This window comes from Cryptomeria japonica, chromosome 10 (genome assembly GCF_030272615.1).
Source record: "Cryptomeria japonica chromosome 10, Sugi_1.0, whole genome shotgun sequence".
Taxonomy (NCBI): Eukaryota; Viridiplantae; Streptophyta; class Pinopsida; order Cupressales; family Cupressaceae; genus Cryptomeria; species Cryptomeria japonica.
This window is the reverse complement of record NC_081414.1, coordinates 606445279-606517367: the sequence shown is the minus strand read 5'-3', so window position 1 is coordinate 606517367 and position 72089 is coordinate 606445279. Positions and strand designations below refer to the sequence as shown.

At 35.8% G+C, this 72089-nt stretch overlaps 1 protein-coding gene across 1 annotated transcript; it reads right to left on the bottom strand.

Annotated features, from left to right (window-relative positions):
• Nucleotides 1-27248: 27248 nt before the first annotated feature.
• Nucleotides 27249-40283, bottom strand: LOC131039305 (7-deoxyloganetin glucosyltransferase-like). The gene is made up of 5 exons (XM_059212620.1): nucleotides 40184-40283; nucleotides 39903-40100; nucleotides 38469-38830; nucleotides 38203-38425; nucleotides 27249-27559 (listed from the first exon to the last, which is right to left on the bottom strand). The coding sequence occupies exons 1-5, from the start codon at nucleotides 40281-40283 to the stop codon at nucleotides 27249-27251; spliced, it is 1194 nt and encodes a 397-aa protein (XP_059068603.1).
• Between the last annotated feature and the right edge of the window lie 31806 nt (nucleotides 40284-72089).

The window sequence follows — 72089 nt, the reverse complement described above, 5'->3', positions numbered from 1 at the left end:
CTACTTTGCCTCACCCAGGATTCCTTTCCTTGCCTCTCTCCTGAGGTCTTTTGGCAACCCACTAGACCTCCTTCTTAGGCCCCTTGGACCATCTCCTATGGCCCCATTGCAGACCTTCATGTCTTCCTAGTTGTAGTTAGTGGATATACATCTGCAACCACAACCATTAGCAAACCAAAATACCAATCACTTGCTTAGCCCAAACCTTTTGCTTAGCTCTGATACAAATTTGATGTAGAGGTTCATGAAAAACCAGCCAAGAACCCCAAATCAACCATGGAGTTCAAACTTCAACACAATATCTTCAATATCAAAGGCATAAACATATTAAAATTCCTCATATTATCATATTACTTTCATCCAAATCCATTTCAAGTTCATCCAACACTCTTTATCATGGCACTAAAACATCAAACTCATATACCATATTGATTTCAAGGTAATATACCACATCTCAATAGTCATACTTCCATGCATGCTAGAGGGTTCATTAATGTTGTCTCAAACATATCCAATCATTTATACCTTTGCAAACCATTAAACTTCATTGTTCATTGAAAGAATCCAATTCACTATCATCAAAGTGATTGTCATTCACATGACAGTTTTCTATAGCTACATGCAAACATTAATAACTTTCAAACCCAAGAATATTTGGAAGATCTCTTCGATGCGGCTATAGAAATATAGGTTTTTAAAGCCATATCAAAAATTGAGAAAAATCCAATGGTTCATGTCGAAGTTATGGCCCCCATACTTAGACCTACTTTTACTGTCATAAACAACTTGGAAAAATTCACCATTTAGCCTGCTAGGGCATCAAATATCTCAACAAATACTTAACAAAATGAAAACAAGACCATAGTCAAATGAAAAACCTCTTATTATACTTTTAGAATATGAAAGCCATTAATTTTTCAATGGTGAAATCACAAGATAATTACAAACCCTTTCCAGGAACTCCATTTAAGACAGCTTAAAACTGGTTTCCACCAAAACCTTCATAACTTTCACAAATCTACATAAATATGACTCAAACCAAAATAAAATGAAATTTTATTAACATATCTTTCGAATGAATCCACTTATAGGTCTTAAATATTCCATACACATTCATACCAAAAGCTACAACATGATTGTTCTCAAGAAACTTGGAAGTTGCAAACAACCACTTTCACCAAAACGTGCATATCTTCTTCATTTCTTTATTAAAATTGACCCAAAAAAAGCATGAGAAAGAGAATTCAGACTTCTATCTAACCATTGCTATATTACAGAGTTTCTAGGCTGTACATGACCATATAAGGCCTGGATATAGAGACTTAACACAAGAAACCTAACAAAATGCAAAATTCAAACACACCTAGTTGTTCCAAAAATTTCTCCTCCTTCTCTATATGGTTGTGAATGACCAAATGCATTCCTTTTATGCATTTTTTTGATAGTTATAAACCATCCAACTACCCTTATGACCTTTGTGTTGTTCTCAAAATCTGATTCGCTTCAACATCCTTATAATAATATGATAACTCTGTGCAAAACAGATACTAAAGAGAAGGAAACTTCCAGGACAACATATGACAAGGTTTGATTTAACCTTCTACTCTTCGGACCTACTCTAAGTCTAGGTGGGTATACCTTTGTGAACTAAATTCACCCTTTTAAAAGATAAATCCACAACGAACCAGTCCAGAAAACTAGTGGATCTAATCACCTTAAAACTTACTGAAACAAAGGAATGAAAATTGTACTCATTGAAGTATTTGACCTACAAAATATGTAATAGACAACCTCGATCTATACCAATGCCTCATCCAGGGTCACAGAGTCATCTAAGTTCAAACAATACTCTCACAATCAAATATCTATACATATCCCATATCAAACAAAACTTGCCAATTATACACATTATTAGGGATGGCAGGCCTAGATTTTATCTCCATAGTGGAAATACCGGTTAGTGTTGCATCATTATTTTTCAAGGCAACATTAGCTAGGAAATCTGCCATAATATTCTTTGATCACTCTATCCAATTAATAGAAAATGCACTAAAATGCTCAATAACATCCCAAACTGCATGTTTATATCTCTTTAATCTGTCATTCTTGGATGCATATTTGGATCTTACCTAAGAGACAACCAATTCTGAATCCCCTAACACTGTCAACAGCTGGATTCCATGCTTTTTGCAACCTCAAGCCCCAACAATTGAGCTTCATACTCTACAGTATTATTTGTGCATTGGAAAACCAATAAGAAAGAATACTTAAAAGTTATACCTGATGGGGATGCAAAAAGAATCCCTACCCCAGATCCTTCTTTGGAGCAAGCTCCATCAAAATACATCCGCCATAAACCATACTGTTGTGATCCTAATTCGATCACAATGGGGTCAGTATTCTTCAACTGAGGGAAAATTGGTTGAAGTCTAAAATTATCAAAATCTACATCAATCATACAATTGAGCATATTAGGGTCTACATTTTCAATTACCCTAGGAGCACGTGGCTCTCTGTACAACTTGACCTGATTTCCATTTATTGGAATGGTGGCATAAGACAAATCCAGCCAGACATTTCCTCCTACTGTTGCAGCCCATTGCCTAGATAGTAACATACCATAATGGGGCTTGGTATTAGTAACAATAACATCCATTTTATAGGTTGCGTCAGGGAATGCTACTATTTTTACTTCAACATCTTTCATTGTACCTATCACAGGTACTTCTCTATTATCCATAGCATAACATTTTCCATATACAGTGGTCACTGACAGTCCTAATTCTTTCATGACACCATAGGGCATCACATTAGCACCAGCTCCTGAATCTATCATGCAGTTTTTTATTAACTGGTTGTTTACTAACAAAGTGACATAGAAAGGATCTACCTGTTAAGGCTCTTGAGTGATAGTGGTTCCAACATAAACCTCTAGGGTTTTGAGTTCTTGATCCTTTCCAATTCTAGTTGAACCGATGGGTAGGACTATGTCACTATTAGATATACTAGAAAGCAAAGACAAAGCTGCATCCTTATGTTCTTTAATTTTCAGTAATTCTACTAATGGGACAATGACCTTCATTTGTGTAAGAGCTTGAGCCATGTCAAATGTAGAACTATTGCTTATCTCAGTATTAGCTCTAACTCTTTCTGCCTTGAATTGACTTGCCATTTTTGTTGTGGCAGCTCCTTGTATATCACTGGTATTTTTATCATTTGTACTCTTGCGTACATCTTTAACTTGTTCCTTCTTTTCTTGACCAGTTTTAGGAACAGTAGTAGCACTAATTGCTGCCCCCTTTTGAGTAATCTCTTTTATGAACATGGAACCAGGTTCACCCTGATCAGTGTCCTTCTTGGTGCTTCTTAAGTTATAATTGTGTTTTTCTTTGGTAATGGCAGTTTTGGTGAGGCTTTTAACTTCTTCCTCACTAGGCCTTCTAAGATAAACTTCTTCGTCCTCAATTGTTACCACATTCAATGTAGGATGCCAATCCAAGGTTAGTTGTCCTTGAACAAACCTTTCATTATCCAGCACATCACTAAATTCACTCTGTATAGATTCCTCATCACTTTCTATAATAGTCTCAAACATGTTAATGTCAGGCTCAGCTTCTTGTCTCATGGATGCTTCAAGAGCCTGAGCCACTGCACACTGATGAGGAGAATGTGGTCCATCACAAGAAATACACCAGGGAGTATTTTCTATATTATGAACATTTTTCCCTTTCAAGGGATCTAGAGTGTCCTGATTTTGGGCAATTTTAGGCTTCTCATTCTGGGGTTTGCCATCTTTCTAGTTGGTATTTTTAGGCATGTCATGCAATCTAGGGGGCCTATCCTGCCAGTTATAATGAGGTTTATCATTTTTGTTTACCTTGGCAGTCAGATCCTTCATTGCAATGACTAACTTCTCTATCTTGTCTTCCTCCTTAGCAACTTTTTTAGGTTGTTGTTTTGTTTCTTGCCCTAACCTACCATCTGTTCTTCTTCCCAATTTCTCTAATGCTTTTCTATTACTTTCTACATTAATGGAAATTCTAAAGGCATCCCTTAGGTTATGTGGATTCTTATCGCTCAAGATATAGGCCATCTTAGAATCAAATGCATTGTAGTAGGTATTCAGACACATGTTATCATCTAATCTCATCACCTGATACAGTCTATGCATAGCCTTTTGGAATCTAGCATTAAAATCAGTGACCATTTCATTGTCAGACTTTCTAATGTTATTAAATTCATTGAGCATAAAGCTCACATTTGTTTTATCACCATATTGCTCTTGAAAATAATTTTTAAAATCTTCCCATGACCTAATGCTATTAACTGGAAGACCTCTGTACCAATCTCTTGCATCATCAACTAGGGACTGAACAAACAGTTTCATGATGACATCTTCATCCACTATCTCATAATCATTTATTAGGTCCCCAAAAGATTTTAGATGTTCCTCAGCACTAATTGCATTGTTTCCAACAAATTTATGGAGTCTGTCTCTTAACTCAGTAGGAACATGGTTGGGATATCCCGAGATCCCATCAAAGAACAATTGTCTATATTGCTCTAAATTGATAGGTTTCCTTTGAAAAGGGGGAATAACATTATTGTTTCCCATAGTCATTCTAACTCTTGTAATTAGAGACTAAGGCATTTGGGTATGCTAACTGTTCACAGGGATTTGACTCACTGATGCTATATTAGCAGGCACCGTAGGTTGAATTTTAACTGAGGATTAGGCTTACTAAGGTCTTCTGATGGGAACATGATAGGGGGAGTTTTTAAGTAGCTAATTTTTCTCTTCACTTCCTGATTTGCTGCTTCCAATTCAGCTTTCTCTAGTTCCATTTGGAGATCCTCTTTTTCTTTCCTCATTCTTTCCATTTCTCTCTCATGTGCTGACAACCTATGAGAAATCTCCTCTGCACTTTTAGATCCAATTCCATCATCCACCCATTTATGTTTTCCTTTATCCACATTAGTCCTAGGAAGCTAAGAATCACTAAATACTTCCCTTTTTGGTTGGACTACTGACCTATATGCTTTCTTAGCTTTGGGGATCAGAATTTCTCTGATCACAAGGCCTTCCTCACCACTCTTTTCTTTTTCCTTAGCTAGCACTTCAAGATCAGCTATTTGTCTAATAAGCCTATCTCTCTCCATTAATTTAGCTTTGACTTCCTTCTCCTTATTTGCTTCCTTTTGGGCTCTTAGGAAGATTAAATGGTGAACTCTCTTATTCAAATCTTTAATCACTTGGGACACTTTATCTTCATCAGGGAAATTTTCCTCAGAATCAGATATATTGACTTGATCTATGTCAATCAAACTAATGTTTCCAATGATTGTTCTAGGCACAGAGTGTCTAATTGCATTTGAACTAGTCCTATCTCTTGCAGAGATGCTAACATGGGATAAATCTTGATTTAAAGCATGTGCATTATCAATATTCCCAAACAATCTATAATGGAAACCTAGTATATCATGTTCAGAATCTCTGGAAGAAGAATTAGACTTTGCATAAATAGGTCGATCAGGTATCTTACCAGTATTATTATTCTTTTGTACCTAAGCAACATTTGATGGTTCATGTAGCACTGATCTCTTCTGACCTCTTCGTGACTGCTCTAGCAAACCTTCTTGCAAAGTTTCACGAGGATGCTTCTTCATGAATGATCTAGTGTTTTTTCCTCCTTGCATCATGCTTGTTTTCCTTTTAGAATGATTTGTAGTTCACAAGGACTGGTTCCAAAATAACAGAGTCGCCACCCACAAGACTTATGGGATTTATAAATTTAAGCACAAAATCTGCTTCTGGATTCTTAATGTGACTTATCCCATCTGGGTCACCACAATATGAATTAAATCTTTCTTAACCAGAGACTTTTAACAATTCATTTACTCCCCAGCAGAGTCACCACTTTTGCTGTTCTCAAAATCTAATTCACTTCAACATCCTTATAATAATATGATAACTCTATGCAGAAGAGATATTAAAGAGAAGGAAACTTCCAAGACAACATATGACAAGGTTTGATTTAACCTTCTACACTTCAGACCTACTCTAAGTCCAGGTGGGTATACCTTTGTGAACTAAATTCACACTTTTAAAAGATAAATCCATAGCAAACCAGTCCAGAAAACTAGTGGATCTAATCACCTTAAAACTTACTGAAACAAAGGAATGAAAATTATACTCATATTCAGTATTTGACCTACAAAATATGTAATAGACAGCCTCGATCTATACCAGTGCCTCATCCAGGGTCACAGAGTCATCTAAGTTCAAACAATGCTCTCACAATCAAATATCTATACATATCCCATTAGTTTGGCTTCTATAGATCCCTATATATGCCTAACACACATAAAAATTTATTCATATCACATCAACTATGCTCATCAAGATTCAAAGTATCCTACAGAGAATTTACTCGTAGAAGTGATTTCTACATATTTAATTCCCCTCCTGAAGAGAAAAGCTAAGAAACATATCCACTAAAAGTTGCCTTACAACCCCTATTCGAACGAAATAACCCTAGATTATTTAGAATGAAAAAGTAAACACTTGCAAACACATTTAAAGACAACCCAAAGTTTTTACTCAAAGCCAATGGTCTGTATATTGATATTCTCTTCAAAAAATTATTACAAGAAACCTTCGAATATTCTCCATTAAAACATGGAAAATCTCAGATAAATTTCTGCAGTGTTTTCTTACAATTCTTTGTGATCCTCTTTCTATTAGTCCTGGTATCCATTTATAACAATATGGATGCACATAGGTTAGGACTTTCCTAGGAGAATTTGATACAATTATTGCTTCTCAAGAAGAAGTTACAAAACCTTTTACAAAAACGGTTACAAGTCTTTTTCAACCTCCATGGCTTCTTCTACTTGTTGTCCCGTTGCAACCTCTTCTAACTATTCTGCATCCTGAATGGCATATTTTCTTGTCCACTCATTGTACACATCATCAATTGGCCATGCGAAGTTAATCACTTTTGCCTTTGCCTTGGTTAACCTTTTCCAGGAATTTCTCATTTTGTTGACCTCTGAATTGAGAAAACCATAATGAGATTTGATTCTCTCTATCTCCTGAATTGTTACAACAAAAAAGGAAGCATCATCTAAGTCAACAATTCCTTTTATTCTAGCTAACAATTTGGCCTCTAATTCCTTAAGCCACACTTGTTTGTCCTTCAATTGATTTGGGCTGACAAAAACTCCTGGAATCAATTCAAAAACCTGATCAGTGTACTCCTTTTTGTACAAGCTGATTTTCCTATCAGCATTGTCTATCCCTTTTGCTAATTTTATTAAATCCTTTGTGGTGTCACAAGTAGATTTGATGATAGGATCAGCCCCTACTTGATCAAAAGATACACAAATAAGCTCCAAATCCTACTCTCTAGGCTTCCACTTGTAAAAAAATAGGCATTAAAATGGCCTTATCTCCATTAAGCTCATTCCACATATCCAAAATCTTGCTTATGCTGTTATACAATAGTGAGGCCCCCATGGTGTCTGCAAAACTTGAAATGGTAGCCCTTACTCTTTCTTCATACTTCTTTGCATACAAGGCCTGAGCCTATTTTAAATTCTCCAATTTTGGGGGAGTGATTTCAACCATTTGAGAACTAGAAGGTGTTGGAGATGGTGGGAACTCAATAATGGGGTTGGTAGGTGGAGGTCTTGCAGAAGAAGAGGAGATCATCAGTGTTGAAGACTCACCTTGATGGTACTGTCCTGTCAACTGGCTTTGTAGCTTAGCAATGACACTATCTTTACCCCTTACCTCTTCCTTAGCACTGTTGTAAGCTTTCAAAATTGTCTCCAACTTAACTTGGAGGTCTGCCTTTTCCTTAGCCTCCCTTTCTGCTACTGCAACACTAAACTTTGTAGTCTCTAGCACAGTGCTAGCAGCTTCTACTACCCCTGTGTTTTGCACTCTTTTCACTATCATTCCACCAAGATAACTTGACCTTGGGGTGTCTTTACTTCTCTTATTATCATCTCTCTCAGGAGACCACATGACTAGTGCAGCATTGTCTTTTCTAGAAGTAACTCCCTCCATGGGTTTGGTTTCTTTTCTCACTGCCTCCAATACCAAGGCGTCTGCTATGTCCCACTCAGGGAGAATGAGTACTCCAGCTTGTGCCACCATATCTCTTTCTTGCTCAGGAGTGATGGTCTTAAACTCATCTATCATTTCTTGCTTTATTTCCTCCTCAACCACAGCTGGATCTTTAAGAGGCTGCTCACCTTTTCTCTTTTCACACCTTGCATTGTATTTGTCAATGTTTTGTTTCCACATAAATTGTATAAATGCTCTTGATGTAACAAAGTTGTTGTCAGCCAAGAAGTCCTCACTGGCCTGCTTGATCTCAGGATCCCACTCCTGGCCCTTAAACTCATTGGTAGTGATGTTGATCTTAGTAGCAAGGGGCTCTTCTGGCATTCCCTCTTCTACTTCATCATATGTGTAAGCTATTTCTCCAAGACTGCCTAACTGTATCAGTTGTTCAGCTACTGCCTATTCATCTCCTATGTGAATAGGGGATTGAGATGGAGAGTACAAGGGTGTATCAGATTGTATTTATTTTCCTACTCTTCTCTTCTTTGGGCTATCTTGGATGTTAGTGACATCTTGTATCTTCCTCTTTCCTTTAGAGGTAGAGGGCTCCCCTGTTGTAGGCATCAACACACTATAATTAGACTTCTTATGCAATGTATAGTCACCAGGAGGGATTGCTCTAGTGGAGGCAGACCTACTAAGAACCATTCTTGCTTTTTGAGGGTTGTTTTTAATTACAACCTCCCTCTTTTCTTTCAAAGTCTGCATTACATCCTCAAAGCAAAGAATTAGGAACTTTATTTTCTCCTCAAAAGGGTGAAAGCTAGACAATGGGTCATAGCTAGTATCAAACTGATGTACAAAGTCTAAGGCCTTTTATAAGCCACCCACTTTTCCTTCCTTAGCTCCTACTCATCTAGATCAAACTCATTTCTAATGAGGTCTTTAGGAAACTGGAATTGATGGGGTCTACCTCTGCATATTGCCCTCTTTCTAAACATGCCATTGAAGAAATCTTTAGGATCAACACACATGGACACTGCAAATGACAAATGATAAGGTTTAAGAAAATCCTCAAAATAGTTCCAACCTCCCTTGGTTATTACAAGTTGGTGGGCTATAGTAACCGTAGGGAAAATAGTCCCTTTACCCCTGCCTATTAGCTCTACCTCTTGCACACTACCAATTTGTTTGAGGATTTTTGCAGTTCCCAATTTGAGAGGGCCCTGATAGGGCAATATAAATGGAGTGCCTCTGAAACCAAATACTCTGAAAACTGTGGAGACAGGGTATAAGTAAATATCACCCCAATTATGGACAATTTTTATACTTTTTGCAAATTCTTTTGGTCTAATAAATTCCAAAATAACCTTGGGGACTCTTGGATTTTCTGAACAGAGGAGAGTCCTAATCTTTGATGCACAACATTTATCAAACTTTAAGAAACTAGCATCATCTCTGTCCCATGACAACACTGTACTCCATAATTGCACTAGCATCTTTTCTCCATCTTTCTCTTTTACAAGAGCCATTCCACTTGCAAAATAATCACCACCTTTGAATAAAAATAAATGCATGAGGAGGGAATACCATCCAAAAGGCCTATCAACCTTCCCATTCTTTATTCCTATCAATCCTTCATAAATAGCATCAGTGATAAAGGAAGCATAATCAAAGGTTACTACAAGAGAAGGATTCAAAATCTGAGCAATCATTAGCATGTAATGATTGGGCATATTTGCCTCAGCATCCTCTCCTAAAATCTGGCAAAGTGACCAATGTAATCCCTTAGCCCTAAGGGTGAACAAATTCAATGAGAAGGGCTCTTCAGTGTTGGGTCCTACAACTGTCAACCCACCTATCTTCACAAAGAATTCCTTAAGAGGCCCATTTCTAAGGTGATTCCTCTGTGCACTGTATACTTGAGCTAATGATTTGAAATTAATAGGTTCTAGAAAATTAGTAAACTCATTAGGCCCAAAAGAACTTCTAAATTCCTCATTATGTATTTCAATGAGGGCTTTCCCATTTATATCCCTAATGCTCCTTGTGACTGGATCATAATTATGTGCAATCTGAGTTAGGAGATCCATATCCATGAATACCCCTGGAACTACCAATTTTCCCACATCTAACTCCCAGATGCTATTCTGCGGGGCTGAGGAATTTCTCATGCCAAATCCAACTTTGAACAACCCCAACCCAGACAACCTAACCTTCGGGTCTCTCAACCAGTTACCCTTATCATATAACCCTTCTCCTATTTTCAAATGAGGAGCTCTTGGCACTAGTTCTTTCACCTTTGATGCCTGATTAGTTGACAATGTCAACTGTTCGAGAAAATCATCACAAATGGCCCTTTCCTAGTAATTAACTTTTCCTGAGAATTCTCTCATAGGTGCCATCTTAAAATATGCAAGCAATTTAACTATTGCCCCAAAGTGGTTCTGTGACAAATCAAGACCTCAATTAAAACACACAGCTAAGAAATTGCCTTACAAGAGTACAAGAAAACCTATTTTTAGCTTGAAGGAATCTGCTCTACGACTGAATGAATTTGCTCTGTATTTGAAGAAAATAGCTCTGCAACCACTTTCTCTGCAAATATTCTTTAGAATGATACCTTCATCCGATTGATATGAAATCATATATGGTACTTAGGCTCTTAACTACGACATTGTTACCGCATGCTTGGGCCGTCCCTTCAGAATTGAATTCATGAGAGAATTCAAAATTTTCGCTCCAATGGGTCACAACATGTCTCCACATTTTTTCCTTCCGCTCTTTCACCATTTCGTAGAGCATAACCTTCGAGCAATTTTGTCAAATGAAATCACGCCAACTGTCCAATCAAATGAAACTTGATCGGTCTTTACACCGACTTAGCAGCTTTGCCTTAGCACCGGGCCCCACCTCCTTTTCGCCATTTCGTGAGCTTTATCCTCCAAGCACTTTTCTTTCGTGAAGCTGTGCCAGGCGTTAGATGGAACTTTAACTGCTCAGCGTTTAACTCTTACCGGGACCATCAGCTTCTTCATTAAGTGCGCCTCTATCTTGACGGCTAACGGTCTTTCACTATTTCGCATAGCTTAAACCGCTTTCAACTTAGGGCCATGAAACAACGCGAAGCGTTGGATCAAATCAGAGATGACCATCCTTTAAGGGAGACCTTTATGCTTGCTTCACTTACGCAACTCTTTCACTGGTTACCGAATACCATGTGGCACTCAATCATTAGCTTTGGAAAACTCTTTGAGTTTAGTTCAAAGTTAGCCACTTGTCTTTCCTTTATAACTGCCGGTTACACCTTGGTGGGCCCTCAATTTCTTCTGAAACCACGTGTCAATTGACACGTCACCATCTAGCATTACACCTGGATGAATCTTCTCCTCCGTTCGTCATTTCATGAAGCATATCTCTCGGTTTGTTCACAGCTGCGAAACAACACGAGCCCTTAGATTGAATTGGAGTTGATCCCTTTTTAACTTCATGCTTTATCTGTCCTTGGGGCCCCAAAACCTTTTCACTATTTTGTTGGTTTTAAAACACGAGCATTTTACCTTTGCGAACTCACGTGGACCACTTGATTTTAACTGACTTGCTTGATGCTTAGCAACATAGTTGAATTCGGCAAACGTGGGCCCTCTGACTCAACTCCATCTACCTAGCATCTAGTCATTTCCGAACTGACATGTCAACCTTTCATTCACTGAGAGGGCACACCTGATTCCACCTCATTCTTGCCATTTGTATCCGCCAGGTCACTTCTTATCTGACGGCATGACTCACCTCTGGGACCCACCTTTTAATCCTTAGATCCAACTTGCTGACTATTTTGACCTTCTACCACGTGCCATCATCTTACTCGCCATCTCGACCAACTGGACTTCTTGCTTGGAGCACCACGTCATTTCGCTACTTCGTGAAAGCTAACTATCGAGCATCTTCCTCCTGTGAAGCTACGCTAACCGTCAGATCAAATGAGACTTGTGCATCTGTTATGCTCTAATAAAAACTCCCTTTTCACGGACTGAAAACCTTTTCGCTATTTTGCAGGGCATAACCTTCAAGCATCTACCAGCCATGAAACAGTGCGAACCGTCGATTTCTCTTGGACCTAATCACCTTTTAACTGTTTGAAAAGTCTCCACTGTCAGGTCCCACCAAGCATTTTTGCCATTTCGCGAAAGGTATTTCACTTGCTAGTTTCGGCTGTGAACTAAAGCTAGTCGTTAGATCTTGAACGAGATGGAGCTCTTTTAAACTAGACCAAATGTGCACCACTAAATATGCTTTTCCCTTTTGCCATTTCGCGAGTCTTAAACCATGCGCAACTTCGCCTAACGAAATAGCGAAAACCATAGATCCATCTGAGAGCTGCGTGCAACTTACTGGGCCCGACAAAATTAGGAAGAGAAGACATAAGGCATAAATTTTTACAATTAATTGGACAACGGCCTAGACAAATGACAAGGGGGGACACCCCATATGACCCCAAGACCCATTACTTAAGTGGATAAAGTAACACAAGAATAGAAACTAGAGGGTTTTTTATCAGACATCAAGTGATTTAAAATTAAAACCCTAAACCCTTAATACCTAACATAGACTTGAAGCAGTTGATAGTGTGTGTGACTCAAAATTTGAAAAACTTAGCCAATTATGGGAAAAGAAAACCCATTTCTTAAACAGTGATAACACTTTCATCTTCCCTTTTACAACTTATAGTGCATTTTTGCATTGTTTCATTTTATCTAACAACTTTTCATCTTCTTGACAACTTTTGTGACACTTTATAAAAATGACTCCACACTTTGTAAAATCCCCCTAAACATGTCCAAATAACCTATTTAATACCTTTTACATACTTGATAGCCTTCTCGTGGCCTTTCATACAATTTTGACCTTTTGACCAATCTAGGCCTCTAGTGGACAACTTTTGCAAATTGGCTTTATAGCCTTACATATGTTGGTTCAACTTTTGCAAATGGACCTCCTGGTAATGCTCTTGTGCCTAGGTGCTCCTACACCATATTACCAGCCTTCAAAAGTTTCCAAGTCTCTTAGAAATGCAAAATATGACCTACAAGAAAAATTAGACCAAAAATGTTCATCAGTTCTTTTATGTAAACATTTCTCTTTGTCTCTTTGGATTCTCTTGATGCCTTTGCTTCCTTTTTTTGTCTTCTACTTCAATCAAAACTCCCATCAATGGAGTTCATACTAGCTGCTCCCTCAAGATGCTCGTCCAAACATAAGTCCACCCTCAATGCTACACCAAACTCACCAACTAATTTGCCTCACCTAGGAGTCATTTCCTTGCCCCTCTCTCTAGGTTTTTTGGCAACCCACTGGACCTCCTACTCAATCCCCTTGGACCATCTCCTATGGCCCCATGATAGACCTTCATGTCTACCTACTTGTAGCTAGTGGATATACATCTACAACCATAAACATTAACAAACCAAAATACCAATCACTTGCTTAGCCCAGACCTTTTGTTGAGCTCTGATACCAATTTGATGCAAAGGTTCATGACAAACCAACCAAGAACCCCAAATCAACCATGGAGTTCAAACTTCAACACAATATCGTCAATATCAGAGGCATAAACATATTAAAATTTCTCATATTATCATATTACTTTCATCCAAATCCATTTCAAGTTCATCCAACACACTTTATGAAGGTACTAAAACATCAAACTCATATACCATATTGATTTCAAGGTAATATACCACATCTCAATAGTCATACTTCCATGCATGCTACAAGGGTTCATTAATGCTGTCTCAAACATATCCAATCATTTATACCTTTGAAAACTATTAAACTTCATTGTTCATTGAAAGAATCCAATTCACTATCATCAAAGTGATTGTCATTCACATGATAGTTTTCTATAGCTGCACTCGGACATTAATAACTTTCAAACCCAAGCACATTTTAATGATCGCTTCGGTGAGGCTGTAGAAAGCTAGGTTTCTAAAGCCATATCTAAAATTGTGAACAATCCAATAGTTCATGTTTGAGGTATTCCCCCCATACTAAGACCTTGTTTTACTATCATAAACAATTCACAAAAATTCACCGTTTAGCTTGCTAGGGCATCAAATATCTCAACAAATACTTAACAAAACAAAAACAAGACCATACTCAAATGAAAAACGTCTGATTCTAATTTCAGTATATGCAAGCCATTAATTTTTCAATGGTGAAATCACAAGATAATTACAAACCCTTTCCAGCAACTCCATTTAAAACAGCTTAAAACCGATTTCCACCAAAACCATGATAACTTTCACAAATCTGCATAAAAATGACTCAAACCAAAAAAATAAAAAAAATTCAAACACAAGTCCTGGAAATAGAGACTTAACACAAGAAACCTAACAAAATGCAAGATTCAAACACACCCAATTGTTCCAAAAATTTCTCCTCCTCTATATGCTTTTGAACGACCAAATACATTCCTTTTATGCATTTTTTTGATAGTTATAAACCATCCAACTACCCTTATGACCTTTCATCTTCCTTTTTACAACTTGTAGTGCATTTTTGCATTATTTCATTTTATCTAACAACTTTTCATCTTCTTGACCTTTTGACCAATCTAGGCCTCTAGTGGACAACTTCTGCAAATTGGCTTTATAGCTTTACATATTTTGGTTCTATGACCTTAGTAACATTATAACAATATCAAAAATGACTTGATTGTCTTCCAATCTTCCTTTATTTCAAATGGACCTCCTAGTAATGCTCTTGTGCCTAGGTGCTACTACACCGTACTACTAGCCTTCAAAAATTTCCAAGTCTCTTGGAAATGAGGAATACGACCTACAAGAAAAATTAGACCAAAAATGTTCATCAGTTTTTTTGTGTCAACATTGCCTCTTTGTTTCTCTTTGTCTCTTTGCATTATCTTGATGCCTTTTCTACTTTTCTTTGTCTTCTACTTCAATCAAAACTCCCATCAGTGGAGTTCATACTAGCTGCTCCTCAAGATGTTGGTCCAAACATAAGTCCACCCTCAATGCTGTACCAAACTCACCAACTAATTTGCGTCACCCAGGAGTCCTTTACTTGCCTCTCTCCCTAGGTCTTTTGGCAACCCACTGGACCTCCTTTTGAGGCCCCTTGGACCATCTCGTATGGCCTCATGACAGACCTTCATGTCTGCCTACTTGCAGCTAGTGGATATACATCTGCAACCATAACCATTAGCAAACCAAAATACCAATCACTTGGTCAGCCCAGACCTTTTGTTGAGCTCTGATACCAATTTGATGCAGAGGTTCATGAAAAACCAACCAAGAACCCCAAATCAACCATGGAATTCAAACATCAACACAATATCTTCAATATCAGAGGCATTTACATATTAAAATTCCTCATATTATCATATTACTTTCATCCAAATCCATTTCAAGTTTATCCAACACTCTTTATCAAGGTACTAAAACATCAAACTCATATACCATACTGATTTCAAGGTAATATATCACATCTCAATAGTCATACTCCCATGCATGCTACAGGGGTTCATTAATGTTGTCTCAAACATATCCAATCATTTATACCTTTGAAAACTATTAAACTTCATTGTTCATTGAAAGAATCCAATTCACTATCATCAAAGTGATTGTCATTCACATGACAGTTTTCTATAGCTGCACTCGGACATTAATAACTTTCAAACCCAAGCACATTTTAATGATCGCTTCGGTGAGGTTGTAGAAAGCTAGGTTTCTAAAGCCATATCTAAAATTGTGAACAATCCAATAGTTCATGTTTGAGGTATGCCCCCCATACTAAGACCTTGTTTTACTATCATAAACAATTCACAAAAATTCACCGTTTAGCTTGCTAGGGCATCAAATATCTCAACAAATACTTAACAAAACAAAAACAAGACCATACTCAAATGAAAAACGTCTAATTCTAATTTCAGAATATGCAAGCCATTAATTTTTCAATGGTGAAATCACAAGATAATTACAAACCCTTTCCAGCAACTCCATTTAAGACAGCTTAAAACCGATTTCCACCAAAACCATGATAACTTTCACAAATCTGCATAAAAATGACTCAAACCAAAAAAAAAAAAAAATTTGTTAACATATATTTCCAATGAATCCACTTATATTTCTTAACGCTTCCATATGCATTCGTACCAAATGCTGTAACATGACTGTTCTTAGGAAACTTGGAAGTTGCAAATAACCACTTTCACCAAAACATGCATATATTTTTCATTTCTTTATGAAATTGACCCAAAAAAAAAGCATGAGAAAGAGGATTCACCCTTCTATCTAACCATTTCTATATTATAGAGTTTCCATGCCGTACATGACCATACAAGGCCTAGAAACAGAGACTTAATACAAGAAACCTAATCAAATGCAAGATTCAAACACACCCAATTGTTCCAAAACTTTCTCCTCCTTCTCTATATGCTTTTGAACAACCAAATACGTTCCTTTTATGCATCTTTTTGATAGTTATAAAACATACAACTACACTTATGACCTTTCAAGTTCCTTTTTACAACTTGTAGTGCATTTTTGCATTGTTTCATTTTATCTAACAACTTTTCATCTTCTTGACAACTCTTGTGACACTTTATATAAATGAGTCCACACTTTTTAAAATCCCCCTAAACATGTACAAATAACCTATTTAGTACCATTTACATACTTGATATCCTTCTCATGGCCTTTTATACTTTTTTGAGCTTTTGACCAATCTAGGCCTCTAGTGGACAACTTTTGCAAATTGGCTTTATAGCCTTACATATGTTGGTTCAATGACCTTAGTAACATTATCACAATATCAAAATGACTTGATTGTCTTCCTATCTTCCTTTATTGCAAATGGACATCCTAGTAATGCTCTTGTGCCTAGGTTCTCTTGCACCATACTATCGGCCTTCAAAAGTTTCCAAGTCTCTTGGAAATGAGGAATACGACCTGCAAGAAAAATTAGACCAAAAATGTTCATCATTTTTTTTATGTCAACATTGCCTCTTCGCTTCTCTTTGTCTCTTTGGATTCTCTTGATGCCATTGCTGCTTTTTTTTTTGTCTTCTAGTTCAATCAAAACTCCCATCAATGGAGTTCATATTGGCTGCTCCTTAAGATGTTGGTCCAAACATAAGTCCACCCTCAATGCTGCACCAAACTCACCAACTACTTTGCCTCACCCAGGACTCCTTTCCTTCCCTCTCTCCCTAGGTCTTTTGGCAACCCACTAGACCTCCTTCTCAGGCCCGTTGGGCCATCTCTTATGGCCACATGATAGACGTTCATGTCTGCCTACTTGCAGCTAGTGGATATACTTCTGCAACCACAACCATTAGCAAACCAAAATACCAATCACTTGCTCAGCCCAGACCTTTTGCTTAGCTCTGATACAAATTTGATGTAGAGGTTCATGAAAAAACAACCAAGAACCCCAAATCAACCATGGAGTTCAAACTTCAACACAATATCTTCAATATCAAAGACATAAACATATTAAAATTCCTCATATTATCATATTACTTTCATCCAAATCCATTTCAAGTTCATCCAACACTCTTTATCAAGGTTGTAAAACATCAAACTCATATACCATATTGATTTCAAGGTAATATATCGCATCTCAATAGTCATACTTCCATGCATACTACAGGGGTTCATTAATACTATCTCAAACATATCCAGTCATTTATACCTTTGCAAACCATTAAACTTCATTGTTCAATGAAAGAATCCAATTCACTATCATCAAAGTGATTGTCATTCACATGAGAGTTTTCTATAGCTCCACCCAGACATTAATAACTTTCCAACCCAAGCACATTTTGTCGATCTCTTTAGTGAGGGTGTAGAAAGATAGGTTTTTAAAACCATATCAAAAATTGAGAATAATCCAACAGTTCATTTTTGAGTTATTCCCCCCGTACTGAGATGTAGTTTTACTATCATAAACAACCCAGAAAAATTCACCATTTAGCCTGCTAGGGCATCAAATATCTCAACAAATACTTAACAAAATGAAAACAAGACCATACTCAAAAGAAAATCCTTTGATTATACTTTCAAAATATGCAAGCCATTAATTTTTCAATGGTGGAATCACAAGAGAATTACAAACCCTTTCCAGCAATTCGATTTAAGACAGCTTAAAACCGGTTTCCACCAGAACCTTCATAACTTTCACAAATCTACATAAAAATGATTCAAACCAAAAAGAAATGAAAGGTTATTAACATATATTTCAAATGAATCCAGTTATAGGTCTTAACTCTTCCATATGCATTCATACCAAATGCTGCAACATGACTATTCTTAGGAAACCTGGAAGTTGCAAACAACCACTTTCACCAAAACGTACATATCTTCTTCATTTCTTTATAAAATTGACCCAAAGAAAAAGTATGAGAAAGAAGATTCACCCTTATATCTGACCATTTCTATATTATAGATTTTTCATTCTATACATGACTGTATAATGCCTGGAAACATAGACTTAACACAAGAAACCTAACAAAATGCAAGATTCAAACACACCCAATTGTTCCAAAATTTTATCCTCCTTCTCTATATACTTTTGAACAACCAAATACATTCCTTTTATCAATTTTTTTGATAGTTATAAAACATCCAACTACCCTTATGACCTTTCAAGTTCCTTTTTACAACTTGTAGTGCATTTTTGCATTGTTTTATTTTATCTAACAACTTTTCATCTTCCTGACAACTTTTGTGACACTTTATATAAATGAATCCACACATTGTAAAATCCCCCTAAACATGTCCAAATAACCTATTTAATAAATTTTACATACTTGATAGCCTTCTCATGGTCTTTTATACAATTTTGACCTTTTGACCAATCTAGGCCTCTAGTGGACAACTTTTGCAAATTGGCTTTATAGCCTTACATATGTTGGTTCAATGACCTTAGTAACATTATAACAATATCAAAAATGAATTGATTGTCTTCCAATCTTCCTTTATTGAAAATGGACCTCCTAGTAAATCTCTTGTTCCTAGGTGCTCTTGCACCATACTACCGGCCTTCAAAAGTTTCCAAGTCTCTTTGAAATGAGGAATATGACATGCAAGAAAAATTAGACCAAAAATGTTCATCATTTTTTTTATGTCAACATTGCCTCTTTGTTTCTCTTTGTCTCTTTGGATTCTCTTCATGCCTTTGCTGCTTTTTTTTTGTCTTCTACTTCAATAAAAAATCCCGTGAATGGAGTTCATACTGGCTACTCCTCAAGATGCTGGTCCAAACCTAAGTCCACCCTCAATGCTGCACCAAACTCACCAACTAATTTGCCTCACCTAGGACTCCTTTCCTTGCCTCTCTCCCCAGGTCTTTCGGTAACCCACTGGACCTACTTCTCAGGCCCCTTGGACCATCTCCTATGGCCCCATGACAGACCTTCATGTCTGCCTACTTGCAACTAGTGGATATACATCTACAACCACAACCATTAGCAAACCAAAATACCAATCACTTGCTCAGCCCAGACCTTTTGCTGAGCTCTGATACCAATTTGATGCAGAGGTTCATGAAAAAATAACCAAGAACCCCAAATCAACCATGGAGTTCAAACTTCAACACAATATCTTCAATATCAGAGGCATAAACATATTAAAATTCCTCATATTATCATATTACTTTCATCCAAATCCATTTCAAGTTTATCCAACACTCTTTATCAACGTACTTAAACATCAAACTCATAACTCATATACCATACTGATTTCAAGGTAATATATTGCATCTCAATAGTCATACTTCCATGCATACTATAGGGGTTCATTTAATATTGTCTCAAATATATCCAGTCATTTATACCTTTGCAAACAATTTTTTTTTATTGTTCATTGAAAGAATCCACTTCACTATCATCAAAGTGATTGTCATTCACATGACAGTTTTCTATAGCTGCACTCAGACATTAATAACTTTTAAACCCAAGCTCATTTTGTCAATCACTTCAGTGAGGCTGTAGAAAGCTAGGTTTTTAAAACCATATCAAAAATTAAGAACAATCCAACGGTTCATTTGAGTTATTCCCCCATACTGAGACCTAGTTTTACTGTCATAAACAACTCAGAAAAATTCACTATTTAGCTTGCTAGGGCATCAAATATGTCAACAAATACTTAACAAAACAAAAACAAGACCATACTCAAATGAAAACCCTCGGAGTCTAATTTCAGAATATGAAAGCCATTAATTTTTCAATGGTGAAATCACAAGATAATTACAAACCCTTTCCAGCAACTCTATTTAAGATGGCTTAAAACTGGTTTCCACCAAAACCTTCATAACATTCACAAATCTACACAAAAATGACTCAAACCAAATTAAAATGAAAGGTTATTAAAATATCTTTTAAATGAGTCCACTTATAGGTCTTAACTCTTCCATATGCATTTGTACCAAACACTGCAACATGACTATTCTTAGGAAACCTAGAAGTTGCAAACAACCACTTTCACCAAAACGTGCATATCTTTTTCATTTCTTTATGAAATTGACCCAAAAATAATAATGAGAAAGAGGATTCGCCCTTTTATATAACCATTTCTATATTACAGAGTTTCTAGGCCATGCATGACCATACAAGGCCTAGAAACAAAGACTTAACACAAGAAACCTAACAAAATGTAAGATTCAAACACACCCAATTGTTCCAAAAATTTCTTCTCCTTCTCTATATGCTTTTGAACGACCAAATACATTTCTTTTATGCATTTTTTTGATAGTTATAATCCATCCAACTACCCTTATGACCTTTTATCTTCCTTTTTACAACTTGTAGTGCATTATTGCATTGTTTCATTTTATCTAACAACTTTTCATCTTCCTGACAACTTTTGTGACACTTTATAAAAATGACTCCACACTTTGTAAAATCTCCGTAAACATGTCCAAATAACCTATTTAATACCTTTTACATACTTGATATCCTTCTCATGGCCTTTTATACAATTTTGAGCTTTTGACCAATCTAGGCCTCTAGTGGATAACTTTTGCAAATTGGCTTTATAGCCTTACATATGTTGGTTGAATGACCTTAGTAACATTATAAAAATATCAAAAATGACTTGATTGTCTTCCAATCTTCCTTTATTGCAAATGGACCTCCTGGTAATGCTCTTGTGCCTAGGTGCTCTTGCACCAGTTCTCCAGAATGAGCAGAATGTTAGAAGCACAAAGAGAATGTGCGGAAGCTAGACAACAGTCTAAGCAGTGAGGAAGAACAACAACAATCTGTAGGTGTGCATATGATTTGTCAGTAGAGAAAGATAGCTCCTAATTGCATGTATCTCCAAGTGAGAATTTGTTTGTAGTGAGCTCTGAGAAGCTCTATTTTGTGTAGTTGAATGCAGCTCCTGATCGCTTCCTATAGATTACAAATCAGTAGTTATTTCTGAGTTTTATATTTTTGTAATAGTTTCATTTCCAGATTAATAAAAAGCAAAATAACATTGTATGTCTCCTGGTTTTATTGTTTTAATTTTGTTGATTTGCATTTCCAACTGATTGGGAAATAGAGTTGCAATCTCTGTGGTTTGGCTTTTGAGTTTGAATGCTCCAGCCTGAGAGATTCCACTCTTTGCACAAAAGGAAACTTAATCTACATCACACTTGACATTGCATGCCTATTTGTTGTCTGCCAACATTTTACCTAAAGATATATAGCTACTAGGATAAGATGGTTAATAAGGAGAACATGAACACTCCTATTTGATCCACAATGAATTTACACATTATATAGATCCCAAAATTAATTTTACACTGAGATCATCAATTTTTTTAAATACTTAGACTAATTCTTTATCATAATTTGTATAATTAAACACTTCCTTTTTTACATTTAATTTTACAAATATAATTTTAATTAACTATTTTAGCTATGTTTAGTCGGGTGTGGGGGAGTGGCTAGGAATCATTTGGCTCTGTTGGTTTCTGTGGTGGCGCTCCCTTTGGGCACCCAGTCTAACCACTTTGTGGAGGTCAACACTGCCCACATTGGGTTACACATGGGTAAAAGAGAAGGCTTTAGAAAAGTCTGGTTGGAGTCTGACTCGCTAAACACTCTCAACTGTCTGAATGGGTGCACGAATCCTAGCTAGACAATAGCTAATATGATCAAGGATTGTCGGGATATTATAAATGAGCTAGCAGATTTCAAAATTTTGCACGTATATCGGGAAGGCAACAAAGCGATGGATCTACTGGCCAATCTGGCAGTGGGGTAGGTGGTGACTAAATGGTGGAGTAGTAGGGATTCATTCCCCAAAAACCCGTGTGATCTGGCTCATGATGATTACGCCCACTTGCGTTAATCAATGATCTTCAATTATGATTTGATAGAGTTGATGGGGAAATGACTCTTTTTTGTTTTCCCTAACTGAAGATCTAGAAACTTCCCTTGTTTGGTCCATTTTTTGCTATTGTTTGGAGACTTTTTTGGTGTGGCCCATTTCTTGTGACTGTTCGAAGATTCCTCTAGTGTGGCCCATTTCCTGCTATTCGGTGACCAAGAGCATAATGGGTGGGGACAAGAATAGGAAGGAACCATCTACTTGCGAGAAATGGAAGGAAAACAAGGATGTGTGGCAGAAAATGGTTGATGGGAGAATCGTCCCCTTCTTGGATAGACTTCATGGCCCTTCTCCTCTGCTCACAGAGTTCTTTATCAATGGGTGGAAGCAAGGGATCCTTAGGACTTATGGAGCCGAGTATCAGCTTGATGAAACCATGGTGGTGATGGTCATTGGTCTGGCGACGAATGGCAGAAGGTTTTATAGAGACAAGAAAACTGGAGAGGAGGACTTGACAAGTTTCTTTGAAAAAGACAAGGAGTGCTCTAGAGTTACCAAGATGGCCAATGGCGACTACAATAGGAAATATCTTATGGCTCCTTGGGCGGACATGGCCAAGTTCATTATGAGGTATATTACGATCGATGGCAAAAATGCCAGCATCTTTTCCTATCATTTCACCATTTCGAATCATTTTAGGCATGGTAAAATCATCTCTTCTCCTTTCTATCTGGCCTCCTCTTTAGAAAATAGCCTTGAAAAACATATGGAGAATCCAAACAATCCTGTTCTCCATGAAGTGCTTATTGTACTCATCATGGAGTACGCTAAGACCCTTGAAGTTGTGCCCTCTCTAACTGAGAAAGGCCAATAGACTAATATCCAAGATGTCTCTGACTCGGAAATGGATTTGGAGGATAGTGTCGGGGGTGCTATTCATTTTGACGACCCTAATTATAAGCCTGCGAAAGAAGGGGAGATGATGGTCACCCTTGGGACGTTTAGCAGTAAGAATCCTCCCAGATGGGCAGCCAACAAATATAAATCCACCAACAAACTGATTTCTAAGCCCGAGCCCCTTTCTAAAAAGAAGAAGCTTGCAGCTAAGGACTGTGGCCCAAAGAATTCCAATCTGGAAATTAAACTGGACATTCCAATCAATGTCCTGAAAGAAAAACAGGGGACTGTGGCCAAAGAAGAGAACAGTGGGATATAGAGTACTGGTAATTTGATGAACCTAGTAATGGAAGCTACCAAAAGCCAGGAGAGCTGTTGGAAGTGGGTGGAGCGTGAAATTGATACCTTCAAAGTGGGGGTTAAAGAGATTATTGATATCTTCACTGCCTCCCCTCAGCCCAACAAATCTAAGAAACTCATGATTATGACCCAGAAGCTCTCCTAGGACGTTGAGGTGATGAAATGTAATCACGAATAACGAATTGAAAAGGTGGTATAGTTAATGGCGAAGATAAAGAAAAACCTCAAGACCTAGTTGACATAAGCAAAGAAGCCATGAACAACTGTATAGAGGGGCTTGAAAAGATCAATGTCATGGTTGCGGATGAAAAATTTGAGGAAATACAACTTCAAAGATCCCAAGAACACCTGCATACAAATACCTGTCACAAGAGAAGAATGGAGGCATATAAAGCAAAAAAGCATAAATGCTCTAAAGAGGAAAATTATCATTCAGAAAGGAAATCAATTTTTATCAACAAGTACAATACAATCCTTATAAAAGGATAATAGAAACCCTAAAGATATGCAACCCTAAAGAAACCCTAAAGAGATCATGTGTATTTAATAATTAGAATAATTATTAAATACCTACAATATTTATTAAATGCCTAAGTTTAGCTTAAGCATAGAGTTTAATAGACTAGTAATTAAATAAATAATTATTAGCTAATACAAGATAACTCTAACACCCCCCTTAAGATGAACTTAGGGAGTAGCTAAAAAACTAAATGCATGAAGCAAAAAATGCAACTACAAGATGAAGGCAAATTTGGGTCCTGGCAACAAGGCCTAATGAAGTACCCAATCACAACCAAATCTCTATGAAATGGAGAAATAGAGAAAACCACGTGGGAAAAAAACTCTACTCCAAAAAGAGATGGAAAAGAAAGAAGAACACCACTGAAGCAGGAAATAGCTGCAAACACTGTCGAAGAGTAACTACTGATCTGAAGAACCTCCACTGAAATAGAACATGACCAGGTAGAGAAGACTGTAATCTGCATGAGTGCCCTCAAATGACACTACTCGAATTAGATGGCAAACAAAGGCAAACAATTGAACTTGAAGATACAGATGGCATGAGACACCAAAGCCTGAAGAGCTGACCAATCGAACTAAGGAAGCATTAGAACCAACGGAACAAACCTCCCCATAATGCTGAAAAGAGAGAGGGACAAGAACACTGAAAAGAACGACCAACAAGAACTGCATGACGACGAACTAGGAACATCGAGGGTGCAGAGAAAGTACATGGTGTCGTGGAAGGAATACTCACTTGACACACATCATGAGGCGAATGTCGTGGAAGGAACACTCACTGGACAACGGTAGATGGCAAACAAGGCAAACATCAACCCCCCCATGGCACTTTATAAGTAGTGCATGTACAATAAGGCACAAGAGGTGCAAGATTCCATGTAAACAATGCATGATGGCACTTTATCTCAGTGCGTTAGCATAAATACAAGCTACAATGATGAGAAGACTTGAAATAGAAACGATAACCAAAATAGAGACATCCTACCCAGAGAAGAGATCCCAAGACCTAAAACAGCCAAGATATCCACTAGAGTGTTGAAAAGCTAAAAAATGAATAAAATATTCATGGAACAAAATCTGGAAATAAAACTCATATGGCTGGAAATTCCACAGAACAAGCTTTCGAATGATATAAAGTTTTCGAAAAATGAAGTTCAGATGCTCATTTTATGGCTCCCGGAGTGCCAAAAGGAGACCCCAATTTGACTGGAAAAAAACACAGGCAAATAAAAAAATTGGAAAAAATTACCAACATGACAAAGTCCAGCTTGGAACTAGCTTTTCGACGCCTATTCGTTCTCGAAAAAGCGACTCCGTATGCCCAAGATATGGCCAAAAGAAAAAAAAAACCCTTCTTTTTGGGCATAAAAAGGGTAAAAAATATATATTTTTTTTTTTGACAAAATTTTTCTGATGCATTTGCAGGTACAGCCGTATGGATTTTTGTGCCTCGTAAAGCGTGCTAATAAAAAAATCATGGCTCAGATGCACTTGTCACTGAAATAGGTTGAATTATATATCAAAATGAATGGAAACGCCCTTCGGAAGCTAACGGTGAGGTCTTTTTTGGCCCAAACTGCTCTGATTTTTTTAAATTAGTTTCTTGACAAATTTCTTGAAATTCGTGCCAAAAAAAAGCAAAACCAAAGAAAAAATTTCAGAACCCAAATTTGTAAAAAATTGACAAATTTTATATGGAAATGGGGGTTTTGGGGCATTCTGAGTTCAACGATGAGGTCCATTTGAGCCCAAAATGATCAAAAGCAAAACAAATACCCCAGATCCAATAAAAAACTCTGAAAAAACTTGAAACCCTCCTCCAAAAAAAATTCTGAAAAATCAAGAACAAGCGGCAGTAGATGTAGGCTCTGATACCATGAAGAAGTTGAGGAAATACAACTTCAGAGATCCCAAGAACACCTGCATGTAAATACCTGTCACAAGAGAAGAATGGAGGCACATAAAGTAAAAAAGCATAAATGCTCTAAAGAAGAAAATTATCATTCAGAAAGGGAATCAATTTCTATGAACAAGTACAATACAATCCTTATAAAAGGATAATAGAAACCCTAAAGGTATGCAACCTTCAAGAAACCCTAAAGGGATCATGTGTATTTAATAATTATTAAATACCTACAATATTTATTAAATGCCTAAGTTTAGCTTAAGCGTAGAGTTTAATAAACTAATAATTAAATAAATAATTATTAGCTAATACAAGATAACTCTGACAGTGGACTATAGATCCTTGCACAGTGAACCAGAGAAAGATCTTGGAGGTGAAGATATGGCTACTGGAGACAATAAAACCATTGGTCCTAGTTCCAGAACCAAAAGCAGGAGCAGCAACAAGGGTACCTCCAGATTTATTATGCAGGAGCTGGAGGAAATCAACAAGATTTCCATCCAGAAGAACAAAGATCTGGTGCACACTCTTAATTGAGTGTTATTCTTTTCTTTTGTCTTGTTGTTTGTGTCTCTTTTGCTTTCATGACTACTCTGGGGTGCTCCTTTGTTTTGTTCTTCATTCTTGTCTGTTTGGCTGATGGTCGGCTTTTGTAAAACTTTTGATTTTGGGTCCATGTAAAACCCATTTATCTTTATCAAAAACTATTTTAACTATGTTATTTAATCAATCTAAATCAATTTATGGTTACTGAACTCCATTCATTTAATTAGCCTAAATTGAAATAGGAAACTGTATTATTCCTTTACACATATATAGCTCCATTTTATTAAAAATAAATTAAAAAGCATTCGAATTTCATTATATTATTTATATCATGAACAATAAGTGCAAATGATGGTTTATTACCTCTTAGCATAACGCCTCAGGTATCCTGGACATGGTCGACCGAATACAATTATTCATTACTCAACCAGTCAAATGAACAAAAGATAACTATTGAAATTCCAACATTCAAACCAATCTCCAGGTTTCATACTTGAGAGATGGATTCAGTAAATCCTACGTCAATCAAGACGTATTATGAAGCATACTAAGCGGTTTGTAAATGAAATTGAATAAGCAGACGTGACAGGGATATAAGATAAGCTTATCTAGGCAACAAACTGGCTCTTGTGATCATGTCTTGTGCGAATTTATCCAAATTTCTTGAGGAAGAACCTCCTGTCATCACAGCCTTAGTGATGATTTCCTTCAGCTTCAACACATTTTTTCTCAATTCCTTCCCTTCAGACCCTATCATCAGCACTCGAATGACCTTCTCCACCTCTTCTCTTCTTACGAGCACACTGTCATCTTCTAGCCGAGACTCGATATCGATGGCTATGTTCCATATCTCTTTGCAAAATCTGCAGTTTTGATACTGTTCTGCCCACAGAGGCCATCCGATCATAGGGACTCCTGTAGACACCCAAAAATGGTCAATGCTTGCGAGGTCATACTTTAACATTTGCGCATTGCCTCATTTTAGGTTTTTGCATTGTGTTAACATTTCTCCTATGTCACGCACTTGGTCTTTATCATTTGCGAGCATCGAGTCATTCTTCTACATTCTTCAATCATCTCATCTTCGAATTTGGTCTTGTCGACAACAATATTCAGTCATGATTTTGATCGATCTTACCCTGTCACATCAATGTGCGTATTCATTTGTCATCATTTTGGACATCGTCAATCCTAATTAGGGTTTTGTCCTCTCTTCAACCTTGCCATTTTGCGACCGATTTGTCATCGATCATTGTCTGTCTCAATTATGTCAATTTGGATCAATTTGTCATTGTTCCTCGTCAATTGGCGCATTTTCTCAATCAAATTGTCTATCGCATTGGTCATTTATCAAATCAAATCATGATCAAGTCAATTATAGACCTAATTGTCATTCTCGCATTGCTAATTCACCTTCTAGGGTTTTATGATTTATTCATTTAACCTAATTTGTCATTTCTTCCTTTAGGATTAAATAAATTACTTATTTATCCTAAGTCTTCTCATTACAATTAAATCTTTATTTAATTGGCTAATTATTCCTCTTTGTGAATTGATTAATAAATGAAAAATTATTAATTGATTCACTAAATCCTAATTTCTAATTTCTTTCAATTTCTAATTCCTAATTTTCATCAATTTCAATTTTCTAATTTTTCTTAATTTCTAATTTCAATTTCCTCCTTTTTCATCTCCTAATTCCATGGGAATGGTATTTCAATTTGTCATAAATTGTCATAATTGATAATCAATCAATTTTGACATAGAATGTGTCATAATTTGTCATCAATTATCAATCAATCAAATTGTGCATGGAAAGTGCATAATTTGTCATATTGATTTGCAATTTCCATTTGAATTGCATCATGCCAATTTTGTCACTTATCCAATTTCTCTATAAATTGGATGTTTTTTTCAATCAATCTCTTAATTCTTAATCCTTCGAAATCCTAATAACCCTTCGGAATCCCTTCAACCCCTTCAATCACTTCATGAATTCTAAATTGCTAACAAACTACTGAATTTTTGTTCTAGTACTCTTGAGCTTTTTGCTTTCAATTGTGTGAGCACTTGTAGGTGAGATCCACAAAATTATTGAAGAGGAAAGAACAACAATGGAGCCGCATGGAAGGAATATTCAATCTTGAATCTGGTTTGCATAATGTTTTCTTTTGAATGCTTCATTTTCATACCTTCATTGAATGTGCTTTAGAATTAGGTTCATTGCAATGAGTATTTCTTTGATTGAGCTATCATGTTTAACGTTTTGATTGATATACTTATCTTGTGATGAATCCTAATTTCTACGCTACATTAATTGGTGAACCCGATGTGAATACTAACCTTCTAACCATCTTACTATGTTTTGGAGTCCTTCTAAGCTGATTTGTAGGTCAAAACTCAAAAACAGGGTCGTGCAGTGCATTCTGGACACATCCTGCGCCTGTGTGAAGCATCTTGCGCCTGTGTTGAAGAGTCTTGCGCCTGTGTCAATACATTCTGCGCTTGTGTTTGACAACCTGCGCTTGTGTCCTATCTTCTGCGCCTGTGTAAAGTCCAGATCAGAGGTGAAAAATGCAGTTTTTACTTGAAAAATTTTATATGTTTTAGTAAATTGCAATTTTGAGGGTTTTCGGTGCATTTTTGGACAAATATGGTGCCCGTAAACATGATGAGACATCATTGATGTTTCCAAAATTTGGTTCTAGATTATTTGAATACCTTTCCAACGCATCAAACGGTTTGTAATTCGGAGCTAGGATGAGAAAGTTATGCCTTCTCAAAGTGGACTGAAATTCTTAATTTTTTTTGATAATTTTGATAAATCAGATCATCTATGCTTTGGATTTTGGTACTAATTATTTGTGCAGGATCTTGGCATATGCATGACAAAGACCAAAAATCAAACTACTAACATGTGTTATGCAGATTCGATGGTCAAAGACAACAAATCAAACTTCTGACATGTGTTTTGCAGGTTGCCTTGGAGAAACAACCAAATTGTGTGTTTGAGTTTTTAATTAGGCACTTAGTGATTTTTTAAGTAGGTGGAAATGAACCCTTGTTTTCTTTGTTTGTTAAGTATGACATTGGAGTAGGAGAGTATGCTCTCATCCTTTATAGGGTGATCAGAAATCCAGATCTTCAATACCATGCTTGTGTTGTTGATTGTTTGTCTCCATTAGAGGGCCTGCCTTCCCGACCACTTTGCTTTAGCAAGCGAGTGATAATCGTGAGAAGGGGACGACCCAAAGTGAGTACGGCTAGAATTCCTTGGCATTCTAACTCACTATAAAAAAATACCTGATGGGCGAAAGCTTTGAAGGAAGTGTTACATGGGAATTGCAGTTACTTGGGAAGTGATGCTCCTTGAAACTCTTTCTCATATCAACATCTAAGTAGGGCCTCTTGGTCTAAATCGCGCTTGCGTGACTACATTTGTTTGGTATCTTGATGGGCTTAATGTCTCAATCATGCTTGCATGACATCAAGGAGTAACGCTTAACAGAAATCCTTACTACATACCTTGTTCTTAGAGGCCAAAAACCCTTCTAGTTGCTTGAGAAGGACAAATTTGGATACTTGGAAGAGATACTAAGTTCGCCATGGGGAGGTTCCATGGGGACTGATGCTTGGCTGCCCTGAGAAGTGAGTGTCGTGGAGGGGAGCCCGTGGGGTCAAGCATCTATGTATTCTCCTTGAATCTCATAATGAGTCTACCTCTCAAGTACCTAATGTCTTTGCCTACCATAAGGAATGTGGAAATGAGCATGATTGTCTTGAGTCTAAGTTGCAATATCTTGTATTCTTTGATTGTCAAAAGTTGAATACCATTTCAAGAACAAGCACATTGATATAACATAAGATCAAACACCGAAGACATTCATCCAACAAACATTCAACAAGATTCAAAGATCATATTCCTAAAGCATGGTTATCCAACAATGTTCAAAAACTTGTCTCAACTCTTATGTCACTTACATTTAGGTTCATCCTAGGTTGCATTTTTCAAAGTCATTATCAAGTATCAAGGTTAGGTTTCACCTAAGTCATACTTCTTTTGCATACCAATAAAAGTCATCCATTTACATGAGTCCTCTTGTATAAGAGCAATATCATTTCATAATTAAACCTTAGGTTTCATCTTAGGTTGACATTGTCATACATTTGCATTTGCATAGCCCAAGTCTCTTCATTAAACCTAAGTCATTATCATATCATATTAAGATCATATACATATTAATTATCCCTTCGCATATAGTCTCAAAACCTAGGTCTTGTCATACTTAAGCAATCCAAATCTTTGATAAACCCCAAGTCATTGTTAAGAAGTCTAGACCTCATCAAGTCTTTTGTCCTTTTTGTCATCAATATCATTTCGTCAAACCTAGCTTAGTATCCAAGCATATAGGTGAGACATTGTCAATTTTTCCTTTTGTCACTTGGTCCTTTTGTCCTTTGAGGTCTAGGTATCATTTCAATTTCCTAAGGGTCTCTTTTAGATTTGCATTCAAAAGTTTGTCAAAATCTTCGAAAACAACCAAAAACATAGATTGCATTTTCATATATTTAGTTTGCATTTAGTTGCATATCATACATTATCCTTGAAAATTTCCGAAAAAAAAAAATTGCATTTGCATAAGTGACATGCCTGTTGAGATAAGATCAAGATCTAAGAAGATGAGTGAATCAATGTATCAATCCATGGATAACATAGTAAATTCGCAGTTTCAAACTAGTCAAACAGTGCAAGTTGAAGGTTCATTAAACACATCTCTACCACCATATGGAATGGTTCAACTTGGACCACCTCTATTATATGAACTAGTGTTTGTACCTATGAAACCAGGACATGGGAGTGTTCCACCAACTCCAAGAGGAAATGCACCTTTCGATTGGAATCAGTCCAGCTTGCAACAGGAAATACAAACATTGTATGAAGAACCAACTCTATCTCAAGGATTTGGTTCAAATCAAGGAATTCACCAAGAAACAAATCCAAATGTCCAACCAGACTCTTCATCCGATTTCGATGTCTCTGATGATGTTGTTATGTACCTTAAGGATCCAAAGTTGACAAAAAAGATGGATAAATTCTTGAATAAGCTCTTTAAGAGGTTCCCACAAAAATATCTTGACATGATGAGTAATGTGACCTCCTCAAGTAAGCAAATTAATGTGCAAAAACAACAAGGCGGTGAGTTGTTAGGTTTCTCTCTACATCCAAATGATGAAAATGTGCAACAAGAACTCCAACCCACCTTGATGAGTAAACGTGCTTCAAAGGCATTGACAGTGACTATTCCTCAAAAGTCCACACTCAAAATAATAAACAATCCATTGTTTAATGCAACACCTTTAACACCAGATCAAATGAAGGCCACACAAATGTTGATGACAGGTGTCCCTCAACAAGAAGTGATTCCTCGAATACCAAAAAGTGGATCCAAATCTAAGATGCAAGAAAGCTTTACGATTGGAATGTCTGATCTTACAAATGTTCAAATTGCCTTTCCTTCATGCCAAAGCATTAATCCCTTGCCAAAATCCCCCATGCATATCCAAAGTCCAACCCCATGTCAAAAGGATAATTTAGAACATGAAGAAACGTGTCTTAGAACAGATCAAGATCAAGATCCTGAAACCTTATCATCCCATCCAATTGTTGACCAGGACTCCATGTTCCTAGACACTCACAATGATTCCCCTATTCTTGTCCATCCTATCCAAAGTCCTATTGGCACTCCATTCTCCGAGCAAGATCAGGATATTCCAGTTCATCCAATCCTAAATGATCCCCTTCCATTTCATGAACACAATGTCCTGTCAAATCCCATTGACATTCCACTTTCTAAGAAAGATCCAGATATCCCTTCCATCCTTTCCGCTGATCCGATTAAAAGTCAAGAGCAAAGCATCTTTGAAGAGGATTCCAATGATCTTCCTCCTTGTCAAGATCAAATCATTCCTTCAGATCCTCCACAAGATCCACTTGTCCCTCCATCTCCTTGTCTTAATGCTCCATATACACTCCAAGATCGCATTCCTTTTGATGATCCCATTATTTCTCCCATTCCATCTCTTGAAGAGCCTATCATTGAACCATGTCCACTACACAATCCTAGTCCCCCTCATGATTCTAACGTGTTAGTGCAAGATGTTCATGAACCCTCGACATGCATAATGGGTTCTTCCACTTTGGTGCAATCCGATCCACTTCAAGATCTAATTATTTCTCTCATATCACATCCACCTCATAATGGACTCGCGTCTTCTTCCCAAAGAAAAGAGTATCCTACAAGTCAAGATATTCATAAAGGCAAAGGAGTAGACCTTCACAAGCAAGAACCCTTCCATATCAAAGAATATACTAATGGTCATGGCTACAGAGCTCACACTCAAGGCGTTGGTATCCCTTCAAAGTCAAAATCCAAATGTCCACCTTCCCCATCATCGCTTCCATCCATTCTAGGTCCCTATATCCCTCCATCTCCTATGCAACATCAACAAAGGCACACATCTTGGAGAACCTTCCATCCATCCCACATGCCTCCATATCATTCCCGTCCACACCAACATCCATTCCCCCTTCCAAGCAATTTGGATGCCAAGTATAAGCATCATAAGTCTAGCAATCCACATGTATTCAAGGATCAACATGTCCAATATAATCGACATGTCAAAACAAAGAACAATATGATCTATAAAGAAAAAGAAATATCCAAAAGGCCACAAAGGCCCACTGAGCAAAATCAAGCAAAGTCAAAATATATATGGGTTCCTAAATCCCTTGTGCAAGCAATGCACTCCAAGGAACCACAAAAGCATGAAAAATCAAAAACCATGTGGATCCCTAAGAAGCTCCTTGAAGCACAAAAGCCTAAGGAAATATCCAACTTGGCATCCAAAATTGCTATTTCTCCATCCAAACCTTCCAAGTCTATTCCTTCATCACCTTCTTCATCCATTTTGGGCCCTTATGTCCCAAAATCCATAGTCGTTCCTCCATCAAAATCTCAATATCCAAAATACATCTTTCCTCCATCAGTCCATCACCCCTCAAGGTGTGTGCCAATGTCGATCTTGCCAACATTTCCATCCACTCAAGGCCAATTCTTCCAATACCCTATTCATTATCCAATGCACATTTTTCATCCTTCCATCCCTCTCGTCCAATCCTTTGCATAAATCATTGCCTTAGTTTCATCTCATTGTCCATGTCCTTATCCTACCAACATCTTTGAGCATACTTTTAAAGGTCATGGTCCATTCTTTTCAAGGCTACTATCCAAATAAAAAGACACTTGAGTCCTTCTTCCATCCCCTATCATGTGTCCATCTTCTTCTGAAAAAGTCAAAAAAGAAAAAAAAAGTGAAAAAAAAAAAAGACAAAAGAAAAAAAAAAATAATAAAGAAAAATAATTCGTCCACTAGTGAAAACCTGGCAAACAGGCGCTTTGGGCAAGTACCGTGATGAAAACCTGGCAAACAGGCGTCATCTGTAATCTATGAACTTCTTGCACACCACACTTGGGGGCAAGTTTTATCCTTCATATCCTTTTGTCCTTCATTGTTCCATTATCCTATCGAACCCCTGTCATTACCCTTCATATCCTGTTGTCCCTCATGTCCAGTTTCCCTTTCCACTTTTGACCTTGACAAGGCTGACGATCTTCATGAGCATCACACATCTTGTTTGCAGCTTTTAGTCTATCATAGCTTTTGGTCATTTATCCATTTGCTTATTACAACCTTTCATCCATATTCCCTGTCTTATTGCAACTTTCTACCATTATCCCATAGCCAATCCCGACCTTCAGTCCATGTCCCTTATCCATTCTTGATCTTGCTTATCCTATCCATATCTTATCACTATCCAAACACTCTTTTTCATTCCTCGATCTTGATTTGACATAAGGACACAAAAATTTAAACATGTTTTTCAAAAACCTCTTGACATGTCCCTCATGCCATGTCACTGCTATACATTGTCATATCCAGTCTCTTGTGCCATCACGTCATAGTCCTTGGAAATTGCATCCGTATTGTCTCCATGATAAAAGGCCTTTGTCTTCTCTCTATCCACCATCATTGCAGCAAGTCTATTTATCCATTTGTCATATTCCTTGCATTGCTAGACACTGGGGGCAAAATTTGAAAAAGTCATAAAAATCAAATAATGTCTTGAAAAAAGTCTTTAAAAAAAAAAAAAAAAAAAAAAATTTGAAAAATGTCCTAAAAAAATTCAAAAAAATCAAATAATGTCCTAAGAAAATCCATAAAAATCGAATAATGCCCTGAAAAAATCCATAAAAAATCAAATAATGTCCTGCAATAATCAAAAAAAAAAAAAATCAAAAAATGTCCTTAAAAAATCTCAAAAACATTTAAAAATGTCCTGAAAAAAATCTTTAAAAAAAAATTGAATAACGTCCTGAAATAATCCCTAAAAATCAAATAAAGTCCTGAAAAAAAAAACGAACACAAAAAAAAAAAATTGTAAAACTCGAAAACAAAACAAAAATAAAAACACGCATTTTTGCAATAAAGTATTCCCTTTATGCATCGACAGATCACTGAGCATTCATCCAACGACACTCGCAATCCAACATCATGCTTTAATGAAATCATGCATAAATAGATGAACCTTTTCAATCAAACCAAGCATTCAAATTGATCCAACTTGTCTTATCAATTGACTATCAATATCAAAATCATTTGTCCTTGTTCTTATTATCATGGGTCTTATACAGGGTGTGGTATACTCGAAACCAGACTGTGTCGTGTCTTAGACGGGGTATCACATTCCCTGAAACCAGACAGCATGATCGTCCTATCAGCACTTTCAACTTTTGACAATAAAGATCAAGATGTTTGTTTGATTTGCTTGAATTTGTGAGTCTTATCTTCTTATTGATTTATCTTTGGCTTCGATCATGTTCCTATGTTGCTCGATGATGTCACTGAGTGATTTAGAGTGACCGGGATGGCTCATGATCCTTTTCTTTTTTGATTGTGATTGTCGTTTGTTTATGCTGTGTCTATCTTATGCAAATCGGGTTGCATTTCAGCTCTGGCCTTCAATGCCATGATGCTACACATCCATTTTGCTAAATAAAAATAAAGGTTCTCACCTACAAAGTGCATTACTGAAAGCAAGTTTTCATCATCTCTAACTGTCTTCTATCTCATTTCTTCTTACTAACACTTCTTCCGTCCGGTCGGATAGTCAGTTCGGTCTAGTGCTCCGATATCCACGCACATATGTTGCATCCTGCATCCATTTGGTTAGTACATTTGCATTTGCATCAAGCATTACATCAAGCATTTCATCCATTTCATTTCATAAATACATACAAAATACATAAAAATGCATCCATACATGTTCATACAAAGTGCATAAGTCATCCATACATAGAAAAATAGCTACAAGTCATAACATATAACATCCAATCATATTGATGCATTTCATATTTCATATCATAATAATATCGGAGTACAAAATCGGACTATCTGTCCTAAGTATGGCCCGCAGGCTAACTACAACATGTCAAACTACATATGTCCACTGTCTGTCCTAAGGAGCACGTGCCTCTATCACTGGGTGCTCCCTCTGTCCTCCTCATCCCCGCAATGTCCCGTAAGCCGTCAAAATTCATGAAATTAAAAACATGGGTTTTCGAGATACATACCGCTGCTCCTGCATCCTCTGGTCGTCTGAATGTGCGTACACGTTCTCCAAGGTGATCCGCCATTGGAATGTTCGCCATCTATCTGCAACTGTCCTTGTCCAGAGCAACAAATCCTCCTCTTTAGCTAGTGCAAATGAGTCATTTTCACCCTCTTGGTCTCATTTATAGCTCTTTGTCATTGCATAGATAGACGTGCGTCTTCTCCATCTTATGTTGGTCGCGGTCTTGTGCACCTTAAATTGCTTGTCCTTCACGCATCTAATCTCCGATTGTCAGTCCGTTTGATCCTATCATTTTCTATCATTTTTATCGATCAATTGGCCTCTTTTCCGCATGTTTTCGGCCAATTCCTCGAGGGGGCATGCATATGTCATTGTTATTGTCTGGGGCATTTTCGTTATTGTTCTTTGAAACAACGCTCAGAATCGCATTGTCTCAAAGAGGGGCAAAATGTAGACACCCAAAAATGGTCAACGCTTGCGAGGTCATACTTTAACATTTGCGCATTGCCTCATTTTAGGTTTTTGCATTGCGTTAACATTTCTCCTATGTCACGCACTTGGTCTTTATCATTTGCGAGCATCGAGTCATTCTTCTACATTCTTCAATCATCTCGTCTTCGAATTTGGTCTTGTCGACAACAATATTCAGTCATGATTTTGATCGATCTTACCCTGTCACATCAATGTGCATATTCATTTGTCATCATTTTGGACATCGTCAATCCTAATTAGGGTTTTGTCCTCTCTTCAACCTTGTCATTTTGCGACCGATTTGTCATCGATCATTGTCTGTCTCAATTATGTCAATTTGGATCAATTTGTCATTGTTCCTCGTCAATTGGCGCATTTTCTCAATCAAATTGTCTATCGCATTGGTCATTTATCAAATCAAATCATGATCAAGTCAATTATAGACCTAATTGTCATTCTCGCATTGCTAATTCACCTTCTAGGGTTTTATGATTTATTCATTTAACCTAATTTGTCATTTCTTCCTTTAGGATTAAATAAATTACTTATTTATCCTAAGTCTTCTCATTACAATTAAATTTTTATTTAATTGGCTAATTATTCCTCTTTGTGAATTGATTAATAAATGAAAAATTATTAATTGATTCACTAAATCCTAATTTCTAATTTCTTTCAATTTCTAATTCCTAATTTTCATCAATTTCAATTTTCTAATTTTTCTTAATTTCTAATTTCAATTTCCTCCTTTTTCATCTCCTAATTCCATGGGAATGGTATTTCAATTTGTCATAAATTGTCATAATTGATAATCAATCAATTTTGACATAGAATGTGTCATAATTTGTCATCAATTATCAATCAATCAAATTGTGCATGGAAAGTGCATAATTTGTCATATTGATTTGCAATTTCCATTTGAATTGCATCATGCCAATTTTGTCACTTATCCAATTTCTCTATAAATTGGATGTTTTTTTCAATCAATCCCTTAATTCTTAATCCTTCGAAATCCTAATAACCCTTCGGAATCCCTTCAACCCCTTCAATCACTTCATGAATTCTAAATTGCTAACAAACTACTGAATTTTTGTTCTAGTACTCTTGAGAGCTTTTTGCTTTTAATTGTGTGAGCACTTGTAGGTGAGATCCACAAAATTATTGAAGAGGAAAGAACAACAATGGAGCCGCATGGAAGGAATATTCAATCTTGAATCTGGTTTGCATAATGTTTTCTTTTGAATGCTTCATTTTCATACCTTCATTGAATGTGCTTTAGAATTAGGTTCATTGCAATGAGTATTTCTTTGATTGAGCTATCATGTTTAACGTTTTGATTGATATACTTATCTTGTGATGAATCCTAATTTCTATGCCACAACTCCCATGCTCATACTTTCCATGGTAGAGTTCCAACCATTATGGGTCAAGAACCCTCCCACAGATGGATGAGAAAGCACCTTCAACTGCGGTGCCCAATTTACAAACATAGCACGACCCTTAACTCTTTCTAGAAATCCTTCAGGCAAAACTGCGGGCTTTCCATCAGCAATATCATTCCTCAATACCCACAGAAAAGGCTGCTCGCTGGCCTCTAGCCCAAGAGGCAGTTCATGCAACTGCTCCATCGACATCACCACGATGCTCCCAAAAGACACGTACAGAATAGAAGATGGCTTGTGTATCAAGCCACTTGAGGCAGTTAGGATCGTCCTCCCAAACGCTGGCAGAAATGCTTACAGAGTTTTCAGTGCCTTGGAGAGACTCAGGGAGGAAGACTGGGCCGATGGCCAGAGCAGGACAAGTTTGGGAGAGTTCTGCTACGGCCTCGGAACCTTCTAGCTCTTCAATCGAGTTGACAAGCATATAATCCACCTTCTTCTGCATGTCCGATTCGTACAAGAGGATCTCAAACATAGGATGGGACTTGTATCTGAAGTAAATTATCAGGTCCGTTCCCTGTAATGGCGGAATTTTCTCTGAAAGACTTGTGATGAGGTTTTCGGGCCGCCGTGCCTCCTTCACTGTAAGCAACATCCGAACACCAATAAATATGATTTAACATCGATACAGCTGAAGGGCTTTGGTTTAAAGAACAGACACTAAGCTCTTAGAAGGGTCAAAAGTCATTTTACCTGTTTTGTTTTGCAGTTTCATTTTTATATGCAATTATTGTGGTTGTAATAATTCATACAAAAAAAAAAGTTTGAAATTGAAAACACTGGCGTCTTTTGATAGATAGAAAGTTAGAGTTTAGTATGTCCTCTTTATGTCTCAGGTCGGACTTAAAAGCACATTAAGCTCTGATTTTCTGTTAGTTAAAAGTCTATTTTTCCTTGTAAACCATTTTCATAGAATGTCATAATATATGCTCTTTAAGCCTTAGATTGGATTTAAAAGCACACTAGACTCTGATTTTGTACAGGTCAAAAGTCTGTTACTATTTTCATTTTCAGTTTAATTCTTTATGCAATTATCATAACTGTAATAACTTATTTTATATTAAAAAATGAAAATGAAGATGAAAACAATACAGATAGAAAGTCAGAATTTAGTTTGTGGCCTTTAAACCCCACCCAATTTTACACTTTAATAACACACTCAAATTCCCGTTAAAAATAAAAATAAAATCTTTTGATCAATTAAAATATCAGAACTTAATATGTGGTCTTTAAGCCCTACCCAATATCAGATTTAAACAACTAAACTCTGACTTTCTACAGATAAAAAGTCCTCTTTACTATTTTTGTTTTCACGTAGCCAAAATGGAAAGACAGCTTAGTATATATTCTGATTTTCTACGCATCATACAAAAGCACACTATGCTCTGATTTTCTACGCATCATACAAAAGCAATTATAAAGACATAGCTGAGCATGTGCTCTAAAGGCCAGACTTAACAAATTAAGCTTTGATTTTCTACTTATCCTACAATAGAAATTATAAATATATACCATTGACTGGAATGAGTCCCTTTTGAAGTAAACCACGAGAACATGACCCGAGGAACCACAAGCTTTGTGGTGACCTAGTGCGTGCAGGCCATGAGACAATCCGTAATTATGGATGTTATTGTCGGGGCCTCTGTGGCGTTACTTTGCAGGAGCTTAACCATAGCCGGGGCTAGCTTGTGCATCGCTTGGAAAAACTCATCAATTATAAGAAAGCGAGGGTGGTGAGGAGGGAGGCCATCAGGAAGAGAGAGAAAGCAAAAATCCATTCCCCGCTGCTGCAACCGACGGGAAACTGCAGTGGCATCATTGGGAGGTCTAAAAATCCTTTCCTCAATCCAATCTGTATTGATGAAAGTTATGAAAAACCCTCGCCAAGTTAAGGAGAGGGTTAACATGGCCCTGACAAGGAAGCGGCACCACTACTGCATGTGGACGAGGGATAGATGAGGCCATTCATTCTGTTGCGCTTTGCATTAGGATAGCATACAAGAGAGCTTAAATGATCTAAAAAATATGCCGCCATTTTCGTGGCTGGTGCCCCCGGGAACAGCCGGTAGGTTGACTACAACATAGAAAGGTTGTGTTAAATATAGGATAAAACCAGGTAAGTCTTTAATTCTTATCCAAAAAACGAATCCTTAAATATTTAAATTTTGAAATAAAAAAGCCCATCGATAATTGACATAAATCTTAGATATATGTAGGGGACGTTTGCTTACGTAAGCGTTTGAAATTTTAGGACCAATTGCCAGTCATTCGCGTTTGCATCTAAATTTTTAAATATTTATATGGGATGCTGATATAAAATGAATGTGTTATGTGATTATGACATTTGAATAGGCATTCAATAGAGGAGTTTTGAGTGTGTGTACAAGAGTTACCTTAGCCCCACAAGCTATTATCTTTTCATCAACTTGTATGATGATGAATTACTTGAAGAAAGAGAAGTTAATATTTTTATTTAAGATGATGATGAATTGTTTGTACATTAGTTTTTTGATAGGGTGAGCTTGTCTTATAATCTTTTGAGGATGCATACCCATTCTGATCAGATACGTACAATCGAGAAAATGTAGCTAGAGGGAATCAAACTCGACATCAACATGGGAAGAATTGAAATTCCTTATCCAACTATGCAAATAGTTAATATTTTTAAATTTTTTAATGTAATTACAAAATATTTGGAATAGAAAAAAACATACAATACTTTTTATGTCAATTGAGACACTTTTAATTGTATCAATAATAAGCAAAGATATCATTTCTAAATGAAAGGGAACTTTGTAACAACATGACAACATGAGTCTTGTTTTGAGACAAGAATGGCTATTACGTCTATAAGACTCGTAGTTGTTGGGTCAGGGGATGAAAAAATAGACCTGACTAAATTCTTAGAATTGGTACACTCAACGTGTCATTCAACGTGGTTGAGTAACGTAGTTATTAAATGCTTATACAACCAAGATTATATGACAACCCAAGAACGAACCTAGTCATCTACAATGAAGTGATGTAGCATTGAGTTTCTTTCCTCACATTATATGGGTTGTAATCAAATACATAACTATTGATACTTTTTGCAAGCTCTTGGTTTAATCCATGATCCCAATGATAAGAGCTTCTTCAAGCCAAATGAGGCTATGAATATGAGCTAAACCTCTATGTTTTTATTAAAACATTGGAGAAGGAAGAGAACAAACAAGGATCATTAATATTGAGCAATGTAAAAGTTGGTATAAATGAGCGGAACAAGGAAAAAAATTTCATGTCCCCCTTTTCCCTTAAAATTCTAGATTGACTAGTAAGTGCATTTTTAATTTCTCGTGGGCTTAGTGAAAGTAACATAAGTAAATGTAAGTGTTTAACTTGATTTTGGGCCATATTAAGGGGATGTGGGTGTTATGTAAGAAGCTAATCATTTTTTTAATTGGCTTCAGGCAAGTATTGTGTGAGAGTGTATTTTGGATGGAAGGAAAAAGAATTTTAAAATTACATATTTAGTCAAGACATGGATCAGGAGAAGGAATTATTGTGTATCCACTAATTTCACATGAATAGACTAGCTATCATACTCGCCTACCATGGAGATTGGATGACATAAACTCCTTGATTTTTATAGTTGGTCAGTGGATGAAACCCCCTAAACTAATCTCAATAGTCTCACACAGGGATTGTATGTAGTATACCCTATTTTTTGTTGAACAATTCCTATAGTTCCTTTATATTTAGATTTAAGAGACTCTCTTAGCATATAAAATTTATAATTCTATTGTTGTAGTCTTGATATACCTCTAATAATATTGTTGTCATTGTTCCTGAACTTTTAAAAAAATTAGGTTTTCTAATGTGTAATTCTTCACTATAACAAGAAGACTAACCATTTATAGTGAATTGTGATGATGCATCATTTTGCAAGGTTTTACCATTCATTTTTGTATATATTGTTAAACATGCATGTTATCTATTGTACTATACTTGACATAAAATAAGATTGAATCATTGTTAATCTATGAAATTAAATCAATTAAAAATAAACAAATTCCCTAATCGAGGATATTATATAAACTCCCCTAGATACTAGCAATCCTATTTACCTAAAAGCTTCTTCAAAACTACCTGACTAAAGATAGTAAATCTATTATGCATGTAGGATCCACCACTAATGGGAACTATTTGTATTGGAAAGTGGTAGGTTGGGCATGATGCTATGCAAATCTAGCCACTTTGTATACACTACACTGACATGAAGAACAATAAAGAATAATTGACTTCGATGATCGTATTAGAAAGGTATCCTTAATACCATGAAAAAATGATCTTGTTCTAGGAAAGGTTGGGCCAAAGTGCATCAAGTGTTATATGATCTTCTCACAAAGAAAGAATTATTGTTATTAGAAAAGGTGTTCACTTACTTGTGAAAAGTTGTCATCCAAGATCTTTTTGACAAATATAATAGTAGTGGCCTCGTTCTAACAATGCATTATATGATTCAAGCTAAGGTTAAAAATTATCATTTTCGACCAAACTTGTTTTCATGGTATATAATACGATGAAGAATATATGAATCCATATTAAACTATTTCATGCCTATTTATTTAAATCCTACCATGTATGGGAGGCATAAAAGTGAAAATTTTGTTCCAGTTAATCCCTTAATTTTATACTCCTTTATTAGTGAAAAATAAATAAATGATAATTCAATAAAAAGAAATTTATTTTCTAAGACACAATTGTAGGAAGGTATGAATCTCTTCAACCTTCCTACAAACATGAGGGAGAACAAGAACAAAACGATATTGGTACTCAATTTCTTACTCAATTGGCATTGGTTCTTTTTCTACTATGGAAGGTGTGTTAAGTGTATCATTAAAATTTGAGAGATACCTCAAAATAAATTCAAAGTAAATGAAAAAGTATATAGACATTTTGTTGGTTAACTTTGTGGTATTTGTGATGACCAATTTTGCACTACAAGGCTTGAAGCAAATAGATATTATTGTAGCTTCATAAATTATAACTAGTCCAATTTACACCTCATGTTTGTGCTCCCACTTTAGCATGTCCTATCTCCATCCCCTCTCTAGGTCAGATTTGACAATATTCTCCAACTTTTATGTCATGAACACCCTTTGGTGGGTCCTATCATGGGATACCCTATCCCCTGGCTACTTATTTTGGTCCTATTTGTAGAAGGACCAGGGCATGAGACACCTTGGTCCCTCTCAAATGGGCCCCAATTTGAAATGGGGTAAGTGTTATATCTCCCCAATAGTACTTGATTTCTAGGGCTACACATGATTGTTGGAGGTCAACCTAATCAATAATTTACCTAGGGAACCCTATATAAAGAAATCCTGTCAATTCATTTTGATGTAAATCATATACCCTATCATTTGTGTATCCATGAAGCATTCATCATCAAGCATTCTCAGAGACTCAAGGTTGCATATTCCTCATTCAAGCATTATGTAGAAAAGTGACATCAATCTTCATGCAAGCATGTGTGTGATAAGGGTTTTTCATGTGGGGTTTGACTTAAGCAAAGCTGTGTGCCCAACATCTTTCCCTTTCTTTCTATGTATAGGAATAGATGCAGGAGCTATTCAAGAAATCTGACAGTGCCGATAGTGATGTAGATAGGTTTAGCTTTCGATGACAGAAAATTTGGAGGACCAGGGTAGATCTGTGCTACTTTGTCTTGAAAAATCAAGCCAAACTTCCAAGGATAATTTTTGAACATCTCATTTTTCCCAGATATCAATTGGTGGCTTTGTGGGACATCTATAGCTTATTGTTTTTGTTAGATTACTTCAATAATCTCACATTTTACCCTAATTTTGTTATTACATTAAAAATAAACTTAGAAAGGACACACACACACAAATAAAAAATTGGTAAATCTGATCAGTATTCTCAGCCAATTTTCTAATCAAATTATGGCTAGATCTATTGGATTTACCCTATTTTTTCAACACATGGTTAATTTGGCTAGTTAGTGATTTTATTTGTTAAAACCCTAATTATAAATTTACACCATTACAATTTGGTGAACCCAGGACTCCTTGCATGCTTATTTCTTATTTGTGGTCTCTAATCTGATATTTAGGCATTTGACAAATAAATGTTGCACTCATTAAATAAAAAAATTAATTTAGTGGTTAATTTTATGAAAAACCAATTTTATTTTGCTAATTTTGGCTTGTGGGTTGCATAATTTTTCCCTTACATTTTTAGATTTGATTTTAGGAAATCATGATGGAATTTACTAAATCTAATTTTTTTTATATTCCACATATGAGTACATTTCTTTTTAGTTACATTTATCACAATCATGTGTGGGATAATGGCTTCTTTCATTTTACATTACATCTTTTTATTCATTGTACTCTTGCATATTGTATTTTTAATGTTTCCAAGATATTTCCTACTTGCAAATAATATCTCAAAACTTGTATCCATGTTATATATTGTTTCATGATGACATTTTTTAGAACATGCATTACATGTGTAGATCACATAAAGGCTTTTGTAGATAATAATTATCCTAGATATGACATAAACAATGCTAGTACTTGTACCTCTCCTAGGGTATCTCATGTTAATGAGGAAAGATTCAATAGTCATATCAACGATCTCTCCAATGGAAAGAAAGAATTGAAGAGAAACATGACACCATCCTCTTCTCATAGGCATACTCTAGTGCAAAGCGGGAAAGATCAAGATGTTGGTTTATCAATCCCTTTAGATCATCCTTATTCTCCTAGAGCTTATCTTAGTCATCAAAATATTTGTAGGAAAGATGATGTTATGCAATTTATTCATGACCTATCTCCTCATATATAACATTAAGAAAAGTGAAGCCTTAGATGATAAGAACCTTCCCTCCCAACGTATCAAAGAGGATATGAATAATGATTATAGAAACAAGAAATTATGTACAAAGGATATTCCTTCATCTAATTCTCCCTTTGATCCTTCCATGTGTCCTTAAACCACTGTTAGACATGTGTGAATATTATTGTGATTGATATCAAACTATATATTTGGTGTGGACCAGACAGTATGTGCAATTATGTGTTATCCAGATTGGTCTGGATACTATGTGCAGTCGGTGTGTGCATTTCTTTGCTATGGATAGATGTTGAATGCATGTGGTATGTGTAACCTTTCTTATTATGATGTGCATTATGATATAGCTACTAGTTGTAATAAGATGGATTTGTTACAATGGAGTGATATCCAAAAGATCCTCATCTACAAAATTTTGTATTGTGCTTTCTCTGGTCTCGATATCAGTTACATGTCCCAATATCAGCTATTTTGGTCGTGTCAGTTGTTGAGGTACTCTTGGTATGTGTGGAATTTGTATTTTGGAGATTGGAGATGTTAAGCTTATAGTGGGTCAGTATCTATGGGTTTGGATGACCCTATCCCATTCTAGTAATCATGATATATGCATCAGCCAATGGATTATGCAAAAGGAAGCATGTTGATATCTTGCAGAGGCTGACTTGGTAAAGTTTTTATTGGATAACGTGTTGAGCTAGACCAACACATTCTCCTAGTATGTATACGAAAGTATGTGATGTGATATGATGTAATTGAAGTGAGAGAGATCAAGAAAGTATATGGTGTGTATGTGAAAGAGACATAGCAACAAAGATAGTAGAGAAGCAGAGTGTGAAGTATGAGTTGTGAACAACAAAGATAGAATAAAAGTGCAACTACTATTGTAGTGTCGTAGTAGCACTTCAGGATAGTTGTACAAAGATCTTTAATCAGATTTGTTATAGATTTTATGAATTGTGATCAGAGCTTAATCACAGAACTGATCTCATGCATTTGGAGATGCAATCCCTTTCAGTTCAATAATTTTTTTTGTAGCGAGCATTCTATTCGTAAGTCATTGTTGTAACTTTTGAAATGAGCATTCCGACAGTGAGACATTTTTGTATTTAGATAGTGATCCACCCCTCTATAAAAATCTATATAACTCGTTATATTCTACTGAGAGTTAACCCTTTCCATGGTTTTTCCTATTTGGGTTTTCCACATATTAAATCTAACTTTCCTTGTGTGGCTACGATTTTCATGATTATTATGCATTTATTGTTTCATGTATGTAATTCATAATTGATGAATCAGATCTTTATCAACAAAAGGTTTAAGTTTGGTAAAAGTAATTTTTATGTCTGTGGGAGTATTGTTTCAACCCCCCTCTTAGTATTATGGTCCCTTCAACCAATCCAACATTTGGTATCAGAGCTTTGGTCCCTTGCTTGGAAGCTTAACCACTTGAGGGAGATCCTTGTTGGTTGAATCATGGCACCCATGTGCATGACTGGAGAAATTTAGTTTAATGAAGACTTGTAGATAGCTCTTGAAGATTTGAAAAGTGTCGAATACGAGAATGAGGAACTAAAAGAGAATGTGAAGGTATAAAATGAATGTTTGCAGAAGCTGAGAGAAAAAATTAAAAAATTAAAATTGAGGCATAAGGACGTCAAGAATTAGTTGAAGCAGGTAAATGAGACTATTAAAGATTTGATGCAGAAGATTGAGGAGAAAGATAAAATAAAGAAATCCTTGAAAGAATCAATCAAGCTGAAATATAAAGAATATGAAAAGATAGAGCAAGAAGTGAAAAAGATGAAGGAAGAAAAACAAAGTCCTTGATAGTAGCAAGCTCCTAGAAGATTTGATCAGCATGTAAAGTGCTCATTTGGATAAGACCGGTCTTGGATTTCCACTTGGTGGATGTTCAAATCAGAATGGTAAAGACAAAAACAAAGAGTTTAAATTTGGGAAGAAGTAAGAAGATCTAGGAAAAACTTGAAATCATAATACTAATGCAAGAAGGCCACCATTTTGTCAGCCTAATGCACATAGGTGTCTATCTTTTAATGGTTATTGTTTTCAATGCAATAATTTTGGGCATAAAGCTTGTAAATATAGAAGCATTCAGTGTTATAGTTGCAAGAAGTTTGGTCATAAGGAAAATCTCTGTAGAAAACACATTATGAGTCCGAATTATAATTTGGTTGAAGCAAACAAGATGAATTACAACTTTCATGGATATTGTTATACTTGCAATGGCTATGGGCATAAATGTAATCAATGCAAACATAGATCACATCCAGTAAACTTTGCAAGGAAGGTTATCAGTTGCTTCAAGTGTAAACAGTCTAGACAGTATGCTAATCAATTCAAAAATGGGAATGAGGAGAAAATACTAAGAAGAATGTGATGAAGATTTGATGAATCAAAGAAGAAGGAAAATATAGTCGGGAGAAAGAAGGAAGTGAATACAGGAAGTGAGCTTGATGTATCGGAATCCAGTGCAAGCGCCTCTTCCTTCAGTAACTAAGTATAATTCTTTGGGTCAAGTGGAGTTCCTTTTGAAAGAAAAATATTTTGTCCTCCCTATTTAAGTGGATCATGTAGTTGATCCAGCATGACTTTGTTTAGAGGCTATCTGATAATCGAATAATGTTTTGCTGACATCATCAATGAGACATTTTCTGGTGGAAAAACCCTAAAGGAAATTTTTGTGGTGAGATAAGTATCAACATTTTTTAATTCATTCTTTAATTGTCAGTCATTTGTGCTTAAGAATAGTGTGAACAATTGAAGAATAGCAGAAAAAGAGAACAGTGCGAGCAATCATGGAAAGGAAAGTGATCATTGGAGAATCTGGCAGTGGATTTCAATTCTTGAACAAGGTATTTCTAGATGAGTTCGACCCAGAGAAAATCATGAATGTGGAAGCTAGTCTAAATGATCGAGTGAATTACAAAGAATTAAGGAATTGGGGAGCAAATGTCTAAATTTGTGGACGAAATTCCCTTGTTTTGATGATGCAGAGATTATCAAAATAATTCTTAGTCACATGCAGTATGACAACATCATATTGGATAAACCCTATCCAATCTTGAAGGAGGTTATATCTGTGATCACCGATTTGTGCAACAATGGAGAGGTTCCAGCAAAAAAGTCAATCAATAATAGAGAAGTGGAAGCCCTAACCAATGTGAAGGGTGATTGGCGAGCATTGATCATTAACACTATCACAAACCTTGGGGTGAGGTATGTTGCCTACAATATTTCTTATTAAATTTATTTCAAGAATAGGGAAGGTGCCACTTAGGCAATTGCAGTATATATGGCACATATTCTAGTAATGGAAAACAAATCATTCGACTTGTGTGAATTGTTGAGAGAGTTGTTTCTTGAAAATGTTAAAATGTCAAAAAGAAGAATTATTAGTTCTGGTTTGGTTTATTGTTCGTATGCTTAGTCATGTATTGTTTGGGATCCCTTCTGGCAAAATAAGATGTCATATGGGAATTCAGTGTCCTGGTTGCAAGGAAAATATTCAGATATTTGAATAGTTTAAATAATAAAGAAGAAGCTTGTGATTCATACTTAAAATATTTTTTGGACAAGTGGAGAGTTGGACCGATATACCCTATTTTTGGTTCTAGAGGCTCTTCCTTTAGAAATAAAAAAGACAAAGAAGTCAATTTTTGGTAGTGTTTCAATGCCAAAGAAAAGTAAGAAGGATTTGATAGAAGAAGATATTGTTGTGGTTGAAGATCTAGAGTCTCCTCTGGCTAGAGGAGATTCGGTAGTTATAGAGCAAGAAACTGGAGAATCAAATGATGAATCTAATTTTCTCGAATTAGTGGGCAACATGGATGGGATCAAGAAAATAGGTGTGATGCAGCTAAATTCAGTAAATTCGGATAGAATTGAAATTGTTCTATTGAGTTATTTAATCCAAAATAGCATAAGCATTGAAGACATACGTAACTTGCTCCTAGAATCCTTCAATGAAGTTCTTATGGAAAAGTTTTATGAGCAGTCTGTTGAAGCTAGAATATCTAGAGAAAAAGGTTTTGATATGCAAGATCTATTAAGTGATTGTGATGATGCGAAGAAAGTCCTATTAACATGTATTAAGGATTTCAGGAGTTGTATCCACAGTACTAGTAGAGTCTACAGGTACTGTATCTCTTGGTTGGCAGCTGCAGTGAAGAACAAAAGCAAAATTGATGCTATTGAAGATGAGTTGACAACTTTACAAAAATATTTTGATTTTATGGATGATAAGGATGGTGAGCAGAGGAAAAGAATCAACTTTCTTCAAGATAAACTGTTAGATTCAATGAAAATCCCAAAGACACTGAGAGGGGGGGGTGAATTAGTGTCTAACCAGTTAATTGAATATTTAAACTTATTTATAACTTTGCAACCCAAAACAATGTACCAATAAACAAGAATTATGCAGTAAACACAAATAACAAAGACAACATAGAAATACACCATAACACAAGATATTTTAATGAGGAAACCCAATGTGAGAAAAACCTCGATGGGATTTGTGACCCACAATATTTACTCACTCGCCAATGAATAAATACTACTTACAATAAGGGCATACACATGCAGAAAGTCCAACTACCTAGAGCGCACTGCTCAAAAGAGTCTCACTGACTACAATATGGATAGTTAAATCCAATACAATGTATTGCTCAAAATAGCATCTCAAATGCCTAGTTCAGTATCGGTTTAACCTCAGTTAGATACCTTAACCAAAACCTTTGCTGTCCACTATATCACCTCATACAATAATTTCCTATTCATTACATTCTTTCATTATTTCCTTCTTCAAAATGACCTATGAGATCTCATACATGTATGAGTCTATACAATATACCAAGTTGACTTAAAAATAGTTAATTACATTTACAAAACAATTCACATAAACAAAACTTTATCCCATGTCGGCTTGAGTGCTAGTATACTTCATTTATAGTGTAATCTGGATGCCGGTGAAAGTACCTGTCAGTGTCGGTGCCTGCCAGTGTATGATATCTGTGATGCCAGTGCATGTGTAGAAACTTGTTGCCGGTTGGTTGCCAGTTGGTTGCCATTGATGACAACATCAACTATTCTCATTAGAGTGTAGGATGCCAACAATCTCGCCCTTTGGCATTGATAGAAACACTCATGAGAAAAATCCAAAACTGCTATCCAAAAATGAAATCTAAAAAGAAGTGTGCTTCCCTTGAGCAAGTGATCTCCTCTGTGCATTTATTTTCTCCATAATACTCCTTATTTTTCTCTATACTACTACTCTCCCTTTGACATCAATGACAAAGGATGTCAAAAAGAATCAAGTAATACAAAAATTCTACCTCATCCCTTGTAGCTGGTTGGTTACAATCTGAAAAATATCTGCCAAAACTAGATTTAGGCTCTGCATGAATTTGTTGGTGTTGGAGAGAATGGTCTCATTCAGCTAGATCATGTCGGTTAGATAGTGCATTTGCTATTGTGGTGATCGTTCTCCTTGAACTGTTGCCTTTGATAATTCAATCCGTTGAGTAATGAGACTATCCAATTTTGGACCAAGTTTACTTTTGAGTTCCCAGGCTTTTGACCTTATCCTTGCTTTCTCTTTCTCAAGTTTCTCTAACTTCTCTTTGAAAACTACCATTTCCTGCTAAAAAACTGAGATAAGTCCCAAAGAACCTATCAAATTATTTGCAATATCATCGATTTCTTTCTATGTCTTCTTGATTTCCTCATCTATATCCTCTATCAAAATAGTGAGGTTTACATGTTTCTCTATATAGCTCCTTATACTCCAAAATTGTAGAATTAAGTACCCGTAAAAGTGTGTCCAAGTGATCGGTACAATTATTTATAGTGTTCTCAAAGAATGTATTTTCCTCTTTGTCAACTCTCTCCTTAATGGTATCCTCATTCACCTTTTCTAGAGTTAGAACATTTTCAGCAATAAATTTGGAAAATGTGTCCAATTTACCTAAAGAATCATTAATGTGATCTATCTTACAGGTAGGTGCAGTCATTTTCAAGATAGGTAATGTGTTATCAATATCCTTAAATGCTAAGGCATTACAATCTATTATCCTCTTGATAGACTCCAAAAGAACAATTGTGATGTTAGTCGGTCTAAATTCTCCTGCTGATGTGCTAGATTCTCCAACTACCTTTATTATTTGTTCCTTATTGCCAAAAAATTATTTCTCTTTACTTACATTTTCTTCTGGTGTAATCTGGATGTCGGTGAAAGTGCCTACCAGTGCTGGTGCCTATCGATGTATGATATATGTGATGTCGGTGCATGTGTAGAAACCTGTTGCTGGTTGGTTGCCAGTTGGTTGCCATCAATGATAACATCAACTATTCTCATTAGAGCGTAGAATGCCGACATAAAATCTTGCTCCCGCAAAGGCAGAGAGAAGGCTTTGTGAACATGTTTTGGAAGGTGAAGCAGATTGTTGAGGCTAAATCGGAGTATTTTTTCAGCATTTCTTGAAAGTGTGGTTGAGTATGAGAAAAATCCATATGTTCTAGACAGTTTTTCTCATGTAGTTGATCTATTGGTAGAATGTAGAAGTCTTTTTGTAAGCATCAAATTAGCATCAAGTTCTTGGGGATTTCTTCTTCTGGAACTAAAGGAGAAATACAAGCTTATATTTCCAAAGAAGAGCAATTGAAGGTTCTTTCTGGAGTAGTCTTTACTTTTTGACAAGTTTTGCAAGTTGTGTATATATTCTATTTTTTTTTCTTTCCCTTTTTCATCAAAGGTAATGTTTTTCCTTCATGTCAAAAGGGGGAGAAAAGAATGTGGTTTTTAGGAGTTTCATGAGTAAGGGGGAGTTGAGTCATATGCAGATATGTTTTGGATATGTTTTTCTATCAATGAAAAAGGGGGATATTGTTAGACTTGTGTGAATATTATTGTCATTTATGTCAAACTAGCTATCTAGTGTGGACTGGATAGTATGTGCAATTTTTTGTTATTTGGATTGGTCTAGATACTATGTGTAGTCAGTATGTGTAGTTCTTTTCTATGGATAGATGTATTATGTATGTGGTATGTGTAACCTTTCTTGTTATGATATGCATTTTGATATAACTACTGGTTGTAATAAGATGGAGTGATATATAGAAGAATCCATCTCTAAAATTCTATATTGTACTTGCTCTGGTCTCGGTATTATTTATATGTCCCAGTATCATCTATTTTGGTCATGTTAGTTGTTGATGTACTCTTGGTATGTGTGAAATTTGTATTTTGGATATTGGAGATGTTAATCTTATAGTGGGTCAGTATCTATGGGTTCAGATGACCCTGTCACATTCTGATAATCATGGTATATGCATCGATCAATGGATTATGAAAAAGGAAACGTGTTGATATCTTGCGAAGGCTTACTTGGTCAAGGTTTCATTAGATAATGTGTTGAGCTAGGCCAACACATTATCCCGGTATATATATGGCAACATGTGATGTGATCTAATAAAATGAAAGTGAGAGAGATAAAGGAGTATATGGTGTGTATGTGAAAGAGACATAGCAGTGAAGATAGTAGAGAAAAAAAGTGTGAAGTCTGAGTTGCAAATAACGAAGACAAAGTCAAAGTGCAACTAGTATTATAGTGTTGCAGTAGCCCTTCAACGGACCCGCTACAGGATAGTTGTACAGAGATCTTTAATGATCTATTGTAGAGTTTTCGATTTAATCTTGGAACTAATCTCACGCATTTGGAGATGGAATCCCTTTTAGTTCAATCTTTTATTTTGTTGTGAGCATTCAAGTAGTGAGCCATTTTTGTATTCAGGCAATAAGACACCCCTTTCTAAAACTCTACATAACTAGTTATATTCTCTTGAGAGTTAACCCTCTCTATGGTTTTTCCATTTGGGTTTTCTGATGAAATAGCTTTGATAATTGATAGACAACTAAGATGTGGGGGGGGGGGGGGGGGGGGGTGAATCAATTGTCACAAAACTTACACAAATTAAACTTAATCTTTGATCTGATTATTAAACATGAAAGCATAAATCAACAACACATCACGAACACACATAACACCAAGATTTTTGAAGTGGAAAACTCGGTCAAGGGAAAAACCATGATGAGAACCTACCCACAATATGATGATACTCTATTAGAATTATATGAAATATTACAATGGGGAATGCATATGCATTCGGGCATACTGCCTAGAGCTCACTTCTCAAAATCAAGAAAGGGCTACACCTAAGGAAGACCTACTATCTTACAAACAGGTTTGAATCACATCTGAAAGATCATGAACTGATAGAATAGAATATCCTAATGCCTCGTAACAGTTTTGCTTAAGCACAAAAAAAATTTCTCACACTTCTTCTCTACCTCTAAAAGATTAATACATTATTCGTACATGCACTCATCCACAACAATACTCAATTACAAAGATATTACATTTATTTATACATGACATCAACCTTGGCAAGATCAGCAAGGTCAAATCAACACACATAACCTAATTACAATAATATAAGTAGACACGCTACAATATCATATGTAGAACAAGCAATGTCGGCTAAGACATATCACAAACTCATATTGCATGCCTCTAACATGCAACACCTCTAAGAAATATGCATCAAATATCTGCAACACGCTACAAGAATCTGGTTGGCCAAAATAATGAAGAACACTATCACACTGAATAAAGTCATCAATTACATGCATAATGATCAATGTAGAACACCAACAAAAAGGGCACAGATTTAGAAACATCAACAAGCAACATGAATTACCACCGCACCATCTACAACAACACAAATTACTAGAATCATGTCATCATCATACCAAACTTCAAGAACACTAACTACAATGACTATCAACCTAGAAAAATAACTTGCGGAGCTCCAAACCATGAACTAATTGAATTGATGATACACATTAACGTCCGAAACATTTTTCCAAATCTATAAATCAGGATACTGCAATGTGGAGCAATGGAGATCAAAATACTGAACACTCTAGCAACACTAAACAACATAAAAAATAGCCACAACATAGATACCCATATCTCACTCAAATCTTCATGCAGACCTCTAAAAATTATACTGAATCATCTATACATAATCCTCTACAAACCTTTTAATCTGCAAACTCTGATCATCATGATACAAAACAAACCAATTCACTGAGCTCACTACATCACTCTCACAGACAGAGAAATATGTTGACATCAATGACAACACATCTCTCAAACATCCTCAAATATCTCTCAAGCACATATTTCCAGCATATTATCAGTAATCTCCAACAATCTCCCCCTTTTTCATTGATGGCAACATATTATGTGCAAAACAATCAATGCCAAAGAAATAATCAACTCTCTCATATTATTATCTCCCCCTTATAGATAATTATCTCCTCCTTAGATTATTACTCAGTTTTCACATGAATATCTCCCCCTTTGACATTAATGGAAAAGGCACATATTTTCACCAAAAAATATAATAACTAACTCACAAAATTGACTTACTGACTACTCCCCCTGAGTAGCAGCCTCCACTCATCAAACTAGATCACAAGATATGACTATGAAATGCACCAAACTGATGCATACCAATGCATCTTAGTTTCCATTAGGAGGGGCAATTACCCCTATCTTTTCTCTAAGATACTCAGAAGTATCTTTAGGCAAAGGCTTTGTGAAAATATCTACAATCTATTCCTTTGTAGACACATACTCCAATCTAGCTTCCTTCTCATTAACCTTGTCTCTCAAAAAGTGAAACTTGATTGATATATGCTTAGTCTTTGAATGCAACACCAGATTCTTATAGATTTAAATTACATTTGAATTATCACAATAGATAGCAATAGGCTCATCATATACAACTCTAATATCTTTCAACATTTGCTTCATCCATATTACCTCAGTACAATTGTTAGTGGCAACAATATAGTTTGCCTCTACAGTAGATAGAGAAATAGAATTCTTATTTTTAATAAACCAAGAAACCAATCTCTTTCCCAAGAAAAATACACCACCACTAGTACTCTTCTGGTTACCAATATCTCCATCCCAATCAACATTAGTAAAAGAACTCAAAACAAAATCATCATCTTTAGGATACCATAAACCAAAATCAACAGTTCCTTTTAAATATCTAAAAATTCTTTTAACGGCTACAACATGAGATTCCTTAGGATCAGCTTGAAATATAGCAACAAGACAAATAATATTCATGATACCAGGCCTAGTCTGAGTCAAATAAAGTAATCCACCAATCATAGATTTGTATCTTGTTTGATTTGCTTTAGGGAAATCATCATCCTTAGTAAATTTACATCCAGTCACCATAGGAGTTCCAATTGGCTTTGTATCATCCAAACCAAACTTCTTCAACAACTTGTTCACATACTTGGATTGAGATATAAAGATCCCTTTATCAAACTGAGTAATTTGCAATCCCAAAAATAATTTCATCTCTCCAATCATAGACATCTCAAATTCATTATGCATCTCATTAGAAAACTCTTTACACAAACTATCATTTCCTCCAAAAATGATATCATCAACAAAAACTTCAATAAGAGTATTATCATGATCAATCTTGAAATATAGATTACTATCAACAATGCCTTTGTTGAATCCTAGCTTCAATAGATACTTATCCAATCTAGCCTACCATGCTCTAGGCGCTTGCTTCAATCCATACAATTCTTTCTTCAACTGGCACACCATATCACTCTGATCAGTCAGCATAAATCCATTTGGTTTCTCTATGTACACCTCTTCTTACAATTCACCATTTAGAAATGTTGACTTGACATGCATCTGAGAAACTTTTAAATCCTTGTAAGCAACATAAGCAAGAAATAATTTCATAGCTTCAATTCTTTCCATCGGAGAAAACGTCTCCTCAAAATCAATTCCATCCATTTGAGAATGTCCTTTGCAAACAAGTCTTGGTTTGTTCCTAACAACTTCACCTTTCTCATTCAATTTGTTCTGTAAGACCCATTTAGTTCCTATTACATTTTTTCTTTTTATGTCTGGGAACAAGAATGGATGTATTGTTCTTTTCAATCTAATTCAATTCTTCTTCCATTGTTTTTACCCAATGTTCATCTTTACATGCTTCATTTACATCCTTAGGTTCAATCTTAGAAATCAAACAGTACTCAACCTGATCTTCTGCAATTCTTCTTTTAGTCTGAACACCTTTATTTCTATTTCCTATAATCTGATTTTTTGAATGATTCAATCTTACATACCTGGGAGTCTTAGGATTTTCTTGAATTTTAGACTCTTGATATCTTCCTTTTGCACTTGCACTAGTCTATTAACCTGGATTTAGTGGATTCACCATAACAATCTAAATTTGATTTTGGGTCTGCAGCTACTTTCCTTTATTTGCACTGTCACTGTGATCATCTAAATCATAAGTGCAAGATCTATATTGATTCTCATTGTCTTCATCAACCTTGACATTAGCACTCTCAACTATCTTTCTCAGTCTCTTATTATAACACCGGTAGGCCTTTCTTTCAGTAGAATAACCAATAAATATTCCTTCATCACATCTAGCATTAAACTTTCCTAGATCTTCATCCCTTTTTATATAGCATTTACTTCCAAAAATTCTGAAATATTTAATTGTAGGAGCATGACCAAACCATAATTCATAAAGAATCTTACCGGTATCACCTTTGATATGCACCTGGTTAAGAGTGTAAAAAAAAATATTCATAGCTTCTCTCCAATAGACATGCAAATGTTTTCCTTCAATCATCATTGTCCTTGCAACTTCCTGAATGGTTCTATTCTTTATTTCCACTACTCCATTTTATTGAGGGGTTCTCAGAGCAGACATTTGTCTTCTTATCCCATGTACTTCATAGAATGCATTAAACTCACCAAAAGTGAATTCACCACCTCTGTTAGATCTTAGACACTTCAACTTCAAACCTGTCTTAGTATCAACCATGGATTTGAAAATCTTGAGCTTCTCTAGAGATCCATACTTCTCCCTCAAGAAAGTAACCCACATCATCCTTGAATAGTCATCAATCAACAACATGAAATATCTATCTCCTTGCAAGATTCTAAATCTGGAAGGTCCACACAAATCAATATGCGCAAGATCTAATAATCCATTTGAAAAATGTTTCTCTTTTGAAAGATATTTTGGCTTGCTTCCTTAACTGACATTCCTTACATACATGATTAGTAGGTTTCATCATCTTAGGAAGATATCTCACAACCCGAGTAGAACTTATCTTAACAATGTTATCAAAAATTCACATGACACATCCTCGTATGCCACAACCAGATTTCATCAATTTGAGCAATCAAACATCTTTTACCAAAGTTGTTCAAATGAAAGATATTACCTTTACTCTTTGTACTTTATGCAATCTCAATTTTGGAGCTACCCAATATTTTACATTTGTCTTTCTTGAATTGAAGATCATATCTCTTGTCAACCATCTGTCCAACACTTAAAAGATTATTCTTTAGGCCTTCTACATACAAGACATCATCAATATTGTGCTTACCATCAAGAGAAATAGAACCTCTCCCATAGATTATACCAACTTTATCAGCACCAAATTTTACAAGTCCACCTTCATACTTTTCCAAGCTCACAAACTTACTCTTATCACCTATAATATGATGAGAGCATCCACTGTCAATCACCCATTCATCTTTCTCTTCAACCCATGCATCCAAATATCTTTCCATATTCATGCAACTAGAATAATCAGTAGGTATTGAATCTGTTGGTATTTTGGTATGGTTTTGTCATTGATGTCAACACCTACTAAAACACCAGCTTGAGGAGATCCAATGTCTACTAATTATTTCAGGAAGGACTGTCCTAAACTTGATGGAACCAACTATGGCATATGGAAGATCAGAATGGAGACACATCTAAATTACATTGGAAAAGACATCTGGAAAGTTACAAAGAATGGTTATACTGCTGATGTACCAAGTCAACCTAGTCCAGCTAACTTGACAAAAGATGAGGAAAATGATTGCAAAGAAAGAGAAGAACTTTTGAGCACATTATCAGATCAACAAATCATGGGACTATCAGATAGGTCTACTGCTAAAGCTATTTGGGATTATCTGGAAACACTGAATGAAGGAGATTCCACAGTCAAAATTGCAAAACTTGAAAGCTTTCGAGTCAGGTATGAACATCTGAAAATGGAAGAAGATGAAAGAATTTTTGCTTTTATGGAAAGAGTGAATGAAATTGTTTTGGGTATTAAATGTTGTGGAGGAACCTTAAGTGAGGATGAAATTGTTTCAAAAGTTTTAAGAGGATTTCCACCGGCATATAAAATGAAAGTCACTGCTATAAATGAGTTAAGAACAATGCCTAATACATCAGTTACTAGGGATACATTGATTGGGAAACTTTCAGCTTTTGAAATTGAAGAATTTGGTCCTGTTACTACTATAAAGATAGATTTGGCCTTTAAAGTATCAACATCATCTGCTCCATCATTTGACAAATCTGATTGGAAAGCCTTTTATGCAAGAGAACTTGAAGAAAGTAGGAAAGAAAATGAAGAACTTGAAGAACTTGAAGCACTATTTGCAAGGAAAATGCCTAAAGGTCCAGTTGGAAGTAAGTATGAAGGTAAAGCACCCTTTAAATATTTTAACTACAATAAGATTGGTCATATGGCTTCAAGATGCCCTGATAGACATGCTAGACTAAGAGAAGAAGCTAGAAGAACATACAAGCCTAACCTTGAATATCAGAGATATAGATTTAAGAAGAATAAAGACAAATCTTGTTACATTGCTGATGAAGGTGTGACTAATGATTCTGATGAGGATCCGACAAAAAATGGATGGGTTTTTGTTTCTATAATAGAAGATCAACCGGCACCTACTACTCAACTGGTAGTATAGGCCCTGGCAGCTAAAGTTGAAGTAAAGGATGAATGGATCATTGATTCAGGATGCTCACATCATATGACAGGAGACAAAGGTAAATTCTTGAACTTTCAAGAATATAATAGAGGCTTAGTGAGATTTGGAGATGACAAAGCTTGTTCAATAAAAGGTAAGGGTTCAATATCTCTTGATGGTAAGCATAACACTAACAATGTCTACTATGTTGAAGAATTAAAGCATAATATTTTGAGTGTTGGTCAATTAGTTGAGAAAGGATTTCAGTTAAAATTTAAAAATGGAAAATGCAAAATCATGAACAGAACTGGTTTACAAATTGCAACCGGTAATCAGACTAGAGGTAATATCTTTCATTCGAATAACAATGAAAAGACATGCTTAATTGCACATATTGATGAAAGTTGGTAATGGCATAAGAGCCTCTGTCATGTAAAATTTGATTGCATGGTAAAGATTAGTACTACTAAGGTAGTTAGAGATTTACCTAAAATTGTCAAACCTTAGAATACAGTATGTAAGGAATGTCAATTTGGAAAACAAGTTAGAGCTAGTTTCAAAAGTATTCTAGAAAAATCAAATAATACTCTTGATTTGATTCACACTAATTTATGTGGTCCAGCTAGAACTAAAAGCCTACAAGGTGATAGATATTTCATGCTAATCATTGATGACTATTCTAGAGTGTGTTGGGTTACTTTTCTCAGAGAAAAATCAAAAGCACTTGGAAAGTTCAAACTGTTCAAAGCAATGGTAGAAAATGAAACCAGTAAGAAAATCAAATGTTTAAGATCAGATCAAGGAGGTGAATTTACATCTAAGGAATTTAATACATTTTATGAAGTAAATGGAATCAGAAGACAACTATCAGCACCTCGGACACCACAACAGAATGCAGTTGTGAAAGGAAAAACAAAACTATCTTGGATGCAGCAAGAAGTATGTTATCAGAAGCAAACCTACCACATGTATATTGGAGAGAAGCAGTCAGTACATCGGTCTATACATTTAACAAAGTTCACATCAAAGGTGAAACCGGTAAGATCCCTCATGAACTATGGTTTGGTAATACTCTTACTCTTAAGTATTTTAGAATTTTTGGAAGTAAATGTTATATCAGAAGAGATGAGTATATTGGCAAATTTGATCCTAGAAGTGATGAAGGAATATTTCTTGGTTATTCATCTAAGAGAAAAGCATATAGATGTTTTAACAAGAGATTGCAGAAAATTGTTCAGAGTACAAATGTAAAGATTGATGAACAATTCAAAGGAACTTCAAGGTATATAGACTCTCAACCGGCAATAGAAATTTTGACAAATGAACCTACTCTAAATCCATTGGTACAAAATGAAGATCCAGTTACCTCGGTATCATCTGAGGATTCCACGGTAATTGAGGAACAACAACAAACTAAGACACCCTGGTATGTAAGACTGAATCATTCTGAAGATTAGATAATTGGAAACAAGTTTAAAGGAGTTATGACAAGAGGAAGATTGGCAAATGAAGAGGTATGTCTTATCTCTCAAATTGAACCATCATCTGTTAATGAGGCATGTGAAGATAAATTTTGGATTAAAGCTATGGAAGAAGAATTAGAACAAATTGACAAAAATAACACTTGGACATTAGTTCCCTGACCTAAAGATAAAAATGTAATTGGAACCAAATGGGTATTTAGAAACAAACTTAATGAAGATGGTAAGGTTGTCAGAAATAAAGAAATACTAGTGTGTAAGGGATATTATCAGAAAGAAGGAGTTGATTACAATGAAACCTTTGCACCAGTAGCTAGAATTGAGGCAGTTAGATTATTTTTGGCTTTTGCAGCACACAAGAACTACAAAGTTTATCAAATGGATATTAAATGTGCATTTTTGAATGGAGATCTTGAAGAGGAAGTATACATTGAACAACCTGATGGATTTTCTTTGATAGATGACAATGATATGGTTTGCAGCTTAACAAAAGCTCTGTATGGACTAAAACAAGCTCCAAGAGCTTGGTTTGCAAGATTGGATAAGTATCTTTTAAAGATTGGTTTTACTAAAGAAAATGCAAACAAAAATTTGTATTATAAAGTAACTAATGATGACATCTTGATTATAGAAGTATTTGTTGATGATATAATCTTTGGAGGAGAAGATGGATTATGTAAGGAATTTTCTATTAAAATGCAGCAAGAATTTGAAATGTCTATGATTGGTGAAATAAAATTCTTTTTAGGATTGCAGATTTCACAGACTGATAAAGGTATATTCTTGAGTCAATCCAAATACTTAAAAGAGTTACTAAAGAAATTTGGGATGGAGAACTCTAAACGAGTAAGCACACCTATGACAACAAATGACAAATTATCACAAAGGGATGAATCTACACCTATTAATCCAACTAGATACAAATCTATGATAGGAGGTTTACTGTATTTGACACAAACCAGACCTGATGTTATGAATGCAGTATGTATTGTTTCAAGATTTCAAAGTAATCCTAGAGAAAATCATGAATCAGTAGTAAAAAGGATTTTCCGGTACTTACAAGGCACTATAAATCTTGGATTATGGTATCCTAGAGATGAAAACTTTGAATTATGTGAATACACAGATGCAAATTGGGCAGGAGATGTGGATGATAGAAAAAGCACCACCGGCGAAGCATTCTTTCTTGGAAACAGACTAGTTTCTTGGTTGAGTAAGAAACAAAGTTGTACATCTTTATCAACAGCAGAATCAGAATATGTTGCAGCAACAACTAACTGTACACAGATACTATGGCTTAAGCAAATGTTGAAAGACATAAAGGTAAAATGCAAGGAACCTATTACTATCTATTGCGATAACACTGCAGCAATTGATATATCTAAGAATCCGATATTACATTCTAAAACCAAACATGTTTTTATCAAACGGAATTTTCTAAGGGAAAAAGTTGAAGCAAAGGAGATAAAACTAGTTTATGTGAATACTAAAGAGCAAATTGCAGATATTTTCACTAAACCTTTGCCTAAGGAGACTTTTGAATATCTCAGAGATCAGCTTGGAGTCATACCACCACCGGTAGAGACTTAGACAATTGATGATTATCATCAACCGACAGAATTAATAGAGAAGTCTTTTATTTTGGTCTTTGATGAGGATGCTACTTATCAGGGGGAGTAGTTGCTATACCGAATTGATTGGTATTTTGTATATAAACTTGGTTTTATTGTAACTTTGGCATTTGATGTCAAAGGGGGAGAGATATCTATAGAAAAACACATTATCTTTATTATCTTTTGGGGAGAGATTGGTATGGAAAAACTTTAGAAAACACATGTTGCTCCTAAGGGGAGAGATTGTTATTTAGGAGAGACTATTACTTTCTGGTTATAATCATTTTGGAGATTATTGGTTTTTGGTACTTGGCATTTCTGTTTTGGCGCTCTGATGGTTTTTCCATCTTGTGTTGCCATCAATGCTAAAGGGGGGGATTGTTGGTATTTTGGTACGGTTTTGTCATTGATGTCAACACCTACTAAAACACTAGCACTTTGGAGATCTAGCAACATTCACTAGCAAGCAAGTAACTATTGCACAGTTACTGGTATCTGATACACTGACAAGATATAATGATCACCGACACTTGGAATGCAATGGAAGACACATGGTTATGTTGAAGACATCGTCTAGACATCTTGTCCTGGAGTTTTGTTCATTGCTATATTCATAGTTGCATATTTGCTATTACTGGAAAATAGGTCTAGGGTTGCACTGACAGGTTTACCTTTTCTAGATCACCATGGCATGCTATGGAGATGATTAATTATTGTTGTAAATGCATTAAGCCAACATGTTTAATTGGTTATTGCATCAGTTATTATATTGTTTGTAAAATGTTTTTATTGTAATATCTTGTAGAGCCGACCTACTAAAATTGGTCTTAGGTTATGGTATAAATGTAAGATCTTATTTGTAAGATCAAATGTGGAATGCAAAAAAGGATTGTGTGAAGGTATATGTGAGATTAAGTAGAGCTATACATGCAGACATCATCTGAATATTGAAGGAGGGCTTTTGTGGAAGCATATCTGCATTACACCGGTACTAAATCTAGCATATAAAGATGCTATTATGTGTAGTACATTCTTATTGGATTTAACCATCCAACTATAGTCAGTGTGACTCCCATTTTGTGATTGAGCAGTGAGCTCTAGGCTATTGGCCTTTCTGCATGTGCAGACCCCATTTATTTACACTTACTATCTGCAATAGTATCATCTGATTGTGGGTAAGGTTTCCCACCGTGGTTTTTCCCCTTATAGGGTTTTCACGTACAAATATTTGTGTTATGTGTTGTGGATGACTTTGTGTTTATGTTTCATGCACTAATCCTTACCGGTATAGCAATTAACTGTTATAACTATCTATCGGCATACTTAACTGGTTTACCAGTATTAAGCATTAAGTTGGTTAAATTATTTTTTGTTTAAAAATTTATTTGACAACTGATTCACCCCCCCCCCTCTCAGTTGTCTCTAGGACCTAACAGAATCATCTTCCTTGATAGTAATAAACACCCATTCATTATCACTTGTATTTCATTTATCTGATTAATCATCTGAAACACCTCCATTAGCAACATAATAACATCTCTTCCAAAATTTAGGCTTGAAATTATTTCTAGGAACTCTTTTCGGACATCTTGAGGCAAAGTGTCCTAGCTTATTGCATGAAAAACATTTAAGAGGCAACTTTCCTTCATACTTACCAACTCCTTTAAGTAATCTCCTAGAAATCAACACTTCAAGCTCCTCAAGCTCTCGCTCTTCTTCTTCCATTTCCTACATCTCTTTCTCATATCTTGATATCCTAATTGAAGAACTTTCTCCTAGGATCATATCTCTGCTTATCCTTTCTAGAAATTGTGGCTTTGAATACAGATTATGTGTTAGGAACTTGGAATCACTAAACTCACTTAACTCAAAGGATAGTAGCTTCCCAACCAACATGTCTCTAGTCACATTAGTCACGATCTGGATATCATCAATAGCAGAAAATTTATGTTTGTAGGATGCAGGTAAAGACCTGGGAACTTTAGCAACAATCTCTGATTCTTCTAACTTTCCACCTGAACACCTCATATTGCATACTAATTCATTCACCTTCTACATAAAAAAAAGTAATTTTATCATCTTCACCCATCCTCAACATCTCATACTTTCCTTTTAAGCTCTACAACTTAAAAATCTTCACATAATTGTCTCCTTCATACAGGGTTTCCAACTTCATCTAGATCTCATGAGCAATCTGCAATTCAAGAACATTTGTCATTTGAAAATCTATCAAAGTAGTCAAAAATGCTTCCTTAGCCCTAATGTTACATTCATCTTCCTTTATCTCATCCAGAGTTGAAGGTCCACTAGCAAGAACAATATACTTGTTCTTTGTAATAGTCCAGTAACCTTTGCCAATGCATCTTAGATGACAGTCCATGTGGCTCTTCCAAAGAGAGTAGTTAGCTCCATCAAATCTTGGATTGTTCTTCTTGTAAGTCACCATCCTGGATCATCTCAATTAGTCAAGATTCTCTAGAGGAACCCACTCTGATACTAATTGATGAAATGCCTTTTATAACCAACAAACAACTAAGAGGGAGGTGAATCAATTGTCACAAAACTTACAAAAATTAAATTTAATCTTTGATTTGATTATTAACCATGAAAGCATAAATCAACAACATATCATGAACACACATAACACCAATATTTTTGATGTGGAAAATCCGATCAAGGGAAAAAACATGGTGGGAACCTACCCACAATATGATGATACATTGTTAGAAGTATATAAAATATTACAATAGGGAATGCACATGCATTTAGGCACACTACCTAGAGCTCATTGCTCAAAAATAAGAAGGGGCTACAATCCAGGGAAGACTCACTATCTTACAAACAGGTTTGGATCACATCCAGAAGATCATGAACTGATAGAATAACATCTCCTAATGCCTACTTATAGTTCCAATTAAGCACAAACAATTTCTTCTCACACTTCTTCTCTGCCTTTGAAAGATTAATACATTATTCGCACATACACTCATCCATGGCATACTCAATTACAAAGATATTACATTTATTTATACATGACATCAACCTTGGCAAGATCAACAAGGTTGAGTAAACACACACAACCTAATTAAAAGAATATAAGCACACATGCTACAATATCATATGTAGACCAAGCAATGTTGGCTAAGACATAGAGCATACCCATATCACATGCCTCAAAAATGCAACACCTCTAAGAATTATGCATCAAATGTCTACACCACGCTATAAGCATTTGGTTGGCCAAAACAATGTAGAACACTATCACACTGGAGAAAATCATCAATTACATGCACAGTGATCAATGCGAACCACCAACACAAAAGGCACATGATCCAGAAACATCCACAAGCATCACAACAACTCAAATTATTAGAATCATGTCATCATCATACCTCATTTCAAGAACACTAACTACAATGACTATCAACCTGGAAAAATAAATTGTGGATCTCCAAACCATGAACCAACTAAATCTAAGATACACATAAATGTCCAAAACATTTATCCAAATCTATAAATCAAGATATTGCAATGCAGAGCAATGCCGATCAAAATACTGAACACTTTGGCAACACTGAACAACAGAAAAACCAGCCACAACACAGATATCCATAACTCACTCAAATATTCATGCGGGCCTCTGAAAATTATACTAAATAATCTATACATAATCCTCTACAAACCCTTTAATCTGCAAACTTTGATCATCACCATACAAAACAAACCAACTCACTGAGCTCACTGCATCATTGTCACAAAGAGAGAAATATGTTGACATCAATGACAACACATCTCTCAAACATCCTCAAACATCTCTCAAACACATATTTGCAGCATACTATCAGCAATCTCCAACATTTTCCATGTATAAAATCCAGTGTTCCTTGTGTGACTGGTTTTTATGATTACTCTTCATTTACTATTTCATGTATGTAATGCATAATTGATGAATCTGATCTTTATCAACAGAAGGTTTAAGTTTGGTAAAAGTTTTTTTCTAGTCTATGGGAATACTAATTCACCCCCTCCCCGCCCCCCCCCCCCCCGCCCGCCCCGCCACCCCCGCTTCTTAGTATTTTGGTCCCTTAAATCAATCCAACAACCATAAATTCTAAACAAATTCATGATAATGGTCCTTTTACTTCACAATTAAAAAGTTGTTATAGGAGTGGTTATAATATAATGTCAAAACATGGTTATAATGGACAAGGATTGGGAAAATATGAACAAGGAATCAAAGTCCCTATAAACCCTCATCCGCAAGCTAGTATAAAAGGTCTAGGAGATCCTCATCATTCACCTATGGATGATATCCTTAGGGTAGAAAGGTTTAAGGAGTATCTTGCAAGACAAAGAGATTATTGTCCATCTAAAGGTGCTTCTTACTCAAATAATACTTTTTGCTCATATCATCAAGACCATGATCACCATGCTAATGATTGTCCTTATTTCCAAAAGGGAATGCAAATAATCATTGATAATGGCACTATCAAAATAATAGAAGAAAATCATCCTCCTTCTAGTGAACCTTTTCCTATATCTCAAGAGACGAGACCTACTCTTATTGATGATGAAGAGAAATTGGCTACAAGAATATTTTGGAGATTAAAGTATGATAAGAATGTTGTTTTTCCTTTCATTAAACTTAATTATAATTTTAAGAATAAGGAAGGTGATTAACATTGTATTTTTCATTGTAGTTATTCTCATTCTCTAGGAAATTGTAAAGCCTTTAAAGCATTTGTTAAGGACCAATATGATCAAGCTCGCATACCTCTTACAATTGATCTTGCAATTTATTTTGGTGAAGAGGTAGGTCCTTGGAATTCCATTCACCCTCTCATGTTTCTTCTCACCCTATGACACTAGTAGTTAACTTCATTGGGAGCTCTTTTTCATGAGTGGTGATGATTTTTCAATAACAATCATCTTGGTGCAGCAAGATATTTCTTCCTTGTTTCCTTTCTTTGGGGGAAAGGACAATAAATTTTCCAATTCTCTCTTTCTTTTTGAAGATTACCTCTTCTTTTGTCTTGGATTTTTTATAAAGTGATGCCATTTCTTGCATGGAATTATCCTTCATGTGAGTACATGTGTGTTCATTGGGTAGGAAGTATTCCTTGCTTGAAATGATATGTCTCTTATGAATAAATCTCTCCTTGGAGCTTGTGTAATCCTTCTCATTATTCCTATGCTTATGGTGCATTGATTTCTCCTATCCTTTCTGTGGAGGGGAAAAAGAGAGAACGGGTGACTAGGACCTAATCCCACTTTTACCAACACATTGGAAATATGAAAGAGCCTAGGGAGATAGCTCACTTTGGCTACTTCTTGTGAGAAAGAGAGATCCAAGGATTATCTCTTAGGTTTTATATTCCTCTTGTTGTATATGAAGAAAAGGTGTGAAAAATAGGGTGTGATTGATCAACTAGACTAGGCAATGAACAATGAAGCATATATGAACTGAAATTGCAGAAATTTGCAGGACTGAAACTAAGATACTGAAAGCAGAGAAGGGGGAGGAATTTGAATGTGTACCTAGCACAAAAAACTAAGTCAAACTACCTGGGACAAGGGTTCCATGCCCCTGTACTAATTCTGCAAGCAGGAAGAGGCAACTGAGAGACTACAATCTTGATGTTCTAGGCTCTCAACCTACCAAATTTTACCTAAAACTAGGATGATAAGGGCACCACACCCCTTTCCTGGGTAGGACTAGGGCAGCACGCCCCTATCCCAGTGATTTATGATCAATTTTGATCCTCAGGATTGTGTTTGTGTGCTCTGTCGGACCTGAAATTTGCAGTAACAATCAGATCCTGTACCTTCACCTGTAATTAAAAATAGGGTTTTGGATGGCTATATGGGGTTTTTCCTTAGTCAAACACCTATTTTTGTGATTTACACCTCAAAAAATAGCCAATTTGTATAGTAAAATAGTGTGTTCAGGAATCTTGTGTGTGTGCAATACCCTAAAATGATGAATGCAAACAAACTAGAGTAACCATATGCTTTAAAGAGCAAACCCTAAATGCTCATAATTGAAAAAGTAAATGATCTAAATCAATGATGTTAGGTGATCTAAAGCATAGATGTAAATTTGCAAATTTATGTAATGAAGCTCATACAAAGACATGAAAACAACATGAAATCATACCCAACCCCAAGGGAGGGGTACAAGCCAATCTTTAATCGGTGATCTCCTATTGCTTTCCTACATCTTCAAAATCCTCCCATTGATGAAATAATTGTTGATGAATTCTTGATGGATGTTGTTGAATGTTTTTGAAGACTCCAAAATACCTACTCTTTCACTACATAGAAGGCTCCTTGTGATCGCTACAAAACTTAGCCAAAAACTTCTTTTTGTGGCTTCAAATGAAGAAAGAAAGCTCTTATGTATGAAACCCTAGATCTTAATTTTGTCTTTAGGATGACCTAGGATTTGAATTTTCCACCAATTTCTTCGAGTTAATCAATATAATATCATAAAATTATGCTCCCAAAATTTTAGGAAAAATGTTGGGGACTGTGCATAGCTTACACACGGTTTGACCAACTTTTCACCAAATTTTCAGGGCCATTAGATATGATGTTATTAGAGTGAATCCCAAAGTTATAGCTAGTTTTGAGATGTTTTGATATGTGAAATCGGTCCTTAAAGGTCGAAATAAGACATAATTAGGGTTTATAATTCTATGCTTTATTGGAGCAATAAAATAAAAAGGGGCACACTTAGGGTAAAGGGCCCAATTTTATGATGTGGAGAGTGATGAAATATGACTTTAGATTCAATTAAATTAATTAATTAAATGCTTAAAGGGAAATTACAATGCAAGATGCAAACACACTAAGGTGGGTGCTAAACTAAGCATAGAGTTGTACCACCCTAGAAAGGGTGTACAATTTTACAACGCTACTTTTAGCCCCCACTTTAGCAATCATGTGACACTACGTGTATATGGAAGCTAAAGTAAATTAAAGTAAACATTCATGAAAAAGATATCCACAAGTTGTCAGCTGAAGCACCCAGCGTTATCTGCAGTACACGGTTAGGAATCGCACCCTACAAAACCACATGTTAGATAAAATCACAAAATCTAATGGAGAATCATTTAGTAAGATAGATGACTAAGCCTCAATTCCAACACAACAAATAGTGTGGGGATTTGAGCTCTCTCTAACACAAGATGAAAGATTTAAATGGAAACAAATGCAAAGAGAAGAAAAGGAATAAGAACATGAATACACACTTTCGTGATCCATGAGAAGAATTATGAGAGAGAGAAAACATGGACTACTCACCTCTAGAAGTTTTATCTAGGTGATCCATTTAAGGGAGGAGAGTGAGAATGCCTCTAGTTCCACTCAACCTCGTGCAACTCCATAAAGAAGATTGGAAAAAATTGGAGGATTGAAATGCCATCAAAGAGAGATTATTTATAGAAACACTCTTCTAAAAGAAGGCAAGAGATCCTCATGAGGGACACTACTCAATGAAGAAAATAAATTGATGAATGATCAAAGACTTCCAACACCAAGGAGAAGGTCCCAGTTAAGGATATCTACTTAAGATCCCCATTCTGGATGCTTTTTCTAGTATGAGAGAAGGAATTCAAATATGAATACACCTCTACAATAAATAAGAAATCCTTATAGAAGACACTACTTCAGAAAGGGGAAATTTTAATCTTAAGAAGGAGAGATAACTCTTTCCCCCCATTTATAGGGAGAAGAGATGAGATAAAAATAGGCTAATATGTTGCTTCCAAAAGTATGATTGCATGTGAAATTGTACCATTATGAATGACAATTAGCCCCCAGTAAGTGAGCTACCAATGTTACATAATGATGAGCAACATAAGAGCCATTAATGTTATTTAAAGGCATAATCGATTGAATGAGGTATTTGAATATGACATGCTAAATTGTCTACTATAAGTGAGATTAAAAACATATATAAGATGATGAATGTCATAAAGTCTTTAGAAAGAGAAAATTTTATCGGAGAAGAATAGGCCACTAAGTCATACTTTTCTTGCACACGAGAAATCTTAGGAGAGGAATAAGTGTAATTTATGAGAGCCTTATTCTTAGAAGAAGGGATTTTAGAATGAGTAGAAGATAAAGTATCATAAGTGGGATTAGAAATCTCTTGAGGGGATTCATAAAGAGATTTGTTCATCACAAAGATTTCCTTATGAGGGGGATGAGCATTGAAATAAGTAGAAGATGATTTAATTTAGGTGAGGTCATCATCACTACTAAATATAGTATTCACAATGAGAGATGGTCTTTTAGATGCTTTGGTGGACTTAGAGGGATTATATCCAAGTCCAAATGAATCTTCATGTGTGTTATGTTCTAAAGGAATTTTAATTCCTTGTTCATTTGCACCACAACCATTACCATTATAACCACTCTTTGCTAAAATATGAAAACCAGGACCATAAAGGGATGCCAAATCAAAAAGAGATGGCTGCACCTCATAGGTCTCAGTGCTACATGAATTAGAGGACTGATTTGAAGAGTTATTTGAACTAGAAGAAGCCACAAAGTTGTTACTTAGTTGTTTAGATAAAGTGGGTTTCTCTTTAGCTTCCTCCTTAGATTTCTCCTTCTCAATATTAGATTCTTTCCAAGATGCTCTATACTCTCCTATAAAAGTAGGGTTAAAGTATAGAGATCCACAATCATTATCTGAGAGCACTCCTTTGGGAGAAAAGATATCTTTGGGAGGAGATTCCGATTGAGTAGAAGAATCAGGAGTACTAGAAGGAAAAAGATCATTAAAGGAAATAGATGTATTTGAAGAAGTAGGAGGATTGGGAGAAAAATGGGAAGTAGTTGAACAAGAAGATCCAGCTTTTAATGGAGCTTTAAGATTGGTATCATCTAACAAGGTGTATGTCTTATTTTCATAAATGAACTTGACTTGCCTATCCAAAGTTGAGGGGACAACTTGCATGCTATGAATCCACGATCTCCCTAATAGAAGGTTATACATCAAATAACTAGGCATGACATGAATAGGTGTAGATAAAGTAATAGGACCTACCTTAACAGGAAAGGTTATGATACCTAAAGATTTTTTAGCAACATTATCAAAGCCTCAAATAGAAATAGAAGAAGGTTCGATGAGAGAATGATCCACATTAATCTTATCCAATAAGTCCACAGTGCAAACATTAAGGCCAAATCCATTGTTCACAAGGCTTCATCTTATAGAATTATTGTTGATAATAACCACAATCATAAGAGGATTATATTGATGTTGGATTTCATGAGAAGGTAACTCATCTTGTGTGAATTCAATTTGAGCTTTGGGATTGTTTGTAGGATCAATCAAACAACCCATGTTATTAGGTTTCACTGTAGGTGGGACATCTAAGTTTTTCAAAGCATCTTGTAACATCCCATGATAAGCAGGTGTAGTTTGAACCAAATCCCAAATAGAAATCTTGGCAGGAGTAGCTTTAAGTTGTTCAATGAGATCATACTCCTTACTAAGAGTCTGTGATATATGAGGTGCTTGTGGAAGTGAAAGCAGGATAACTAGAAGAGGATTAGGTTGCCTAGTATTTCTTGTGTTGTAGGTATGAGCAACCACATGATAAATCTCTTTAGTGATTTTATTAGCATACTCATAAGGGCTCTTATTAGGATAACCTCTTTGCACCGTAATAACAGGTTTCTTAGGAGTGCAAAAACAATCATTAGCATAACCACCTTGAACCACTAAGATAGGCTTACATTGATAACTTTGAGAATGACGAGCACCTTGAATGGTGAAGAGGGGTTTATTAGGTGTTTCATTAACATGTATCAAATTGATTGAAGATGCTTTAGAAATATCAAAGGTGTCCTTATGAATTTTAGAAGAAGAATGGACAAGATTTTTGGAAGAATTGTTGATAGTCTCTTCTTGCACTAAAATGTTATCATGGATAAGATCAATTTTATGAGGTAGAGT

Coding starts and splice junctions, on each gene's coding strand:
- LOC131039305 (XM_059212620.1), bottom strand. CDS start 40,283: ATGGCGGCATATTTTTTAGATCATTTAAGCTCTCTTGTATGCTATCCT. Junction 38,831..39,902: donor TATGGTTAAGCTCCTGCAAA/GTAACGCCACAG, acceptor TGTTGCTTACAG/TGAAGGAGGCACGGCGGCCC. Junction 38,426..38,468: donor CACAAGCCATCTTCTATTCT/GTACGTGTCTTT, acceptor TCGATGGAGCAG/TTGCATGAACTGCCTCTTGG.